This window comes from Ovis aries, chromosome 3 (genome assembly GCF_016772045.2).
Source record: "Ovis aries strain OAR_USU_Benz2616 breed Rambouillet chromosome 3, ARS-UI_Ramb_v3.0, whole genome shotgun sequence".
In the NCBI taxonomy this organism is placed as follows: Eukaryota; Metazoa; Chordata; class Mammalia; order Artiodactyla; family Bovidae; genus Ovis; species Ovis aries.
Window position 1 is genome coordinate 200,693,355 of NC_056056.1, and position 66,195 is coordinate 200,759,549.

The window sequence follows — 66,195 nt, forward strand, 5'->3', positions numbered from 1 at the left end:
GTTGGGTAGGAAATTAGGCATGAGCAACAAGGGGTGGTGTAGCTGAAAAGGATGCCATCCCAGACATAGCCAGGAGAGCTCACAGATATGCTACAAAAATAACCACAGAGAGTTTTCCAGTTTCTGCATATGCTCCCTCTGCACACAGTGGATACAAACTAACCGCAGGGACTTCTCCAGCTCTGGCGCAGGTGCCCTTGCTGTTCAGCTGTTTCCTCAAGTAACCTTAGGGAGCTAGGAGCCCATTAAGGGTTCATAAATATTCTACATACATGTACATCTGATTATAACAGACTGACCTATGGGAAAACATATAGGAGCCTGTTATTATATAACTTGCAGTTGTCAATCAGCCTTGAGCATATGCCCATTTGCATCCCCTTTCTTGATTGGTGGTGGGTACAAGCCATATTTTGCACAGGGCACAACCATAGGGAGAAGACAAGATGTATAAGAAGGAGGAAGCCAAGAGGGATTATTACCATGGTGCCTTTGGGGTTAACCTTTTCCTATGTCTTGGGAATGTCTGTTTAATAAAAGATTTGTTTGCTTGGGCTGTAACTGAGCTATAACTTGTCTGTTGTTTTAAACTGTTTAGTTTGCTGTTCCAAACTTTTGATGTGTTGAGACAAGAACTGAGAGAGAAATAAACCAACCTGACATCCTTTTTTAGATACTCTGAACTTTGGTGATGAAGCATAACTGCTGTGATATTATCAGAAGTTTCAACTGTAAAATATTTTTAAGTTTTTGAAAAAAATAAGAATTTTCAAGAACAAGATTTCATTTCCCTTCACAGTTAAATATGAATCAGAAAGTGTGTGTTTGGGAAAGATTCATAAGAAAAACAATTACCCCAAGGACTGAGAACAGAGGAAGGGTGTTCAGACTAGAAAAGGAAGTGACTAAAAGAGATAGTTTCATAGGGCACTTGTGCTGAATGAACTTAGCACCCTGCAACCTCCTCTTGATCCACGTCATTGAACACTGTCAGCTCCTTTTCTAAGAGAAGTCATTTGGATTCACTACAGACTGAAATAGCATGGATTGAGGATCTGATGCCTTTAGAAGAGAAAAACATAGACAATCTATGACCCCAACAGGTATAATTTCTAGAGTGGCCGATTTCAAGTGTGCGGTGGAAAAGCAGCAGAGAGAAGACTCTTTTTTTTTTTTTTTTGCACTTTTCAGATACTGTGTTTTTTTAAACTTTATATTTTGTATTGGAGTATAGCCACTTAACAATGCTGTGACAGTTTCAGGTGAACAGCAAAGGGACTCAATCATACACATACATGTATCCATTCTCCCCAAATTCCCCTCCCATCCAGGCTGCCATTAACATTGAGCAGAGTTCCCTATGCTTTACAGTAGGTTCTTGTTGGTTATCCATTTTAAATGTAGCTGTGTGGACATGTCCATCCCAAACCCTCTAACTCCCCCCATCCCCCACTCCTGGCAACTGTGTTTGTTCTCTTAAGTCTGTGAGTCAAAGAGAGGCTTTGTCTTGACAGTATCCCTACTGTTCTGCTTTGTGGCAGCCCCTTCTGGGTGGGGTCTATCAGCAGTGCCAGATGAACCCAGCACAGGCCCACCTTGTAATGGCATGTTTCCAGGAACCTGCACCGGCCAGTCATATCACTCACAATGGGAGGCTGCAGCTCAAGATAATACTGTTTGACCCCAAACGTCATATAGGTCATGCCTTGTCCTGCTTTGCTAAGGAAGTTAAAGGTTAAGCTGGTGAGCTTGACCCCTAACAAGCCTTTGGAATTTCCCCACATACAAACAAGACCAGGATTTTTTTTTTTTTTTTAATTGGGAACTAACTTGAGTTCACTTTAGAATCCCTTTTTTGGTGCACATGTCTGGCTGTTTAACAGCAGTTCCAGCTTTACGAGCGAGTTGAATTCTTCCCTCGGAAAAACTGCTAGTTGGTTCAACAGAAGTCTCGAGATACACGTGGGAGAGGAGAGTTCTTGCTGAGACTTACTCCAGGAGAAAAACCTCAAAGGGGCATCTTGAAAGCTGATTTCAGCATGGAGCTGCGAGGGCAAAGAAGCGCTCTGCACACAAACAAATACTGTCCCTTGACCAATCGTTGCAGAAGGATTCTTCTAGCAAATACTGCAGCCTCTGCGGTAAGAATCTGGCTCCTGAGGGGGCAGCTCCTTCTCCTGTTGCTGTGCTCTGGTCTGCAGAGACCCACGGTGAGTTATGGTGGAGGAGGTGATCTCTTTATGATCAGGGCTCTGTTGGAGCATCCTTCTGGTGATAATCTTTAAATGACCTTTAGTTTCTTGGGATAGGGGCTTCCTAGTGACTCAGACCATAAAGAATCTGCCTGCAATGCAGGAGACCCAGGTTCGATCCCTGGGTCGGGAAGATACCCTGGAGAAGGGAATGGCAACCCACTCCAGTATCTTGCTGGAGAATCCCATGGACAGAGGAGCCTGGTGGGCTACAGTCCGTAGGTTCACAAAGAGTTGGACATGTAAAGCAACTTAGCATACACACATGCAAGCTAGAGACATAGCATTACTTTTTGTTTTGGATTTTTTGGTGTTTTTTTTTTTTTTTTTTTTTTTGGCTGTGCCAGGTATCATGCAAGATCTTAGTTCCCTGACCAGGGTTTGAACCTGTGCAGTAGAAATGTGGCAGAGAAGGCAACGGCACCCCACTCCAGTACTCTTGCCTGGAAAATCCCATGGATGGAAGAGCCTGGTAGGCGGCAGTCCATGGGGTCGCTAAGAGTTCGGCACTACTGAGCAACTTCACTTTCGCTTTTCACTTTCACACATTGGAGAAGGAAATGGCAACCCACTCCAGTATTCTTGCCTGGAGAATCCCAGGAATGGGGAAGCCTAGTGGGCTGCCATCTATGGGGTCTCACAGAATCGGACTCGACTGAAGCGACTTAGCAGCAGCAGCAGCAGCAGTAGAAGTGTGGAGTCTTAAGCACTGAACCACCAGGGAAGTCTCAACATTAATTTTTACTCTCTATAAAATTTGCATAAAAGACTGCATCTGTAGGACAAATAATGCAAAATAAACCAAGTCTTTCTGGCTTTGGCTTCTCTGGTGGCACAGACAGTAAAGAATCCTGCCAGCAATGCCAGAGACCTGGGTTCAATCCCTAGGTTGGGAAGATCCCCTGGAGAAGGGAATGGTTACATACTTCAGTATTCTTGCCTGGAGAATTCCATGGACAGAGGAGCCTGGTGAGCTACAGTCCATGGGGTTGCAAAGCATCAGGCACAACTGAACGACTAATACTTTCGCTATCTGACACTAGCCATCTCATATAGATCAACTCAAAAGAAGCATTATAAAGTTCTGTATGACCTCATGTTAAGAGAAAACAGAATACCCATTTGATATCTAGTAATAGATTAAAGTTTTGGAGTGTATGAGGTTTGACAAAAGGTATTTTTCTTTTGTTTTTGGCTTAGATATATTCTGTAGAACTATTTGTAAACCTGCTGTGAAGAGCCATTGGTTAAAATCATTTAAGCAGTCTTAAATTTTTGTTCCAGCTTACACAAACTAGTTGACTTCTTGCCATAGATAACATAGCAAAAATACCCAATGGTATGTTTTTTAGTTGCAGCTGCTGCACTGTTGACATTCACTGGATGGAATTTTATCTCTTAATATGTTCCTTAATAAGTACTGTTTATTAAGAAAACATCATTGCTTTGCCAAGAAGGAAACATTTTGGAATTCAGATAACTGAAAAATATGGCTTTCAGTCATGGGCGGATGATACTTAATGAACTTGTCTTCAAATCTCTAACTTCTATTTATTTATTCATTTATTTTGAAGGTAAAAAAGTGTTAGTAGTCGCTCAGTCATGTCCGAGTCTCTGTGACCTCATGGACTATAGCCCACCAGGCTCCTTTGCCCATGAAATTTTCCAGGCAAGAATACTGAAGTGGGCTGCCATTTCCTTTTCCACAGGATCTTCCTGATCCAGGGATTGAACCTGGGTCTCCCAAATTGCAGGTAGACTCTTCACTATCTGAGCCACCAGGGAAGCCCAGGTATTTTGAAGTCACTAACTTTATTGTGGCAAACTTAATATACACTAGATATCAATAAGTAATATTCCTTTGGCTCCCTATGAGAGAATGCCTTTTTCCCCACTCCTGGTTTCTATTAACAGGAGGAGGGACTTTCCCAGGAATCTTACTGACCTCTGTCCAGCTCTTTCCTCACTCTGCTCCCCTGGAAGCAGGCAGATTTACCTGACTGGTAGTGTCAGGAAGAATAACTGGGTATACTGCATTTGACTCCACTCCTCTTCCTCCTGGGAGTTAGCCCCATGGCAAAAGGCATGAGTTATGTATTCCTCCATGACAAGAATCCCACCTGGACAGGCTGCAATCCAATACTGCCTGCAGCTAAGGGGGCAAGTCAACTCATTCTGGGGTTTACCCTTAACAAGCCCACCAGCCATCAGACCTAAAGATGGATGTTCCAACAGGTTCTCATTCAATAGCAAAAACTGTATGTTAGCCTTCATATTTCAAGTCCTGGGCAGAGGAGAGGTTTGTCATAGCCCCCGTAGAGAACTCAGCATCACTCATCACTGAAGTCATTTTTTGTCATTTTGGTTTGGTTTGGATTTTGTTTTGCCCTCAGTGAATGGCATGAGGGATCTTTGTTCCATGACCAGGGATCCAAACTGTGCTTCCTGCAGTGAAGATGCAGAGTGTTAACCATTGGACCACCAGGGAAGTCCCAAAGACTTCTAATATAGTCTTTAAGTGTTCTTTAAGTATAAAGAAATATTCCCTATAACATCAATGTGAGAATGTGAAGGGGTAGGAGAAGAAACAGAAAGTAAAGTATAATTAAACTTTAAGATTATTATTTTTTCTTCAAAATACTCACTGTACAAAAAGACTTTGCAGTGATACAGAAGAGTTACTTTCTCTGTGGGGGATGAGGATGTTGGTGTTTTCAGCAATATTTTTCAAACTAAATTCAGTATCTAACATAGGTCACAGACACAGGAAGGTCTGGAGCAGTGTAATGACTATGAGTGAAACTAATTTCAGCAGATACTGATCTTGAGGAGATGACTTGGTCTTAAAGAGTATAGCAAATAAAGCAAATCAGCTACCACACTGCAAAATTTAAACAAACAAACAGAAGCATCAATTAAATAGAGTCAGAAGACCAGAAGGGGGAGCTCTTACTCCCGGGATGTCTGTGTTTGTGGCTGTGGTGTATTTATGCGCTTAGTCGTCCTGTCCAATTCTTTGCAACCCTTTGGACTGTAGCCCACCAGGCACATCCGTCTATGGGATTTCCCAGGCAAAAGTAGGTTGCCATTTCCTTTTCCAGGGTATCTTCCCAGGGATCAAACCGGCATCTCCATTGTCTCCTGCATTGCAGATGGATTCTTTTGGGAAGCCCTGCTCCCGGGGTAGTAGAGCCCAACAGGAAGAAGAGAAGCACCTCTTCTTTCCTGGCAAAGTGAGTGTGAAAGTCATTCAGTCATGTCCGACTCTTTGCAACCCCACGGACTCTATAGTCATGGAGTTCTCCAGGCCAGGATACTGGAGTAGGTAGACTTTCCCTTCTTCAGGGGATCTTTCCAACCCAGGGATCCAACCCAGGTCTCCACATTGCAGGCGGATTCTTTACCAACTGAGCCACAAGGGAAGCCCAAGAATACTGGAGTGGGTACCCTATCCTTTCTCCAGGGGATCTTCCCAACCCAGGAATCGAACCAGGGCCTCCTGCATTGCAGGCAGATTCTTTAGCAACTGAGCATCAGGGAAGCCCCTTTCCTGGCAAGGACGGGCCAATGAAAAGCCATGAACTCTGTTTACTATATCCTCCCATCTTCCCTTTCTTCTCTAGGAAAGTGTTTACTCCCCTTGCCTTGTGAGGACCTGTACATGTTGCACCATGGTTACAAACCCTGAATTGCAGCTCTTTGCTGACCCTGAATAAACCTATCTTTGCTAGAGAAATACCTAGCGGTCTATTTATTTCAGGTCAACAACATTCGCCATCTGATTTGAAAAATTATAATCAAGATTCTTCTTTCCTTATTGTTGTTCAGTCACTCAATCTTGTCCAGTTTTAACTGTTGCTTCTTAACCTGCATACAGGTTTCTCAGGAGGCAGGTAAGGTAGTCTGGTATTCCCATCTCTTTAAGAATTTTCCAGTTTGTTGTGATCCACACAGTCAAAGGCTTTATCATAGTCAGTGAAGTAGATGTTTTTCTGGAATTCTCTTGCTTTTCTATGATCCAGCAGATGTTGGCAATTTGATCTCTGATTCCTCTGCCTTTGCCAAATTCAGTTTGTACATCTTGAAGTTCTTGGTTCATGTATTGTTGAAGCCTAGCCTGAAAGACTTTGAGAATTACCTTGCTAGCATGTGAAATTCTTTCCTTATAGATTGCAGTTAAAATCGACTTTGACTTGGCACCAAATTCCTTTGATGATCAGTACCGAGGCTGCAGCCAACAAGTCATGGAGATGCTGCTTCAAGGGGATTATTTCATGGAAGAACTAGAATCCAGTAAGCATTACCGCAAAGTCTGGCAGCAAACACACTTTAACTGGTTGAACCAAGAAAAACCTCTCCCCGGGAACGTGACTATCACACATGCTGTGGCTGTCTCGGTTTATTTATCGGACGACAGAGTTCACCTAGACTTCTCCAGAGCCATGGCCAGCGCTGCTGGGTCTCCGCAGCAGTATAAACATTCATTCCGCTTCAAATATCTGCACTACTTCCTGACCTCAGCAATCCAGCTGCTGAGGAAAGAGATTGTCTCAAGGAAAGACTCTCTGTGTTACGAGGTGCAGCATGAGTTGAAGGGCGTTTACTTGCAAGCCCCCGTGGGTGCCATCGTTCGCTTTGGCCAGTTCCTCTCCACCTCCCCAGCAACAGAACAGGCACAGAGGTTTGGGAACCAAACTCTATTTACCATGCTGACCTGCCTGGGGGCACCAGTACAAGACTTCTCTCTCAAGAAGGAGGTCTTGGTCCCTCCCTATGAGCTGTTTAAAGTGGTCAATGTGAGCTACCATCCAAGAGGAAATTGGTTGCAATTGCTGTCAAATGGGAACCAAAGCACGTACAACTGTCAGCTGCTAAAAGGTATTGTTATTGATCCAAATTCAATTCACTGTAACCAGGATCGGGATTTCCCTAGCGGCTCAGTTGGTAAGGAGACCACCTGCAATGCGGGAGACCCAGATTGGGAAGATCCCCTGGAGAGGGGCATGGCAACCCACTCCAGTATTCTTGCTAGGAAAATCCCCATGGATAGAGGAGCCTGGCAGGCTACAATCCATCGGGTTACAAAGAGTTGAACATGACTGAGCAATTAACCACATATATTACTAGGATCACAGGCCACTAATTTTTTTTAATCTTGTCAAAAAAGTAATTTTAAATTTGTTTCTTTTTTAAAAAAGTTTTATTGGAGTATAGTTGATTTATAATGTTTCAGGTGTACAGTAAAGTGAATCGGTTATACATACACATATATCTACTCTTTTTCAGATTCTTTTCCCATAAAGGTTATTACAGAGTACTAAGTAGAGTTCCCTGTGCTGAACAATAGGTCCTTATTAGTTACCATTTTATATATAGTAATGTGTATGTGGGGGCTTCCCTAGTAGCTCAGTTGGTAAAGAATCTGCCTGCAATATGAGAGACCTGGGTTTGATCCCTGGATTGGAAAGATCCCCTGGAGGAGGGCACGGCAACCCACTCCAGTATTCTTGCCTGGAGAATCCCTGTGGATGGAAGAGCCTGGCAGGCTACAGTCTGTAGGGTCGAAAAAAGTTGGACATGCCTGATTCGACTCACACACACACTGCATATAAGTCAACCCCAATCTTCCAATTTATCTCTTCCCCCATTTCCCCCCTGGTAACCATAAATTTGTTTTCTGCATCACTATTCTTTTATAAAATTTATTTTTCGAGTGGGCTTGTGGGGGAAAGGCCAAAAATATGTATATTGGCTTTTAGTAAGGATGAGATAAAAAGTCATTTCAAGCAGAAAAAGCATATACTGAATTTCAGAGATTTCAAACAATCTGGTATCTTCAGGTAAATTTCAAGATTTTGGACAACCAGAGTGTAAGCTGTAGGAAGAAGCCAGGAGTAGAAAGGGAGTAGGAAATGGATTTGGGCTGGAGAGATCTGACAGGGCCAGTTTGTAAAAACTCTTGTATTTCATGCCAAGGATTTTCAAACTTCATGCCATAAGCAGTGAGAAATCATTAGAGTCTGTAAGAAGTGGAGTATCAGTCAGATCAGTATTTTAGCAAGAGCCCTGATGCTGGGAAAGATTGAAGGCAGGAGGAGAAGAGGGAGACAGAGGATGAGATGGTTGGATGGCATCACCGAAGCAATGGAGATGAACTTGGGCAAACTCCAGGAGATGGGGAGGGACAGGGAGGCCTAGTGTGCTGCAGTTCATGGGATCTCAAGGAGTCAGACACAACTTGGCAACTAAATAACAGAACAACTGGTGATACCATGAACAATGAACTGAAGTAAGAGAAATTAGTTATCACAATATAAACATGTGTTAAGCTCTTTTATAGAAACACGTGACTGATTCCATTTTATCCTTATATGTTGCCAGCCACAGTTATTTGATGGAGCTAATGCAGTGAAAATTCTATAGCAAAGGCTGTGCCCTGTTTGATTCAGAAAGAGGAAGACCATCCTGATCCACGTGTGTGTTCGTTTACAAAGTCAACTGTAACTCAGCTACAGTATCTACCTTTGAAATATCCCCCACTCTTCCTCTACTCCATCATTATGGCTACTGTGAATAATTCAGCCCATCAGCATTTCTCAACATGTTAAGGCTGGAGCATTGCAACAGTCTTCAAACTGGCATCCCCGCCAAAGCCAAGATCCTGCTCACTCTGGCCTATTTGTAAACACAGACGAAGGGAGAGGTGTTCTACCAGGACTTTCATCCACACCCTTCTCTCCTTGCCAGCAGGGAAGATAGCAATAATGAATGGCATGTGTTTCTACTCCACAGACCCAAGAGATTAATGTTTATAGAGAAGAATGAAAAACTAGGGCAGAATGTGAATAAAATAGTGAGCTTTTGATAATACATAAGAATATCCATAGCCAGGTTCCAGGATTCTCCAGAATTGCATCTGCCTGGAATAATGTGGCTTCGTTCTCATCATTTGAGATAGGTAGCTTTGCTTACTGGGCTTCCCTGGTAGCTCCACTGGTAAAGAATCAGCCTGCAATGAAGGAGACCTGGGTTCGATCCCTGGGTTGGGGAGAACCCCTGGAGGAGGACATGGCAACTCACTCCAGTGTTCTTGCCAGGAGAATCCCATGGAGAGAGGAACCTGGTGGGCTGCAGTCCATGGGGTCATAAAGAGTCGAACATGACTGAGGAACTAGGGCAGTTTTGCTACTATTCACCTATCTCTATCAGTTATACATTTAAAAAAAAAATTCAAAAGACTCCAGAATATTTTCAGCTATTCACTGCAGTGTTTTTGATTTTGTTCTTGTTTCTTGAGGTTTTTATTCCTTAGTGGAAAAGCTCTTTCTGAAATCTTTCCTGTGCTGTGTGCTCAGCCACGCAGTCATGTCCGACTCTTTATGGTCCCATGAACTATAGCCCGCCAGGCTTCTCCATCCACGAAGTTCTTCAGGCAAGAATACTGGAGTGAGTTGCCTTTCCTTCTCCAGGGGACCTTCCCAACTTAGTGATCGAACCTGTGTCCCTTGTGTCTCCTGCATTGGCAGATGGCTTCTTTACCACTAGCACCACCTGGGAAGCCCAAAATTTCTTGTTGTTCTTTGTTCAGTCCCTAAGCAGTGTCCGACTCTTTCCAGCCCTAAGGACTGCAGCATGCTAGGCTTCCCTGTCCTACACTATCTCCAGGAGTTTGCTCAAACTCATATCCATTGAGCTGGTGATGTCATCCAACCATCTCATCCTCTGTCACCCACTTCTCCTCCTGCCTTATATCTTTCCCAGCATCAGAGTCTTTTCCAATGAGTTGGCCTTTTACATCAGGTGGATGTATTGGAACTTCAGTGAATATTCAGGGTTGATTTCCTTTAGGATTGACTGGTTTGATCTCTTTGCTGCCCAAGGGACTCTAAATGGTCTTCTCCAGCACCACAATATGAAAGCATCAATTCTTGGGTGTTCAGCCTAGCCACTCCCTTTTCCAAGGGATCTTCCCAACTCGGTGATCAAACTCAGATCTTCTGCATTGCAGACAGATTCTTTGCCATCTGAGCCACCAGGGGAATACTCAAGTTTCTGAAATCATTTCTATTAACTGATAAGCAACACTCTGCTTATCCCAACATCCTGGAGCAGTATTAGACTGATGCAAACATGAACAGTGGGAGGAGGGAGATGGCGTGTGTTTCTTATCTAGGAGTCCTTCACTGGGAAAAGGGAGGAAGGTCAGTGGACTCTCAAGCCCTGTTTTTCTAGATGGCTGGTGTTGTCCACATCACTACTGGCCAATCACCTGGGTAATCACTAACCTCAGCCTGGGGAATTCACAGTATCTAATTCCTCATGAAATGGGAATCCTTTCTATCCTTTCAATTTTTTCACCAGCAGAAGCCATAAACTAGTCTATATATTATTTGTATTTATTTATTCTTTTGGCTGTGCCCTGTGGCATGTGGGATCCTAGTTCTCCACCGAGGGATCAAACCCAGATCCCCTGCACTGGAAGCTCAGAGTCTTAACCACTGGACCACCAGGGAAGTCCCATTATTTTATATCCTAAAAAGTCCCATTTGAGCCGGTGAGTTACGTTTCTTTTCCAGTTCCCTCTTAATCTGCCAGATGCAATATGCAAAAAACAAGATGAAGGCTTTTAAAATGGGTCAGCCTGGGACACTGCGTTTCTCCCAATGACAAAGATTGGGAGATTAAAGAGCAGAGCTTCCTCAGTCCTTCAATGTATTTCAAAATTGCTTCCATTAACTTGTAACTGAAGTTCTTAGGTTCAAAGAGTTCCCAAGAATCTGTCACCTTCAGAGAGTCATGAGGTCAAACTGGTAGCATACTACACTGAAGGAAGTAAATTTGCAGAAGAAAAATTTTTAAAAGACGGTATAAATGAACAGCTTTTCCTTCTAATTCTTCTCCCACCCCTCACGTGACCTATACTTGTTACCATAGAAACAGATGTTTTCCTGCACATTGGAAGACTCAAAATACATTATGTTAGGTGTTTGTCCTTAAATGTTGCTTCTTTCAGCAAAATAATCGGTGCCAAAAATCTGTAGACACACAAATACATGCTCTGTTCTGTATTATTGGATTCACAAAGAAGTGTGGTTTATTTGTTAAAATCTTTCACATAATTAAAATTCTTAAGTATGCTTCTAGAAAAAATATAGTCAATTGTTTGCAGTCAGCGTGGGTTTACATGTTACTCTTGCCAGTTACTAGCAGTGAGAATACAGGCAAATGGCTTATTCTCTCTGTGCCTCATTTCCTTCATATGTAAGATGGGAATAATTAAAAAAAAAAAAAAACAACCTACCTTATAAGATTCTGGTGAAGAGAAAATGAATGAATGCATGCAAAAGCTCTTAGAACCATAAGTTACTCTTACCATTACCATGGCTTCCCTGCTAGCTCAGTTGGTAAAGAATTCGCCTGCAATGCAGGAGACCCCGGTTTGATTCCTGGGTTAGGAAGATCTCCTGGAGAGGGATAAGCTTCCCACTCCAGTATTCTTGGGCTTCCCTTGTGGCTCAGCAGGTAAAGAATCCGCTGCAATGTGGCAGACCTGAGTTTGATCCCTGGGTTGGGGAGATCCCCTGGAGAAGGAAAAGGCTACCCACTCCAGTATTCTGGCCTAGAGTCATACAACTAAGTGACTTTCATCTTTATTTTATTAACTTCAGTTCAGTTCAGTTCAGTCGCTCAGTCATGTCCGACTCTTTGTGGCCCCATGAATCGCAGCATGCCAGGCCTCCCTGTCCATCACCATCTCCCGGAGTTCACTCAGACTCACGTCCATCGAGTCCGTAATGCCATCCAGCCATCTCATCCTCTGTCGTCCCCTTCTCCTCCTGCCCCCAATCCCTCCCAGCATCAGAGTCTTTTCCAATGAGTCAACTCTTCACATGAGGTGGCCAAAGTACTAGAGCATCAGCTTTAGCATTATTCCTTCCAAAGAAATCCCAGGGTTGATCTCTTGCAGAATGGACTATGGAACAAGGTTCGTGACATTGTACAGGAGACAGGGATCAAGACCATCCCCATGGAAAAGAAATGCAAAAAAGCAGGATGGCTGTCTGGGGAGGCCTTACAAATATCTGTGAAAAGAAGAAAGGTGAAAAGCAAAGGAGAAAAGGAAAGATATAAACATCTGACTGCAGAGTTCCAAAGAATAGCAAGAAGAGTTAAGAAAGCCTTCTTCAGCGATCAATGCAAATAAATAGAGGAAAACAACAGAATGGGAAAGACTAGAGATCTCTTTAAGAAAATTAGAGATACCAAGGGAACATTTCATGCAAAGATGGGCTCTATAAAGGACAGAAATTGTATGGACCTAACAGAAGCAGAAGATATTAAGAAGAGGGGGCAAGAATACACGGAAGAACTGTACAAAAAAGATCTTCACAACCCAAATAATCATGATGATGTGAACACTCATCTAGAGCCAGACATCTTGGAATGTGAAGTCAAGTGGGCCTTAGAAAGCATCACTACGAACAAAGCTAGTGGAGGTGATGGAATTCCAGTTGAGCTGTTTCAAATCCTGAAAGATGATGCTGTGAAAGTGCTGCACTCAACATGCCAGCAAATTTGGAAAACTCGGCAGTGGCCACAGGACTGGAAAAGGTCAGTTTTCATTCCAATTCCAAAGAAAGGCAATGCAAAAGAATGCTCAAACTACCGCACAATTGCACTCATCTCACATGCTAGTAAAGTGACGCTCAAAATTCTCCAAGCCAGGCTTCAGCAATATGTGAACCGTGAACTCCCTGATGTTCAAGCTTGTTTTAGAAAAGGCAGAGGAACCAGAGATCAAATTGCCAACATCCGCTGGATCATGGAAAAAGCAAGAGAGTTCCAGAAAAACATCGATTTCTGCTTTATTGACTATGCCAAAGCCTTTATTAACTTACTGCTTCCTATTTTCTTTTACTCTGGGCTTCAATTATCCCACAGTAGTTTACCCAATTTGTGACATTGTGCTTTTCTTGAAGTACAGTGCCCATCTGAAATGAATGGATGGAGGAATAAGTAATGGAATGAATCTGGGAGATGGACCACAAAGCATGATGGGAAGAACAGATGATGGAGCCAGTGAGAGCTGGGCATTTGTTAATGGCTCTATGCCTGGGTGCTACGTCAGTCATGTCTGACTCTTTGCAACCCTATAGACTGCAGCCCACCAGGCTCCTCTGTCCTTGGAATTCTCCAGGCAAGAATACTGGAGAGAGTTGCCATGCCTTCCTCCAGGGGATCTTCCTGACCCGGGGATGTAAAAAACTCATTTTACAGATGAGAAAACTGAGTCCAAGTGAAAGTAACAAAAAATGATCAAAGTCAAGCATCTAAGGGTAAAGCTTCAATACCAAAGCTTTGTTGTTGTTTTTCAGTTGCCCAGTCATGTCTGACCCTTTGCAACCCCATGAACAGCAACATACCAGGCCTCCCTGTCCCTCACTATTTACCAGAGTTTGCCCAAGTTCATGTTCATTGCATTGATGATGCCATCTAGCCATCTCATCCTCTGATGCTTTCTTCTCCTTCTGCCCTTGATCTTTTCCAGCATCAGGGACTTTTCCAATGAGTCGTCAGTCATCTGCTCTCATCAGATGACCAAAATACTGGAGCTTCAGCTTTAGCATTAGTCCTTACAGTGAATATTCAGGGTTCATCTCCCTGAAGATTAACTGGTTTGATCTCCTTGCTCTCCAAGGGACTTTCAGGAGTCTTCTCCAGCACCACAGTTCGAAAGCATAAATTCCTTAGCATTCTGCCTTCTTTATGGTCCAGCTCTCACAACAGAACATGGCCACTGGGAAGATCATAGATAGCCTTGACTATACAGACCTTTGTCAGCAGAGTAATGTCTCTGCTTTTCAACACACTGTCTAGGTTTTTCGAGAAAGAATCATCTCCTGATTTCATGGCTGCAGTCACCATCTACAGTGATTTTGGAGCTCAAGAAGAAGAAATCTGTCACTACTTCCACTTTCTCCTCTTCTATTTGCCATATGTTAATGGGGCCAGATGCCATGATCTTAGTTTTTTTTAATATTTAGGCTTAAGCAGGCTCTTTCACTCTCCCCCTTCACCCTCATCAAGAGGCTCTTTGATTACCAAAGCTAATCACCCCCAAATCATGATCTTTCACTGTTATATTGTTTTCTTGTCAATCAATATTTTCTGACAGCTCTTCAGTAGAATCTTACTCCATGAAAAAATGAGAAAGGTGAGAAAGGGTGGGGTTAGAGGTCCCTGTGATCTCTAGTCTCAATGAAGAGAAAACAAAACAGAAAACACGTCAGAATCATTCTAATGACCTGCTAAAGTGATATTAATGGCTCCTAGTCCCTTTGAGAATTCAGATAGTCCAATTTTAACATAAACTTTGACAAAAGCTTAGAAATATGCTTGCATTCTTAATTTGTTTGTCTAAGAAAATCAGGGTTTTGAAATTTACTGTACATATATGTAGAATTCCAAATAGAAATCCCTAGAAACTCTAGGGATCTTATATGTTACATGAAAGTGGTGGGAAAATATTTCTCCATTATCTGGTCATCCTATCAAACAATATGGTCAAATACTGAGGCAATCACAGAGCTGAATGGCTTTCTATCTCAATGTCTTTACACTGCTGCTGCTGCTGCTAAGTCACTTCAGTCGTGTCCGACTCTGTGCGACCCCACAGACAGCAGTCCACCAGGCTCCGCCGTCCCTGGGATTCTCCAGGCAAGAACAGTGGAGTGGGTTGCCATTTCCTTCTCCAATGCATGAAAGTGAAAAGTGAAAGTGAAGTCACTCAGTCATGTCTGACCCTCAGTGACCCCATGGACTGCAGCCTACCAGGCTCCTCCATCCATGGGATTTTCCAGGCAAGAGTACTGGAGTGGGGTGCCATTGCCTTCTCCCTTTCTACACTAATAATCAGTAAAGACTGTTTGAACAGGAGATTTCATTCTTTCTTTAGAGTATATTTTAAAGGTTTCCATTCTCCATCTCATCCAATATTCTCATCCCATTGTATTCTTCCCAATTAGTATAATAAATATCGCTTTCATCAGCCACAGCTTACTGTCTGCTAACCTTTCCCATGAAGTGTGTGTCCATGTAGGCAGATACACACATACACACACACACACCCCCTTCAAGCAGGATTGTATGAATACTTTTTGCTCACCTTATAATCAAAAAAAAAAATGACTGGACATGCAATATATGTAGAGACCATACAGTGGTTAAAAATAGAGAGTTGAGAGTCTGCCTTGTGGTGCAAAGGATACCAGCTTGACCCCTGGTCCAGGAAGAGCCCACAGGCAGCCAAGCGACTAAGCCCGGGCACAACTACTGAAGCACCTGTGCTCTAGAGGCGGTGCTCCTCAAGAGAAGACACTGCCATGAGAAGTTTGCCACCACAATGAAGAATAGGCCCTGCTTGCTGCAATCAGAGAAAGCCTGCATGCAGCAACAAAGACCCAGCACAGCCATAACTACATAAATACAAGTTTTAAATATATATAGCTCAAACCTGACTGCCTGAATGTGATGGCTGCCTCCACTGCATACTAGATGCACGACATTTGACAAGTTTCTTCACCTCTCTGTCACAGCTTTATCAAATAAAAAATGAAGATAATGAGGATAAATACCTCATAGTTTTGTTGTGTGGATTAAATGAGTTAATTTACAGCAAGTGCTTAAAAAGATTCCAGAACAGAATAAGTCTTTAAACAATGTTAGCTTTCATAATGGTGATGAAGATGAGGATAATAGTAATGGTAATAATTCTGTTGATGATGATAATAATGACGTAAAATTGGGAGATCTCTACCATCAACTTTTATCATCAACCCTGAGGTACACCTTTTATCCTCTTGGGACCTAATTTATGGTCTACAAAATAAGTGACCTGTGTTGTCATTTAAAAAATCTAAGAGAGAATACATTTCTTAAAAGTAGCTAGCTTCAGTCCTTCCCTGGTGGTCCAGTGGTTACAACTCCAATGGAGCGGGTGCAAGCTTGATCCTTCATTGGGGAGCTAAGATCCTACATGCCACACGATGTGGCCAGAAAAAAAAAAAAAAAAGTCAACTTATTAAAAGACTACACACCTTTAAAAAACAGTAGTTTCATTTTTTTGTTACAAATTTTCTAAGTTTAAGACACAAACCAAAGGAGAAATGAAGTAGATTTTTTAGGAAAAACAAAACAAAACAAAACAAAAACACTGTTCCCTAAAACATGGCTAATTCTTTTTCTGTTTGTTTTCACAGCTTCCAGCAGAAAGTGCAACCCTACTCCTCTAGTTATTGCTTCTCTCTCCTTTTTGACCAGTGTCATCATCTTTTCCAAAAGTGGAGCATAAAGGAAGCTTGTGGTTTTGCCTCTCCTGTACTCTTTCGCTTTATTCCCGTCAAGGCACCCTGTATACCCATAGAGAATCAATCTGCCGAGCGATCAGCTGATATAGAACTGCCTCAGTCCACTGCCTATGAGTAGGCCTGTAAGTATATTTCCTCTCCATGGATACAAGAAGTCATGTTGGATAGAAAATGACTCATTCGGAGCCTGTGAGATACAATTAGTGTACTTTATTGGAATTAGGGCTGGGAATAGGCTAGTGGCCTTATTATTTCAGCAGAGATTAGTGAAAGCAGAATATGAACCTAGAGCCCCTAGCAGCTTGCTTGCCACTGAAAAGAGAGAGTCTACCTCCCTAGCTAACACAATGAAAGAGGAGCAGCGGAATGAAAAGAAAGTGAATCCTGACGACAGTCTATGTGCACCTAGATCCAACTGTCTGAATCTGGATACCCTGAGCCTTTTCATCACATAAATCAATAAATTATATTTCTGCCTTAATAATTTGAATTAAAATTTCTATCTCAGTTGAAGGAATTTTATGATGAACACAAACACTTTCCCTTAATTTTTATTTAGCAATCCTAAATATTAGGAACACATCAGAAATACTTGAGCTCATCTGTCCACCGCATTCTCCAGGTAAGAATACTAGAGTGGGTTGCCGTTCTCTTCTCCAGGGCAACTTGCCAACCCAGGGATCGAACCTGGGTCTCCTGCATTGCAGGCATAGTCTTTACTGTTTGAGCCACCAGGAAAGCCCAAATATTAGGAACACATTAGAGATACCTGAGTTCAGTTTTCAGTTCAGTCGCTCAGTTGTGACTCTTTGCAACCCCAAGAATTGCAGCACACCAGGCCTCCCTGTACATCAACTCCCGGAGTTCACTCAAACTCACGTCCATCGAGTCGGTGGTGCCGTCCAGCCATCTCATCCTCTGTCATCCCCTTCTCCTCCTGCCCCCAATCCCTCCCAGCATCAGAGTCTTTTCCAATGAGTCAACTCTTTGCATGAGGTGGCCAAAGTATTGGAGTTTCAGCTTCAACATCAGTCCTTCCAAAGAACACCCAGGACAGATCTCCTTTAGAATGGACTGGTTGGATCTCCTTGCAGTCCAAGGGACTCTCAAGAGTCTTCTCCAACACCACAGTTCAAAAGCATCAATTCTTTGGCACTCACCTTTCTTCACAGTCCAACTCTCACATCCATACATGACCACTGGAAAAACCATAGCTTTGACTAGACGAACTCTGTTGGCAAAGTAATATCTCTGTCCTTTAATATGAGATCGAGGTTTGTCATAACTTTCCTTCCAAGGAGTAAGCATCTTTAGCAAAGGACAAATTCCTCATCAAAGAATTTGATGAGCCGAAGGACATACTAAATGTGTAAATTTTCTTTAAAGATTTTTTCCCCCTGCTCTCAATTTTATTATTTTCTAGAGAATTTTATCAGCATCCAAGTCCAAGCTAGTGTAGTCTTGTTATCAACCAGGGTTCTTTGCCGTCCCCAATCAACAGAAATTGTCTAGAGACCAGACAAGTAATTCAGGCAAGGCTTTATTGTGCTTCCCTGGTGGCTCAGATGGTAAAGTGCCTGCCTGCAATGCAGGAGACCCGAGATCGATCCCTGGGTCATGAAGATCCCCTGCAGAAGGAAATGGCAATCCACTCCAGGACTCTTGCCTAGAAAATTCTAAGGACGGAGGAGCCTGGTAGGCTACAGTCCATGGGGTCGCAGAGTCGGATACAACTGAGCAACTTCACTATCACTTTACTGGGACCCCGGCTGCAGCAGGAGGAAAGTGAAAGAAAGTGAAGTTGCTCAGTTGTGTCTGACTCTTTGCGACCCTGTGGATTGTAGCCCACCAGGCTCCTCAGTCCATTGGATTCTTCAGGCAATACTGGAGTGGGTTGCCATTTCCTTCTCCCAGGGATCTTCCCCACCGAGGGATCAAACCTGGGTCTTTCACATTTCAGGCAGATGCTTTAACCTCTGAACCATCCGGGAAGCAGCAGGAGGAACCTGAGAGCAAACAACAGGCTCCCTTGCTTGCTTGCTCCCTGAGAGAGGGGAAGGGCAAGCCTGTTTCTTGTGTGGGGTGAGGGTAGGAATGTGTCTACCGGTCAGGCCAGAGGGGTGGTTTAGGTGTTTTGCCCACTCTTTAGGTGGTGGTGTGTGCAGGGGGCTTGTGCAGTACCCTGTTTTTGCTCAGGGCTCTTTAGATGTGGCAGTTGGGTTTTATATCTTTTGGGTCCAGAATTTATTTCACCTACCCATGCAGTTATTTGTAGTCCCATACAGTTTCCCATACAGGTGTGTCTAGGTCCAAGTACTGCAGGACTGTAGCAAAGGATCCTAGGTCCCAGCCTGTCTGTCTCAGATGGGACAAAACACAGAAATGCAAGAAATAAAAGGGAAAGTTAATGAAAGATGTCAGTGGAATCTTACTGCCTGTAATGGGGTGTTGCACACAGATTTCTTCTAAACTATCACAAAAGTTAGAATTTAAACTCATATGTTAATTTCCAGAGGACTTTATGGCAAATTGGATTTTAAGCCTTCACTGCAAATTTAAGCACATTTGCTAAGAAAGCAAGTATATGTGTGTGAAGATAAAGAAGTAAAACATCTAATTACCCAGCAAATATCAAAGATATATTGAATCCCCATTATGTGCAAACAATTAGGTTTTTTAAAAGTGCAAATCCAACTTCCCAGCTAAGAATGTTCTCTGACTCTTCTTTCAGGGAGTAGACAAGATAAGTGGGTTGATGGGGAATCACTAGGTCTCTAAAGACCCTACTAATTGAGCTAAGTGGGGGTGAAGATGAAAGCTAGTTCCAAACCCATGAATTCTGAACGTCCAGGCTGCTTAGTTCCTCTGAGATATAGATGAAAAGCAAACATTTATTTTTTTGAAAGAGAAAATGGGATTTAAGATTTTTAAACAAGAAAATATTTAAATAAGGAAAGATCTGGTATTCTCAGAAAGGAAAATTCCAAAAGTGAACTAGAGTTAACTACTTTTAAAATGAATAGTAAATTTCATACTTCTTGAAAAGAAAAAAAAAAAATTAGCACCCTTAATTGCCTTTCTTGTGCTTCACAAAGTTCCTATTAGATATAAAGGGAAATATGGCAATCTTGAGAGCGACACTCATTTGCAATTCATGAGAACCCAAGACTTTATGGCAGGCAAATGGATCTGTCTTTTTTCCCCCAATTCAATCAAGCACATCTCAGAAATCTTACTTCTGTTTCGGTGAAGTAGCAAGTGTTAGGTCTGTCTGTGTGTATGAGAGTCTGTGTGTCTGTGTGTGTCTATATGTCTGTGTAAAATGTTAGAGTACTTTCATTTTTCAACCTCTAATATCTCCTCATCATAAGACCTCAGTAGGAAACAAAGACTGACTCATCTGCTTTGGTCTTATTCACATAGGCAAGAAAATTCTATTACTCCTCATTCATTATTCTTTTTCACTTCTGGATAAATCATATCAAAGGTATTTAGTGATGGCTTATGATAGGCAAGCCACTGAAGTGTACAGAAATTGGTATATGGGTGACAAAAATAGAGAAATTGTTTCCTAGGATCTGAACATTGTTTAGTGATAATGTATATATTTACCTAGACCTTGCACTGTAGAAACTAGAAATAGGATTACTAACAGTAGAAATTAATTGAAGGTTATTTCAATTATGCTTTAAGATGAAATACAATGTTTAAAAATATCCTCAAATATAATATCATATTTTGCTTTTTTTGAACAATATATTCTTTTTAGGAACCACCATTTTAAGCAAGATTTCTTTGGTTATTTATTTTTATTTGAATAAAGCAAAAGTTGAGGTACATGGTTTGCCAGGTGACTACTCTTTGAATTCCTGTCCCAATAGATCACATGTTGGGCATTGAGGGTCTTAAGAGTACTATGAAAACTTGCATGATTTGAATTGGTTTTCTGACCAGCATGAATACTTCTGTTGCACTCCTACTAGTTCCTGGGTTTCTTAAACACAGAAAACTTGGTTTCCATAGTTTTTATGGATTTTTGGAGGACCTCTAAGATTGGTCCCATAGTTTTGACAATTTGTTCCATTTGATCTGCAGCTGACTTAATGGTATACTTAGCATTCTCAATGTTGAGTGCATCCTGCAACTTTTTCAAGGCATCTATTGTAGTGGCTTTGGATGGACCTGGACTTTTCTCAGATGTAGTGGCATCTGATTGTTCTTTCCTGTAGAAGTCACTTAACTGGAGATTCATGATGGGATATTTCATCAAGAGTAAAAGAGAAGATTCCAAACTCTCAAGAATGTTACCACTATTCAGCACAGAGGCAATGATAGGTAACTGGACATTTTTGAACATTTCTTTGGTTGACTGTTGCACCTCCCTTATATTGTTACTCTTCTCAACCATAGAGGACATAGCTGTTGCAATCTTGGAACTTAAAGGTTCACTTTGCATTGGGTCCTGCTTGGCCGCCACCACAGACTGCATCTCCTTAAAAATTTTGAGCATTTGTTCAAAGACAGCCTTCACATTACCGTCTTCTTTCACAGTCATCAAGAGGATCTGAGTGCTCATACTGCTGTTGAACAATTTGGTGAGTGCATTTGTGAAGGAAGCAAGATCTTGCATGTAAAAGAAGAATGTTTTGGCAGCTTGAATGAGCCTCTCTTTATCCTTTTCTGATTCTGAAGACATTTCTCCAGCAGAAAAGTTTCAGCACTGTAAAACAAGTAGGAATCCAAATGAAAATGCATGTGTCAACCATAAATGCATGTGTCAACCATAAAGAGACTGAAAGTATAATCTAAAACATGAGGATAACTCCTGTCAAAGGTTGGAAAGCTATATAAGCATAAATGATCTTGTACTTTAATAAAAAATAGTAACAAATAATTAAAGCAGAGTAGAATACAGATTTTCGTAAACTTTAAATCACATATCAAATATCGCATGCTAGATCCCGTATTGGATATGCTGACCTATGGATACTCAGGTATTACCCTCAGTAACCATCCAGTCTAGTGGAAAAGATTGGATAAAGCATTAACGATTATGTAGAGGGACTCTGGTTCCAGTTAAAACAGAGCAAGTACTCTCCATAAACCAGAGAAGGGCATGGCAACCCACTCTAATATTCTTGCCTGGAGAATCCCATGGACAGAGGAGCCTGGTGGGCTACAGTCCATGGGGTCGCTAAGAGTCAGATATGACTGAACAACTAATACTCACTCACACTCCATCCAGTCTTTCCTACTAATTACAGCTAAAAATCCTGAACAGAATATTTCAAGTAACTATTAAACAACTCTGAAAGGTAGACAGCAGCAGACAGAGGAGGTAGAGATGGCAGTATTCCAGAGAGGATCAAGGCTATCTAATCCAAACTCCCAAAATGTCTATCTTGTCTAAAAATGTCCTTTCATCACAAATTGTCCTCTTCTGCAATAAAGAGGAATATTAATATCTATAACCAATGTTACAGTCCTCTTTTGATATTTTCTCTAGAATTATGCTCTATCGACCACCCCCTCTTCATTTTGTGCTATGAACTGAACTGTGCTATGAATGCGCCCTTCTGAAATCTAGTAGGTTGACACTCTAATTTCCAGTATGATTGTATTTGGAGACAGGGCCTGTTAGGAGGTAATTAAGGTTAAATGAAGTCATAAGGCCCTGATATGACAGGATTAGTATCCTTGTAAGAGAGACGACAGAGAGCACCCTCCCTTACTCTTTCCACCTTGTGAGACTGCAGCCAGAAGGTGACTGACTGCAAATCAGGAAGACAGCCCTCACCAAAAACTGAATGGGCCCATAATTTGATCTGAAATTTCTCAGCCTCCAGAGCTATGAGAAAATAATTCCTGCTGATTAAGCTGCAAGGCTATGGTATTTTGTTATGGCAGCCCAAGTTGACTAATACATCTTGTATCCTCCATCTCTCCCTCTTCACTTGTCCTTCTCCTTTGACTATGAATATACTCATTTTCCTATTCAGTTGGTTAAGATTCTGGGCTTTCACTACCACTGTGGCCTGGGGTCAATCCATGGTCACAGAACTGAGATCCCACAAGCCACTCAATGCAGCCCAAAACTGCCCTACTCAGTTTATATTTTATTTTCTATTTTGATCATGCTGCATGGCATGCAGGATCTTAGTTCCCAACCAGAGATTAAACCTGTACCCCCTGCAGGGGATCATGGAGACCTAATCACTGGACAACCAGGGAATTTCCCCCCACTCAGTGGAAAGAGACACAGATGTGTATAACGGACTTTTGGACTCAGAGGGAGAGGAGAGGGTGGGATGATTTGGGAGAATGACATTCTAACATGTATACTATCATGTTTTGAATCGAGTCTATGTCTGACAGCTAAAAATTAAGTAAAATGTTTGACCCCAAAATAATGGGGTCACAAAGAGTTGGACATGACTGCGCGACTGAACTGAACTGAACTTCCCTTTAAGTAATGATCCCATCTCACTCCTTCCTTTAATTCTCAAATTTACCAAGAGAGAAATTCTTCACATTATTGTAATTTATTTCTAGTCTTCCCTGGTGGCTCAGTGGTTAAAAAAAAAATCCACCTGCCAATGCAGGAGATGTGGGTTCCATCCCTTGTCTGGGAAGATTCTCTGTTGAAGGAAAAAGCAACAAACTCCAGCATTTCCCAGTACTCTTGCCAGGGAATTCCATGGACAGAGTTACCTGGCAGGTTATACTCCCTGGGGTCACAAAGAGTCAGACATGACTTAGTGACTGAACAACAACAATAATTTATTTCTATCCCTCATTATTTTATTACAGGGCACCAATAACTTCTAACCATAAAATTTCTTGGCCTATTTACAGCTCAGATGGTAAAGAATCTGCCTGCAAGAGACCTGGGTTCAATCCCTGGGTCAGGAAGATACCCTGGAGAAAGAACTGGCAACCCACTCCAGTATTCTTGCCTGGAGAATTCCATGGCCAGAGGAGGCTGGCAGCCTATAGTCCATGGGGTTGCAAAGAGTTGACATGACTAAGTGACTAACACACACAAACATCTTGAATTCTCTGCCTTATTTAAAATTGCTGAATACCTCTCCCTACTTCAAGTTTTTCTCCTCCAGAGGCCTCCACAATGCTGTACAAATCTGGTCCTTCTACATCCTCTCCAAGAACTTGCTTGTTTTATAGGCTTTTCTTCCTTATACTAGCAAGTTCTTTCCAGTCTCCTAAGCTCAGCAAGGATGTGTCTTTGGCCTCCCTCATATTCTCTACTTTTTCCCTTCAAGACCTCACCTGGGGATTTCCCTCATGGTCCAGTGGTAAAGAATCTGCCTGCCAATGTAGGGGACACAAGTTCAATCCCCAATATGGGGATGCCATGGAGCATGCCGTGGAGCATGCCACGGAGCAGCTAAGTCCAAGTGCCAAAACTACGGAGCCTATGCTCTTGAGCCTGGGAGCCACAACAAGAGAAGCCACTGCAATGAGAAGTCTGTGTACTGCAACTAGAAAGTAGCCCCTACTCGCTGCAACTAGAGAAAGCCCGTGCACAGCAACAAAGACCCAGTGAAACCTAAATATTAATAAATAAAGGCTAAATTATGTTTTAAAAAAAGATCTCACCTGTCCCCATTAATTATAAACGTCATCTATGTGCAGATGACACCTAAATCTCCCAGTGTAGCTTCAGAAATTCTCCCGATCTCCAGATCTACATTTCTGGTGATGGAATTCCAGTTGAGCTGTTTCAAATCCTGAAAGATGATGCTGTGAAAGTGCTGCACTCAATATGCCAGCAAATTTGGAAAACTCAGCAGTGGCCACAGGACTGGAAAAGGTCAGTTTTCATTCCAATTCCAAAGAAAGACAATGCAAAAGAATGCTCAAACTACCGCACAATTGCACTCATCTCACATGCTAGTAAAGTAATGCTCAAAATTCTCCAAGCCAGGCTTCAGCAATACATGAACCGTGAATTCCCTGATGTTCAAGCTGGTTTTAGAAAAGGCAGAGGAACCAGAGGTCAAATTGCCAACATCCGCTGGATCATGGAAAAGCAAGAGAGTTCCAGAAAAACATCTATTTCTGCTTTACTGACTATGCCAAAGCCTTTGACTGTGTGGATCACAATAAACTGGAAAATTCTGAAAGAGATGGGAATACCAGACCACCTGACCTGCCTCTTGAGAAATCTGTATGCAGGTCAGGAAGCAACAGTTAGAACTGGACATGGAACAACAGACTGGTTCCAAATAGGAAAAGGAGTATATCAAGGCTGTATATTGTCACCCTGCTTATTTAACTTATATGCAAAGTACATCAGGAGAAACGCTGGGCTGGAAGAAACACAAGCTGGAATCACGATTGCCGGGAGAAATATCAATAACCTCAGATATGCAGATGACACCACCCTTATGGCAGAAAGTGAAGAAAACTTAAAGAGCCTCTTGATGAAAGTGAAAGAGGAGAGTGAAAATGTTGGCTTAAAGCTCAACATTCAGAAAACAAATATCATGGCATCCAGTCCCATCACTCCATGGGAAATAGATGGGGAAACAGTAGAAACAGTGTCAGACTTTATTGTTTTGGGATCCAAAATCACTGCAGATGGTGACTGCAGCCATGAAATTAAAAGACGCTTACTCCTTGGAAGAAAAGTTATGACCAATCTAGATAGTATATTCAAAAGCAGAGACATTACTTTGCCGACTAAGGTCCGTCTAGTCAAGGCTATGGTTTTTCCTGTGGTCATGTATGGATGTGAGAGTTGGACTGTGAAGAAGGCTGAGCACCGAAGAATTGATGCTTTTGAACTGTGGTGTTGGAGAAGACTCTTGAGAGTCCCTTGGACTGCAAGAAGATCCAACCAGTCCATTCTGAAGGAGATCAACCCTGAGATTTCTTTGGAAGGAATGATGCTGAAGCTGAAAGTCCAGTACTTTGGCCACCTCATGCGAAAAGTTGACTCATTGGAAAAGACTCTGATGCTGGGAGAGATTGGGGGCAGGAGGAGAAGGGGACGACCGAGGATGAGATGGCTGGATGGCATCACGGGCTTGATGGATGTGAGTCTGAGTGAACTCCGGGAGATGGTGATGGACAGGGAGGCCTGGCATGCTGTGTTTCGTGGGGTCGCAAAAAGTCAGACACGACTGAGTGACTGAACTGAACTGAACTGAACTGGTCATCATATAGTAACTATACCAGTATATATCACACAGTTATCCCAAACTGCACTCATCTCCTCCAAAAACATTGTCCTCTTAATCCTTGCCTCATTGTTGAGGCTCAAAATCTATTTTCCTTTTCTCTTCACCATACTGAATCAGTCCCTAAAACTTGTTAACTCTCTTTGAACTTATTTCAATCCACCCCTTCCCTTCCATTCTCGTAACTACTATTCCAGTGAACTCTCATCGAGACAATTTTAATGGTCTCATATTTGATCTCAATATTTTTGTCAAAGGGTCACAAACTGACAATTCACAGGAAAAATCTAACCAGATATGCTTTGTTTGACTTACCACAATTTGTTATCAGTTGCAAATTTTAAACTGACACATAGAAATCTAGATTTATATTGATTATTGAAAAAATGAAATGAACTGGTAGTAGCAAGTCCTTTTCCTGGGTAGAGAAATTTCCTAGAACTGAGGTTGTCCCCTTCAGACTAGACAGTCAACCTCTACACCGTATTGTCTTGGTGATTTAGTCGCTAAGTCATATCTGACTCTGCAACCCACGGACTATAACCTGCCAGATTTCTCTGTCCATGGGATTCTCCAGGCAAGAATAGTGAAGTGGGTTGTCATTCCCTCCTCCAGGGGATCTTCCCAACCCAGGAACTGAACCCAGGTCTCCCGCACTGCAGACAGATTCTTTACCATATGAGCCACCAGGGAAGCCCCTATACACAAAATAGGGACTGTCCAACTCTAAAGCCCATGGTGTTTCCACTAAGCTATTGAGGTTGAGTGATTTTCCTGCTTCTGATACATCTCTGCTGTAGAGGAATCAATAGAGATTAGGACAGAATCTAGAGGAAGAAGAGTGGGAGACTCTGATCTAAGCTTTAAGGAAAAGGAGTCAAGATAATTAACCAAGATAACACAGAAGACAGTAATAAAGAGCAGAACTTCCAGCCAGGAAAGAAGAGCACACACACACACATACACACACACACACACACAAAACACATTTGGCTGAAAATATCTCTATCCATATGTCTTGAGAACTTAGAGCAATCAGCAACAGGAGGTACAAAAGGCAACAGAAGCTAAAGTAAATTTAATATCTGGAATAGCTGACATGACGGGACCTCAAAATTCTGAGAGTTTCAATCAAAGAGGCATCTTCTTTACTGAATCAAATTAGCTCAGTTGGACAACATTTTTCAAATTAAAAGTCCATTAAAGAATAAAAAATTTAATGTTTTATCATTGTATTAGTTTTTCAAGTTATATTCAGTTCAGTTCAGTTCAGTCATTCAGTCATGTCTGACCCCATGGACTGCAGCACGCCTGCCCTCCCTGTCCATCACCAACTCCCGGAGTCCATCCAAACCCATGTCCATTGAGTCGGTTGCACCATCCAACCATCTCACCCTCTGTCGTCCCCTTCTCCTCCTGCCTTCAATCTTTCCCAGCATCAGGGTCTTTTACAATGAGTCAGTTCTTTGCATCAGGTGGCCAAAGCACTGGAGTTTCAGCTTCAGCATCAGTCCTTCCAATGAATATTCAGGACTGATTTCCTTTAGAATGGACTGGTTGGATCTCCTTGCAGTCCAATATTACTTAATACATACCGATTTTATGTTAATATAGAAGATAACAGAATTCTGAGAACTAAACCATGTAGAAACAGTCAATAAACCAGACAGGCAGAGGGACCCAGCAGAGACTAACAAAGCCTGTAAGTCATCACATTCCATTGGAAACATCCAGATGAAACCAGATGAAAAAGCACAACTACTACTCCTAAACAACTGCTGGGACCACTGGACTCAGAAACACAGCAAGGTAAGCAATATGGGTATTTCTGTTAGTATTGATATAATACTCTGCTTCTCTACATTAAAAGGCATCTATAGTAATATGCTAGACTTTAATCCTAGCTATAAATATAATAAAGCAACAAGACAACTTTAAGTGGATCCCATGACATGTTCCTGGTGATCATTTATGCCTCTGAAGATACCAAGAAGAAAATTAACAGCTTATATAATTAAGTCAGCAAGGAAGTTAAAGTAGTAAAGACATCAGTTTTAGAAAAGAATAAGGATGAAAGGACACCTGTGTGTGAAAGTGTGCTCTTTATATGGATTGTAACACCTTTTATGTCTTTAACATTCATTTATGATTCAGTACCTTTGGAAGAATAAATGTGTAATCTTATTCTAGTTAATGTCTAGTGCTTATGTTCCTTCATAAGCTCTGTTACATTTAAATACCACTGGGCATTTGCTATGTGTCTCCAAATAGACTGCTATCTTCTTGAGGGCAAGGAACGTTGCTTACTCAAGGTATATGGCAGAGGTTCCCAAGTGAACATCTGATAAATGCTGGTGAACAACCTCAATATTCTGCTTTCTAGCCAGAAATATTATTTTAAACAATTTTTATATCAGAGTGTCATCACAGCATGATCAACTTTTTTTTAAATTAAAGGCCATGGTTTTGATCTAAAGGAGGCTCAGAACTAGTTAGTAGCTGTTATATTCTCATGAAAAGCTTCTGATTTCACCCATACCCTAAACCCACACTCCCAGATAAGTGGACCTTGCAGTACAGCTAGACCCAATATGGATAGTGAGGATAAGAGAAAGCATGGAGAAAGGCAGAAGCTTAGAGAGCACTAATGACCAGACAATGGAAGCTAAGAAAGGGTCTTTGTTTTCTTTCTTTTTTCCTTTCTATTTTTAATTGTTATTATGGGAAAAGTCCAAACATACACAAAAGTGAAGACAATAATCAACTCCCGTATACCCATGATCTGGCTTCAAAAATTATCAGTATAAGATTGATCTTATTACCACTATGAACCTACTCCAATCTCCCTTCTAGATTATTTGTAAGCAAACTGCAGTGTCATTTCATCATTAACTTTTTCAGGACACATTTCCACAAAATCAAGAACTCTCTGAAATTTGACCTTGTGCTTCTCAAACCAGTAATATTTAACAGAATTGTCTTTGACTTTGAAACACATCCAGTGTCCTGCTGTAAAAATTAATTTTTGATGTAGGTGGAAAAGCTTTTGTAATGTACTTGCAGTACATATCAAAAGTAATATAAATTTTTATTCCTATTGATTATATAAATTATGTTTATATGATTTGAATTTCCTCTGGAAATTTACCCTGAGGAAATAATCCAGATAATTGAGAGAAAAAGGATCATGTGCATTAAAATACTTATATTAAGATAGTGAAACAATTAAGGATTTAGAAAATTATGGTAAATATATATGAAATATTTTATAAAATATAAATATGTATATTTTATATAACCAATAAAATAAGTATAAAACTAGAAATAGGGGGACATATTTAAATTAATATAAGATGAAATTTTATTTATACTATTATCACAACTTTGTAAAAGCACTTATGCTTTTAAATAAACTTTGGAAAGGAATAATTCAAAAAAACAAGATGGTACATTTATGGATGTTTTTCCTTGTGGATATTAAAGTGTTTATATATTATCGCTATAAACTTTTTAAAATACTTTGTTTTATCAAACCTTTTAATTTCTTCGTGTTATAATTTTACCACCTATCAAAGCACAATCACCTGTCACTTTCTCCATGAATCTTCCTCTAATAATCTTGGTCCTAAAATTTCTGTTTAAATTCCTATAGCACTGGACAGTAAATGCACTACATAATTCATAAAAGTATCCTGAGAAGTATTTATCTACTTATTTGATAATCAATACACTTTTAATTTTAAGGTGGTTCCTTTCCTGAAAAACTAAAACAACTGTCACAACACAAATTAACTTTTAGATACAATCATCAGTAGCCATTCCCTTCTCCATGGGATCTTCCTGATCCAGGGATCGAACCCGGGTCTCCTGCACTGCAGACAGATACTTTACCATCTGAGCCACCAGGGAAGCCCAGTATCACAAAATTAACTTTTAGATACAATCATCAGTATATTTCTACCATTTCTTACATGTTCTTTAATTATGAATGTTTACTTGTCATTTCAACAAAATTGATGAGTTAGGTCCAATAAGAATCCATCTGAAGCTAGCCTGTTTTCATTCCAAGTCCTTAATACAAGCTGTAGCTTCAGGATTTGTCTACTTCCTTTTTTTAAATAAAATAAGCCAAAACACATGTGATTTCCAAACTGTTTTAGCAACAGAACTCTCTTATCACATAAAATTTTACCCACCCACAGCCCAAATAAAGCAGCAGAGAATGCACAGCTGCTTTAGTAAAGGCTGGGGTGAAATTAATGTGCCAGGAGCCAAGCGCTCCACCTACTGGTTAGCAATTCCCCATCAGGCTGCGCAGGGCTCTTTCTATTTCATGAACCACTACAATAAAATGCTCAAATAGCAGCTCAAAGTAGGCTGTACAGAAGTGAATGGTAACTGCCCATTGCTAATAAGGAGCACTATCATGTGATAAAAAATAGTCTAAAGTAGACATCTACCATACAAAAGAAGCCGCTGATCAGAACTGGATTAAATACACCACTTAGTTGCCTGCTGATGCTGAACTTTAAAAATCATTTTTTAAATGACTTTAAAATTATTTTAAAAGACTGAATTTTAAAGTCAGTATTTAAAAGGTCAAACCTGAAATGCAATAAGATAGAGGAAAGTATACAGCCCAGAATTCCTCTTGGGTACAGTACTACATATTGTTGGTAAGATATCACTTGAGGCGTGCCTGAGTAACAACTGTGATCTTTAAGAAAGGTGACTCCATCTGATGGCAGATCTTTTTCGTTTTGCTGAGGGAAGGGAGCAATTCAAGTGTCAGAGCTAAATTGTCATGGGCAATAGTGCAAATGCTGCCCATCACCAACTAAGATTTTTCAAATGGTGTATAAAAAGTGAAAGTCGCTTAGTTGTGTCCAACTCTGCGATTCCATGAACTGTAGTCTACCAGGCTTCTCCGTCCATGGGATTTTCCGGGCAACAGTACTGGAGTGGGTTGCCATTTCCTTCTCCAAATGGTGTATAACCTGTCCTTTAAATATCAAACACGTATCTAAGAGCATCAGTTTGAAAGGGTACAAATCATTTCCCTAGATAGTTGGATGTCTCCACATGGCCCCAGGGTCAATATTATTAAAGCATGAGGTTTTTTTGTTTTGTTTTTTCAATTTTTGTTGGAATAAAGCTGATCTAAAATGTTGGAAAAGGAAATGGCAACCCACTCCAGTACTCTTGCCTGGACAATTCCATGGACTGAGGAGCCTGGTAGGCTACAATCCATGGGGCCGCAAAGACTCAGACACGACTGAGTGGCTTCACTTTCTTCTTTTCTTTCTTTACAATGTTGTGTTAGATTCTGCTGTATAGAAAAGTGAATCGGTTATATAAGTATCTCCACTCTTTTTTAGATTCTTTTCCCACATAGGTCATTACATAATATGGGGTAGAGCTCCTTGTGAGATACAGCATATGCTTATTACTTACCTATTTTACATATAGTAGTGTGTATATGTCAATCCCAATCTCCCAGCTTCTCTCTCCCCTCCCTTTACCCCAGGTAACTATAAGATTATCTTCTGCATCTGTGACTGTTTGTGTTTTGCAAATAAATTCAGATACACCATTTTTTTAGATTCCCATTTATAAGTGGCACCATATGATGTATCTTACTTCAAAGTGTGAGTTCTTTTAAATGAGTTTGCAGAAGGCATGCACCACCTCCATCTATAATTTGGTACGACATACTGCCTTCAACTTGACATTGCAGTCTTAAATGTCTTTAACTTCCTACCTACATTAGGAATTCTATAAAAGCAGGGACCATATCTACTTCATTTCTGTAGGCTCTACAGAGCCTAGCACACTACCTTATAATAGTAAAGCACTACTATCCATTAGATAAATTGCTACTGCATTATTAAATTACTTGCTTCAGTGGGCTCTTCAAGTTTCACCTGTCCAAAACATAATCCCTGGTTTCACCTTCAAACGCCACCTCTCCTCCACTTAGTTCTCTAGTTTTTCTCTCACTGTTGGGACAGAAATAATTTTAAACTGTATTCAGTACTGGGGCAAGTATAGTGGCAGGCCTGCTGAAGATCTCTCTGCAGAAACTATCAAGTCCCCTTCCCCAAGTGAAAAAAAAAGGAAGGTAAGCCTGACTCAAGACAATAAAAGTCTTTCTTCATTAGATGTAAAAAATAATTCTGAGCACATCAGGATGTTTCTTACTCAGACTTGTTATTGGCACAAAATTATGGATATCTGGAACCCAGGAAAAAGAGTATAAAAGTGAATGCCCAAGAGTTTTTAGTATGTAAAGGGAAGAAAATATTATTTTTGTAGATGAAAAAACACTGTGTCTGATTTATGGTAAGACTGAACCTTTCATCAATTAGTTATTACTATTTCTTCTTTTACTGTCTGTTCAAAGTGTGTTTAGCTATGAGATTATTACTGCTTTTATTAATAACTAAACTTTAGAAATCAATATTTTTTTCATTTTTCCTCCATTTTAACCAGTTTGTTTTCAGTTCTTTTTACGTGGTCATCATTGTTAAAGTTTGTGTGACTTATTCCCACTGGTTTTAAGCCTATGAAGCCCTCCATACAGACATTTAAAAATTATCTATTTTCTTCTAGCTATTGTATCACGTTTTGTTTTGTTTTTTTACATTTACTGTACTGATAACATTTAAAATTTTACAGTTAACATTAAAAAGTCTTAATACTCCAGGATCATTTATGGAATACTAATTTCAATTATTACTGATTTGAGTGTCTACATATTGTATTAAATCAAACATATATCAGGGTCTCCTTTGGGGACTATTTTGCTCCATAATTCCATCTACTCTTGCACCTGGCACACCACCAGTTCATACTGTGTTTTTAAGGTGCTTCAATGTTTAGGAAAGGAAAAGTCTAGTCTTTCAAATGTACTTTATGATTACTTTGTCAAGCTGTGTTAAAACAATGAATTAATTGAAAAGCAACTGACCACTTGGAAGCATTTAACCTCTTATCAAGGGGGAAAGTTATCTCTCCAAGTATCTATCTTCAGGTAAATAGAACCACACACCTTTTTCTAAAAGTTAAGCCTTCAAATAATGGCATATGATAGTTTTTAGAGAAAATTTTCACTTGTTCAGGGTATGAAAGACTCTTCTCACCTAAATTTCTGAATGGGGATGTAGTCTGTGATCTTCAGAACTCAAAGCCAGAAATTGGAGTTTTCACTTCATAAGATCTGAATACTAGGAACAACAACAAAAAGGTTTAATGTAAAATTTCTAGGAGAGAAAAAGCAAAATCAAAGTAATAGTTTGTGGTTAGCAAACTACAGTTTGCAACCCAATAGTGAGTTTGGGGAATATTTAATAGTCCCTTGTGGTTCAGCTGGTAAAGAATCTGCCTGCAATGTGGGAGACCTGGGTTCAATCCCTGGGTTGGGATAATCCCCTGGAAAAAGAATGGCTACCCACTCCAGTATTCTGGCTTGGAGAACTTCATGGACTGTAGAGTCCATGGGGTCGCAAAGAGTCGGACACAACTGAACGACTTTCACTCACTTCACTCACTCAACAATTTCTTTAAACAGAATTGAGATGTTTTCTATTTACTGATTTGTGGACACTTGTGTCTGGTGTGTGTGTGTGTGTGTGTGTGTGTGTGTGTCTACTATATCTAAATCAAAGATAAAAATGAATTTCTGACCATGATACAATTTACTCTGGTGTGTGTTTATGTGTATGCATACTATATCTAAATGAAAGATAAAAATGAATATCTGATCATGATACAATTTACTCCATCTGGAGTACTAGTGCATTTTTCTAAAACTAAGAGCAAAAATAATGATGTTCCTAATCTGTTTTTCAAAAATTTCCCATTTCCATTTCCATATTGTATCTTTCTAACATGGAGGATAGGTCATATTCATGTTTACTTTCCTGAGAGAAAATATCTTCATTCCTTCATCCCATGCTTCCAAGGTTCCCAACATCCAGGCCTAGAAATACCATAAATATACTATAAATACACTATAAATATCCAAAACCATGGTCATAGAAAGATAGGGCCCCAATTAATCAGCATGTTGTTTTTTCAATGAGAATATGCCAGATCCTACACAGGTAAAAAGGACTCCATTTTCTTATTCTTCTCTCCCCAGAGTTCAAACAAAAAAATCAATGTCAGGTACGTAGAAAGACTACTCTAAGTGCGCATAGTGAGGAACATTGTTCTCACTGGGTCCAAACTTTCACCCACGTTCACTCAGAAGGGTGTCACTTGTTCCTCCTTTCTCTGAGCCAAAAATACAAACACAAGCAGGATATAGACATCTGGCTTATTCATTCTATGGCGTACTCTTTTTTTCCCCCTATGGTGGATTCTTGCTACTTATTCCTTAACACCTTCCTGGAATGGTATAATCTTCTTTCTGAGGCCAACTCTAGCTTATTTGAATAATGGCCAAGTGCAGTAAAGACAGTTCTAAAGAAGTTAACTTAAAAGCTTTGCAAATAGAGAAACAGAGAGATATTCATAACTGCTCTGTCCCTTCCACCAGCATGACTGCCTCTGCAAGTGAGACTTTAAGCAATCTTGCAAATATACTTCTATCATGAGGATCGTTTTGTAAATATTCTATTATGTGTTGCCTCTGGATGCTTCTTAGGTTTTGGAGTGCAAATATTTGCCTGTAAAGATATAAAGTGTTTTGATTTTTTAATATTTTAAAATAACAGAGCATATGTTATACTTTTAACTACATATACTATATACGCTATATACTTTCTAAACCATGTGAATAGAATAACCACTCAAATAAAAGATGAGTGCATAAATAAAATTAGCTACGGCCCTGTAAACTCAAAGATCTTAATATTCATCTAACCTTACTAATTTCAAATATTAGAATATCAATTTGGTAGGTCTATTCAAAGTGGTGACTATAGGTTGAGGAAATTAAGAAGCACTGGTAATCAAGAGCTAACCACTTCAAATACATTATTAAATATTACTTGGAAATAATCACATCTATTAATAATCGGATGTTGCTGCTGCTGCTGCTAAGTCGCTTCAGTTGTGTCCGACCCTGTGCGACTCCAGAGATGGCAGCCCACCAGGCTCCCCTGTCCCTGGGATTCTCTAGGCAAGAACACTGGAATGGGGTGCCATTGCCTTCTCTGTAATCAGAATGTTAGACAAACACAAATCTGTACTATCTAGGATTCTCCCCATCACAAGATCTAATGCCATAATTAATGCATCCATGGGTTGTATTATGTTACCCGTATTTTCATACAGTGACTTCACATTAAAAAAAATGATTTTGAAGAACATGTTGAGTTTTCTGAGAAATTCCTTTGGTAGCATACTACATTTTTATCCACATAGTAAAAGAGTTCCTGGTCAAATCTATGCAACCAGCAGGTATTTTTCAAGATTTCTAGTAAAGATTTCCTATTGTATTTTTCAGAGACCATATTTGAAATATGGCTCAAAGTGACTTCCTCTATCCAGAGAACCCAAAAAGGCGACAAGAAGTAAACCGTCTTCACCAGGAGCTCCTTGACTGCTTATCTGACAGCTTCCATGCCACCAATAAGCTGATTGGGGTTTTAAACACGCACTTAGGGTGTACGTTACCTTCCATTGAAATGAAAAGAGATGGGACCATCAAAGAAAACTGTGATATCATCATCCAAGCCATGATGAACATCCAAAAAGAATTGCAAAAGGTGGATGAAGCACTAAAAGATAAACTAGAGCCAACTCTTTATAGAAAACTTCAGGATATTAAGGAAAGAGAAACCGAGAAAATTGCGATAGTACAGAAGGTTATTTCAGTCATCCTGGGAGAAGCCACTTCTGCCGCCAGTGCAGTGGCTGTTAAACTTGTGGGCTCAAATGTCACAACCGGCATAATTAACAAGTTGGTCACTGTGCTAGCTCAAATTGGTGCGTCTCTCCTCGGTAGCATAGGAGTTGCTGTTCTTGGCCTTGGGATAGATATGATCTTCCGTGCCATCCTGGGAGCAGTGGAGAAAACACAGCTTCAAGCAGCCATCAAAAGTTACGAGAAGCATCTGGTGGAATTCAAGTCAGCTTCAGAAAAATATCATCATGCCATTACTGAGGTCACCAACTCAGTGAAACATCAAATGAAATAAAGTTACTTTATTTGCCACTGGGAATATTTCTCTGCTTCTCTCTCCATAATGGTGTTTTGCTTCTCTGATTAGCTTCATTTTCCATAAGCTTCCAACAAGATATAAATACAGCAAACAACTCCGAGGATTCAGAAATGCTACAACTAGATGACTCTAGAGTCATCAACAATGAATGTCTGGATCAGTTGGTGCTAGACCTGTGAGTTAAAGACTGCATCCTGGGATGTCCTCTCACTGTGCTCTACAGATCAACATTAGGGTGAATGCTATTGCAGAGGAGCATGTAGGGGTGACCTTTTCCTTTTCTAATTCCCAGTCAAAATTTTCAAAATTTGCATTGAATGAAGAGACTATCACTAGCTTCAGACATCATTTAGTTCTAAGGGACATAGTAACTTCTGCACCCACATGAAAGCTGAGCCTTCGAATGGAACAGAAAGACTATAGTAATTGTGACCATCAGTTTAAATGCAATTTGCCCTAAACTGGAAGAGACTGAAATCTGGTTTGTAACAATTTACTTCAAAGGAGGCGGCTGTTCTGGAAACTTCTACTAATTACTACTCTGTAATTCAGATTGACTGTTAAGAGATAAAAGTTAAAATATAAAAAATAAAAATTGTTGCTGTAATTGCAATCAATCCTGACCAACTGTGGTGTGATGATTAAATTTTCCTCAAGTGAATATCTAAACACTTTGGAGCATTTTTAAAATAAGCAAATCTCACATATACATATATATATATATATATATATATATAATGCATTTAAATGTAGGAGAGGCACCTGCTACTCTTTTAAGAATTTGTTGTTTAAAGGAAAGTAATTTATTACTTTATGAGTTTTAAGAAAAACTAAATTTCATTTTCAATACCAGCAAAAAGGAGGAAGCTTTCCCTGCTATATAAAAACCTCAGGTGATCCATTACATTAATTATCTAATTTTAGAAAAATCCCAAGGCTATAGAGGCCTAGCGGTTCAGCTGAATTTCTGAAGCAAGGGTTTATTTTCTAAATCCTACCTACCAGTAACTCCCCATTGAGACTTGTGGGTTCTACTCACAAAATTATTTTAAAAGTAATTCCTGCAAGAATGTTCTTTACAGTTGATTCTTGCATCCAATTAAAAAAGACATCTTGACATTTTAAAAGCACAATTTAGATGAAACACTATAGCTTTTCAAAATTAGTCTTCATTTTCTTTCCCTTCTGACACTGCTTCTATAAATTAGTTGCAAAACATCACAATTTAGTTCATCTTCAAAATTTTTACTTTGCATTTATTATCTGATTCGGAAACTTAAAAACGTACTGCTTTTGTGGGACTCAGAATTCAGCCAAAAACCAAACCAATAATCTTGTAAAACAAAGCTTTAGGTAAGGGACCAATCTTACAGGTTAAGCGCATATTTAAACATTCTCTAAAAAGTTAGTATGTATCTCCGTCAAGATCTTGGAATATTTATAACTGATAGTAAGAACTGACCTATATCTAACATCTCTCTCTCTCTTTAGTTGCTAATTTGTGTCCGACTCTTGCGACTCCATGGACTGTAGCCTGCCAGGCTACTCCTCTGCCCATGGGATTCTCCAGGCAAGAATATTGGAGTGGGTTGCATTTCCTTCTCCAGAGGATCTTCCCCACCCAGGGATCCAACAGGGGTCTCCTGCATTGCAGGCGGATTCTTTACCAGCTGAGCTATGAGGGAAGCCCATATCTAACATACTTTCCTGTAAGGGATACTATTTTTGAATGTTTAAACTCACCTTTAAGGGGAAAAGATATGGGAGGAGTCTTAGATAAAGAGCAGACAAAAGAGAAGGAAAGGACGAAGATTAGACCTAAGGGAACACACCCCTTTGTACGGTGACGTGATAAAGGATATTTTGTGAGTGAAAAGACCGGTAGGTAAAAGACACAATATAAACCAACCTCACCTCTCGTAAACTTAAAATTGACTATACGTGTGTCCTCACATTTCCTCTTCAAAAAACGAATCCTGTAGATTAGCAGTCTGGGACTCTAACATTTACACTGATTTCCTCAGGTCTACAAATGTTCTCTGGAAAAATATCAACTTCCAGGAGCAAGCCAAGCTAGCTAAATGCATGAGGCACGGCAGCAAGCGTTATTCCGGGGTTCCTTTTCAAACAGAAACTCCCGAAAGATCTCATGTGCTTACGTCATAAACGAGAAAACCTACAGAAACACAATTCCAGGTGACACAAATAGCGCTGAATAGTCCCCTATCTGGAATCGGCCTGTAATAAAAGCCACTCTTGGATGATAGGTCAGAATGCCTGTGGCCCGACAGCTAGTACAGAAGTCTCCTCAGCCAAACACATAGCCCACCCGCTTCATTTTCACACTCTTATTGGGCTAGACAAGTGTCAATCAACATGAAACCGTTGTTCTGAGTGGTGGAGGCGGGCTCTTAGCCGATAACCAACCAATTCGGTACTGTATTGGGGCGGAAGAGACTCTGGTCCTGCAGCTCTCGGTTACTCTCTATGGTTCCAGGGCGAAGAAACGCGAAGATCTTCGGCCCGGAAGTGACGTAGGGATGGCGGAGGGGCGCGAGGTTTCAAGATGGCGGTGGTTGGGTGGTTGACCGAAAGGCAGAGGTGAAGGCCCTTACGAAGTGAAACGGGCCGAGAATCGTCCCCTCCCCGCTTCTCACAGCCCCAGGAGCCCAGCAGAAGCGTGAGTGTGCGGGATGGTTCCGCTCCGTTACTTCACCTTTCCCGTCCCTTCCCGGGGCCCGCGCGGTTGCCTCGGGAACGCCAGGCCCCTCAGTCCCGCTCTTGTTCTCCGCGATTGGGGTCTCCCCTATCGCGGACTAGGGGGTCTCTTGGGGCGGCGCTGCGTCCAGCGGTTAAGCGCCTGTCTTCGCCTGGGTCGGTCAGCGCCGCCTCCTGACGCTGACCGGTTGGTTGCCTTAGGTTTGCTGCTACCTCGAGTCAGGGGTCAACCGTCGCTATGGTTTCGGCAGTTGCAAATGCTGTTGGCTTCTTTGCTGGACTTGGGTTCCGTCCCTTGTGGGAGCCTTTTTGACTGTTGAGAGTTACCCTAAGCGATTCGTGACCCGATTTACCCATCTCCTCAGGTTTTAGACAAGACAAGTAGTTTGTGCAGACTAAGGCTCCAGTGTCCTTTGTAACTATCCTAGGTTTCATTTGTGGAAGAAGAGGGTTAAAAAAAAAAAATGAGCCTGAGGGTAATTGAGAGAGGGAAGCAAAAAAGATACAGGCCATCAAAGATGTGAGTGCTTTTATTTGTGCTAATTTTGCTTGTTTCCGCTTCCCTTCTTCCCCAATTCCAGTTTTTCTGAGAAGCAAACCCTTGATAGGGTAAATTAGTTGCGACTGGAACAGCTTTGAAGCGTTTAGCAGAAATCAAGGCAATTGGACACTTTATGAAAGACGCCTAACTAATAAACTTGCCTGACAAAACCTTCGTGAAGGGAAGGTATAATTCTATGGTCTGCTTAAAAAAATCTACCTCATGATCTTCCCTTTCCCTCCCTTTCAAAGTGTCTGCTTTCAAAGGGAAAGAAATGTATTACCCTTTCTTATTGGAAAGAGCAAAGTATCAGAAAGTTGTCATCCATTTGGAATAACTGGAAGAGGTGATTGTGATAGTGTCTTCCTGCGTGTGGGCTCAGTCTTGTCCAGCTCTTTGCGACCCCATGGACTGTAGCCCGCCAGGCTCCTCAGTCCTGGTGATTTTTCAGGCAGTAATACTGGAGTGGGTTGCCATTTCCGTCTCTGGTGATCTGCCTTACCCAGGGATCGAACCCAAGTCTCTTGCATCTCCTGCACTGGCAGGCTCTTTCTTTACCACTGCGTCTTCTGGGGAACCCATAATAATTTCTTAGGTCAGTTAAAGTTTTCAGTTACAAAATATTGTCCCTCATATACAATTACCCCTTTCAGTTACCTTAAAAAATATGAGTCGGGAGTCAAGTAGACATTAGTAAGAAAAATTTGTATCTTAATGTTGATGTTTATACAAGCTCATATAATATTTTGACTATCTGTGGTTTTCTGTTTTTAAGTTTCTGTTTAAGAGTCAAGAATTATATCTGAATTGGAACTAAATCTAAATTATTAAATAGGCTTAAATTGTGAGTTTTTACTGTCTTAGAGGTGATGAGAATACATGCCAAGAAACCATGAAGAAAGACAAGGATGAGCTATTTGTCCTTGAGCCCAGATCATTACCCCCATTTCCCTTTTACTCCTGTTTCACCCTGCATATAAATAAAGGGAGAATATAAGAAAAGAGCAAATGACTCTCGTGTACATAGTGTGTGTCATATTGCTGAAACATTCTTTGATGATTGATTTTTTCCAATTGATGGGTCAGTGCTGTGATCCATAAAAGAAAGTTAATTGATGAGTTAATGATAGTAGTAGTCTTCATACTCATTATTACCTTTATAAGTAATAGGAATCTAATTTTTTGTGGTTGGAGAAGTTGAAGCTGTTTTTCCTGGGCATTAAGTTAAAACTAGGGAAAGAACAAGGTCTTAATAATAGAAGTTTCTTTTCAGAGATGGTCAGGAAGAAAATTCTATAAATATAAAAAGAAAGAAATTTTGTAAATTAAGGAAAAATAAGCCTTTTTGTCTTCGCAGGTTTTAGGTTTTATTTTCTAAACAAGCAAGTAAATCAAACAACTTGTCAACATGGGGCGGAGATCCACGTCATCCACCAAAAGTGGAAAATTTATGAACCCTACAGACCAAGCCAGTAAGTGTTCATTAATGTGGAATGATGAAGAAGAGGGATGGTAAAAATTGCTTCAGGGAGTCTATTTTATTATTTTCTTAATTATAAGATCTGTAGTATTTGTAATTAAAGTTATCCAGTGTTCTAGTGGGCACATGATTAAAACTTTAAACATGCAACAAAAGATAGTACCCATATTTCTAATTTGATGGACTTGCAAAGTAGAATTAGTTTAAAGCCTTCTTTTTTGTATGTGACATTTTAAACAAATTGCTTTGTAAGTGCCTTTTTAGTACTTAATGGCATTTTTTCAGGTTCATAGTTATTTTTTTAAATAACTTAAAAATGTCTTGAGGCAGTTTTGATTGCCATAATTAGAAGGGTGCTATTGGTATCTAGTGGAGGCAAGGAATGGTGTTAAATATCCTACAGCACACAGAGCAACCACTGACAGTAAAAAATTACCTGTATTAAATTGGAGAAAATGCTAATGTTCAAGGGTTTAACTTTTATGTTCTCTCCCTCTCTTAAGGAAAAGAAGCTCGGAAAAGAGAATTAAAGAAGGTATGATTCCAGAAGCATCCTGTTAGACATAAGTGTAATTTGACACCTCTTATTGGAGATGAGTGGATTTAGAAACATTTCCAGTTATTTGGCAGAAAAGATTTATGCTTCTCATAAGATTTACTGAGCCACAGTACTGGGAGACTGAACTAAGTTTGTAGATAAGCTCATGATGCGTTATTATAACATTTTTTATTTGATTACCATTCTCAGTGACTTAAAGAAATACTTTTAAAAAATGCTTCTCTTGCGATTTAACTGCTTTGTTGGAAGCTACTAAATTAGTGAATGGAAGTAAATGTGACACTAAGTTTTCATGATGATGATTTGTTAAATTTGTGGAAAAATGTCCCCAGAATAAAAAAGGATTTACATTTTAGTATCATGCCTTAACACACTGAGGGAACCTAGTTTTTCAGTAGTTCTCAACTGTTCATTCTTGTTTCATTGCTAGCATTAAATTTTGCAAAACACATCTTTTTGTCTAAATTGAAAACATCTGGGGGAATAAAAAAATGATATTACTCCTGTTTCTGGTGGTTGAAACAAGTGATCAGAAACCAAGAAGTTCAACTTCAGTTTAAATGGATTTTTGAGACACATTGACATGAAAACTCAGGAGTATTCAGCTTCTGCAAATTTTGCTCTTTTTTCTTTTTTTTTTTTTAAGAACAAAAAACAGCGCATGATGGTACGAGCTGCAGTTTTAAAGATGAAGGATCCCAAACAAATTATCCGGGACATGGAAAAATTGGATGAAATGGGTAAGATTTTGTAAAGGGATGGATTTTATAGCAGAGATAATAGTCTGATACATAGAGATAGGCAGTTAATGAGTGAAGCAGAACAGATAAAAGAATTACAGAAAAAAACATGACAGCACATGATGCTTGGATTGAGTTTTAGTGTTAGAAAAACAAAATGGAGTGAAGGGCTGTTACCAACCTGAAATCTCATCTAGAATAAGAGGGAAGCCGTTATTTAGCTTTAGCTAATTGTTCTTTATGAGATAACAAAAGCCCAGTTTGGCCAGTTCATTTTTTTAAGAGAAGACTAAGTCTGCTTTTTGAAATCACCGTGGGCTTTTTTTGTTTTGGGTTTCAATGTTGGCAGCTACCATGTAAATCTCAATATTGGGCCACCATGAATGTGTCTGTTGCCCCTCTTTTCCAATAGACGATCCAAAGATAAATGATTACTTAGTAAGGACATAGAAGAAATAAAATACTTAAAATCACGTTTAAAAAAATATCCTATTAGAATTTCTTCCTCTTTTGCATTATATAGGATAATTTTATCTAGTCTCATCACGTGCATCTTCAGTGTCACTTCTTTTTCATTACTGGAATCCATATGAAATAGCTGCATGTTGTCTTTTCTTGTATCTGAGTTGCTTGAGGATCACCTGTGATGCTGCCACTGGAAGTTCTATTCTAACTCACAGAGAAGTTCCTTTAGTTTAAAAAACCTCTTCAAAATAGAATGCAGTTTTACCAAGTCCCAAAGATTGTATAACATTTATTTAACCCTTATTTCCTTATTTATTTACTTTATACTTACAGGTATGAAAGGAAAAAAGTCTTCGGAAGTATTTTTAACAGATTACAATTAATTAAAAGTAGGAGTCCAGAATGGCGTAAAGTGACTTTAGGTAGTTATAAATAATACAGAGGACGAGTCACAAAATGGATTCCATATTCAACCCATTCTGTTAACTTGGGAACATGGGGTTTTTAATTTTCCTTTTTTTTAAAGTAGCTTTCAACATCCAAAAATAGTCTAATTAACTCCATAGTTTTCAGCTGTCAAGTTTTTGCCAATTCTGCCTTCTGTCCCTGCATTTTTTTTTTCAATTCCATGTTGAAAGAATCTTTACAAATTTTGTTTACAAAGGTTTCCATACGGGTTTTGTGATTTGCCCCAAAAAACAGATAGTGAAAGAGCTGCAGTGAAACTTCTCAGTGATGGATTAAGTGGGGGTCCAAAAAAACCCAGTTATGTGGGGTTGTGGTATTAAAAGCTTTCTCAAATAATGTGGCAGATATTGAAGCCAGCCTGGGCAAGAGTTTTGGGTCAGACTGCATCATCTCACATCTCTCCCAGTTCAGCTATAACTGATTCCACTTGTTGCCTCTAGTCTAAATACTGGTAGGGACAATTGCTTTCCCTGGCATGTCAGGATATTTACCTATTAAATGACCCCAAATTGTGTATTAATGACTTAGGTTTATTTAGCTCTTATCTTGTTACATGCCAGGGTTGGTTCTTTTGTTTTTTCCACATTTTCATTTGGTCTTCACAGCTCTTTGGGTGGGTGTATTGTCCCTCCTTTACAGCTGAGGAAGCTTAGGCACAGAGACATTACCTTTCTCAAAGTTACGCTGTTCGGAAGGGGCACAGCTGGGATTTAAAGTTAAACACTTAGCATTTTCATGAATCACACTAGGAATAGTGTGGTTTGAGACCATACTTCTGATTTTGAATATATCATCAAAGTGTTAATAAGATTAAAGAAAGACAATAAGTAAGCTTGTGAATCTTTAAGAAAAAAGAGGAAGGAACACTAGTCATCAGAGCTCTATTATAATTTATAAAACTCAATATAAACTAATTTCAACAGAAAAAAGTATTCCTTGACTCCTATAATTGGGAAATCCTGGAGGGAAATGGGCCTCAAAAACCCAAATATTTTGAGCAAGACTGTCCATCTGTCTGACCTAGTGAATTTCTTAGATATAAGAAATTCTATCCAACCAGTGAATTTCTTGGATAGAAGGTGGAATATGTGGTGGAATTAGTGATGGTTGAGAGATGACGCCATAGACAGCTCGAGGTTTATTTCATTCCTACTGGTGAGAGCTTCTCTCCCATATCTAAAGTCTCAGAGAAGGATATGGTCCCAGTATGGCTCATGTGCCAGTTGATCTCTGAGTCAGTCACTGGCAAGGGAGATGGAGGGAGGCAGGTATGGTTGACCAGGCAGACCTGGGAGTCCTGTGCTAATCCAGTCCCTTTTGGTCCCTCTTGGAGAGATAAAATTAAGCTCCATGTTGAACACACTGGAAGAGAAAGGTTTAAATAGCTCAACAAGGGACACTAACTGATATAAAAATAATAGTTGAGTGGCGAGCCAGATACCAGTTTATATCTGCTTGATTGTGAAGTAGTTGATGTCCCCATGTTCCAGATGAAGAAGCTGAAGATCAGAGAGTTTCAAGTGCACGGGATCTCAGAATTAAATGAGAGACCCAGTGTAGTATAGGTGACACACTAATAGCTGTGTCAGGTTGTTAGCATAAAGGAATGAAAATTGATTTTTATTACAATGATAATAAAGTCAATTAGGTGACATTTCTTAGGAAAGGAAGTAAAATTAATAGCCATCTTAAAGGGATGAAATTTCAATAAACTGTGCAGTTCTTTTTTGACAAGAATATATCTGGTGTCTAAATCTCTTTTTGAAAAGTTTTAACATATAAGTGTATTTTTAATAAATGATGTCATCTGTTGAAGTGACATTTGTGTTTAATGTCATAATCTGCTTTTTTCCTCTCAGAGTTTAACCCAGTGCAGCAGCCACAGTTAAATGAGAAAGTGCTGAAAGACAAGCGTAAAAAGCTGCGTGAAACATTTGAACGTATTCTACGACTCTATGAGAAAGAGAATCCAGATATTTACAAAGAATTGAGAAAGCTAGAAGTAGAATATGAACAGAAGAGGGCTCAACTTAGCCAATATTTTGATGCTGTCAAGGTAAATCATGTTTCTTTTGAGAGCTAAACTAAAATTTTATAGTTGGACTTACTCTTAAAGTTGATAATGGGAGACTCGATGATGTTGAACCTCCTTCTCTTGTCAGACTAAACATATATTTACCCCATTAGCCAGCAAATCTAAAGATATGTGTTTATACAAGAGAACTTGATCTTCCTGCCACTACGGTAATAGCTAGAGTGGAAACAGCCTAGCTACCCATTAATAAGATAATGGATAAACTGTTACATTTTCATAAAATTAAATGCTGCTCAGTAATAAAAAGGAATGATCAGCTAATAATCCAAAAAACACGAGGTAAAAATTTTAATGGCTAAATCTCAAAAACACTATCCTTTCTTCATGGTTGTGATTCCATTTATATGAAATTCTAGACCAGGCAAAACTAATTTATGGAGGAAGACATTTGTATCAGTAGTAGCCTTGGGATAATGTTACGGATTGATTGGGAAGGAGTATGAAATATGCATTTGTCAAAATTCACTGAATTTATACATTTCATTGTAAATTTTGCCTCAAGATAAAAATGTTTTTTAAAAATAATGTGGTGAAGTAGGTAGCATGGGTCCCATTTTACAGATAAGGAAGCTAAGGTTAACTTACTTTGTCATATAGCTTGTTTGTGACAGAAATTCAACAGCAGCAGGCTAATTTTAGAGTCCAGGTGCTACCACTGAATACATACTATCCTGAAGTTTCAACTTACTGACAATCTTAAAAATGTTGACTTGGCTTTCTATCTTTGTTTCTCATGATACTTAATGTTAGGTGGAAAGCAAATCCAGGTAATGAAGCAGCTGATGTAGAGTTTGTGGTGTTGAGTTGGGGGATTACTCTTACCGACCAGAAGACTCTCTCTTTCAGAATGCCCAGCATGTGGAAGTGGAGAGTATTCCTCTGCCAGATATGCCGCATGCTCCTTCCAACATCTTGATCCAGGACATTCCACTTCCTGGGGCCCAGCCACCCTCCATCCTTAAGAAGACCTCAGCCTATGGGTAAGGAAGTGGTAACAGAACCAAATAGCATATAGTAAAAGCACCTTTTGACTGTCCTGTGCCAAAATTATTGCAGTGGAAAGTAAAGGACAGTGGGGATGTATGCAGTTCTCCTTTGGTTAGATAGGACCTGAGAGCTCCTTTAAAAACTGTTTAGAAGAGGAAGTGTATATCTCATTACTGGTAATGTGATCGCTGTAAATTTTCTTTACAGACCTCCAACTCGGGCAGTTTCTATACTTCCTCTTCTTGGACATGGCGTTCCACGTTTGCCCCCTGGCAGGAAACCTCCAGGTCCTCCCCCGGGCCCACCTCCTCCTCAAGTCTTACAAATGTATGGCCGCAAAGTGGGCTTTGCCCTAGATCTTCCCACTCGTAGGCGAGATGAAGACATGTTATATAGTCCTGAACTTGGTAAGGAGTGACTATTCCTTTTGCTCTTAGAACCTTTCTACTGTCACTTTTAATTTAGCTGTATAACATCTTGTTCACCACCCTCAGAATTTGGGAAATAAATGAGGCTACCCTGTACATAACAACAGATGGATAAATCATAGATTACTCAGGAAAACAGCATGCATAAGGAATATATAAATGTCTGTTGTATTTTAAATTAGACTTTCCTTGAAGATACCACTCTCTTACCATCAGTGCCTTAAAAATTGGGTAACTTGTATACTTGTTTCCCATTTAGCTTTATTTTCATTCGACTAGAGCATCCTTATGTACAGTTAAAATGATTGCGTATGTGCATATCTTTATATAGCTTTCTGAGTGGAATTTGTTTTCAATTTTGAAGCTTTAAAAAAATTTTACATTATAAAAAAGGGGAATTTAAAACTTGTCAAGTGGAAATATTGTCAGACTATATGAATAGCTGAGTTCATACAGAAAAAATTTAATCAAGTTATTCTGAGTCAAATAGCCTGGCTTTCTGTATTTGGGGGTACCATTTAGGATCCAGCTATATAACTTGATCCTGGCTCCTTCCTCCCTTTCCAGCTCAGCGGGGTCATGACGATGATGTTTCTAGCACCAGTGAAGATGATGGCTATCCTGAAGACATGGACCAGGATAAGCATGACGACAGTACTGATGACAGTGACAGTGACAGATCAGATGGAGAAAGTGAAGGGGATGAATTTGTGCACCGTGATGACACTGAGAGAGAAAACAATGAAGAAAAGAAATCAGGTATGTGAAGATGAAAGTTTCATGGTATTAAGCAATAAAAAGCACACGAGCTGAAGGTCTTGATTTATTAATGGATCCATGAAAATAATTGTGAGTGCCTTGAAAGGAGGATCAGTGCTCTATTCATCTTTATAGCTCCAAAGTCTCAATGTTGTTGACACACAGTAAGTAACTGGTGGATATCTGTGAAAAGAAAAAACTGAGCTGTGTATGTGATTTTTTAAAAAAAAGTCTACATAGTAAAGTCTACTTTTGGGGAAAAAGCATAAAGATGTCCTATCATGGTTATGTGTAGGAAGAAAACCATATTTACCTGATTGTTTTTTAATGAGTCTGTTTACATATCTATGTTTGAAGTCCTTTATATAATTCTATGTTCATTCAATCTTAAGTAAACAAGAACCATAGTTAAAATAAAGGTACACCTGTGAGTGGAGTCATGATTTAATGGAAATGTCATACTTACAATGTATGTTATCTGTTATTATAAATTCAGACTGAGCTACATGTACTTTCAGAAAGTAGCTACGTCATTCATTAAGGAAATTTTATAAAATGTGCCATCTGTCATATTCCGCTAGCCTTGGAGCTTCTTTTGTAATTGATTTCCAGTCTTCAAAATAGTATTTATATGTTAGTAATATTACTGATATTACAGTATTGATAATGATATTCCAGATATTCCTTAAATCATGGTTGCAAGCCAGAAAGCTAGTTTAAAGAGGTAGATAGAACTGGTAGTGAAAAATGGTAGAGGACACTTAGATAAGAAAAAGCAGAAAGTCACTAGAGCCACACCAGTTCCCTTTTTCTCTAGACTGTGGTCATTTGCCTCATTTTCCTCTTTTTGGACCAACTGGGTTTTTTATCTATTGAATGATGATGAGTACGAATATTAATATATTCATTGATGCACATGTGTTGGAAATGGTTATCCTAACTATGAGTTGACATTCAGCTAATGATTGAGTTTTTATTATGTACAACGCATTTTTCTAGACACTAAGGATGCAGAGTAAACAAAACTAAAGCCTGCCTACATAGAACTTCTATCCTCCTGTAAATGTTTACCGTCTAAGAATAAGAACGTTCCTAATACTGCACCATTTAGCATCTTTAGGTGTCTGGTAGAAAGCCTTTGTCAGGTTAAGGAGTTCTCTTCTAGTCTAAGTTTGCTAAGAGGTTTTATTATAAATACTTTTTAATCATCTCTTGGGATATTGTTAATGATTTTTCTTTCTTTAAGCTGTTTATTGTAATGAATTACATTCATGGCTTTTCTAATGTTAAATCATTTTTGCATTTCTGGGACCAGCCCTACATGTTTATGAAGTTATTTTCTTTTAAAACACTGTTAAATTCAATTTGCTTATGTTTTATGTTGGCCAGCAGTTTGTTTTGGTGTGTGGGTTATGCTAGCTTCAAGTTCTGGATAGCACTCCATCTTTTCCTGTGCCCTGTTATAGGAATTTGCTGTAACTTAATATTTGGCTGAATTTCCTTGTAAAGTTATTGGGCCAGGTGCCTTTGAGGAACTTGATCTTTGACTACCATTTTAATTTCTGTGTTCTGATCTTGTCACCCCTTTGGCCAGTTGTAAGTAACATTTTTCTAGAAAATTATCAATTACTTGAATCTGCATGTTCAGTTATATTGGCATAAAGTTTTTAGTAGTAGTGGCTCAGTCGGTAAAGAATCTTCCTACAATGCAGGAGACCTGGGTTCATCCCCAGGTTTGGGAAGATCCCCTGGAGAAGGAAATGGTAATCCACTCCATTATTCTGGTCTGGAGAATGCCATGGACAGAGGAGCCTGATGGGCTACAGTCCATGGGGTCTCAAAGAGTTGGACATGACTGAGTGACTTAACACTTTCACTTTCAACTTTAAAATCACTGTAGCATGTATTTACCACCAGTGGGCATTTGATTTACTATCTTTAATATAGCTCTGTCTTTTTGCCAAGTAGTAGGAAGCAGTTATAGCTAGTGTTTAGAGTATTTGTTTATAGTAAACATACTGAATTTTGTTGATCCTTTCCCTTCTCTGATTCTTTAGGTCTGAGTGTACGGTTTGCAGATATGCCTGGAAAATCTAGGAAGAAGAAGAAGAAGAACATGAAGGAGCTGACTCCTCTTCAAGCCATGATGCTTCGAATGGCAGGTGAGTCATGGAAAGAACAGTGATTGGTATTTCCTCCTGCCAGTTGCTTTACATACATTTTTCTATTTAATATCTTAGCAATCAAGTAATAAATTCTTGTTTTTCAAAAGTCAAGGTTTGGAGACACTGAGATAAGCTGCCCAAAGTTAGCCAGCCAGTAAGTAGTTGGACTGGCATTTAAGTCCAGGTCTGTCTTGTTCTAAAACTTGGACTCTGCACTCTGCTGCCCTAGTATGGATGAGAAGAAAGCTACTATATTCTTGGCATATCTGAGTATTCTATTGAAGGAGACTGGTTGTTTTAAGAAAGCATTTATTGAGCATGTGTTATAGGCATCACTATTTCACAGGCTGTAAAATATGAATCTGCTCCATTTGTCTGGTTTCAAATTTCTTTCAGGTCAGGAAATCCCTGAAGAGGGACGCGAAGTCGAGGAATTTTCAGAGGACGATGATGAAGATTCAGATGATTCTGAAGCAGAAAAGCAATCACAGAAACAGCATAAGGAGGAATCTCTCTCTGATGGCACGTCTGCAGCTTCCCAGCAGCAAGCCCCTCCACAGTCTGTTCCTCCATCTCAGATACAAGCACCCCCCATGCCAGGACCACCTCCGCTTGGACCGCCACCTGCTCCACCTTTACGGCCACCTGGACCACCTACAGGCCTTCCTCCTGGACCACCTCCAGGTAAGTACTTACATGCTATAAATAAATAAGCCTAAATGTGGTTACAGTGAAGTTGTTCCAGAAAGTAGACATCGTTAGTAGTAATGACTTCTGGTTTCCTGCTAGTGTAATTTTTAAGAAACCAAGATTCTCCAAGGATAAACACGACTTGCTCATTCATAGCAACACTGTTTGCAAGTCATAGAACTTGTGACAGCTGTCTCTTTCTCCAGAGCTCTTCTTTTTCAGAGTTTATCAGTTCTGATATTAGCAGTTTAGCAGGTGGAAACTGGAGTATGTAACTGAGGGTTTGTGTAGAATTACGCTTTAGTATGCTGACTTGACCCAGTTCTTAGTTGGTTGTGAACATGACTAGGGCACAGTAGATGCTACTGCATACCCTTCTTTGGTTGGGAGTTACTGGATGTTAGTGTAATCTGTATAGTTAGAGACTGAAGTCATCAGTATTAATCAGGTCTTCAGCTTAAAAGTATAATAAGTAAATTTATAGTTTGAAACAACATATAAAACTTACTGGTCAATTATGATTTTTAGTCCAATAATCTGCCAGTTAAGTCTTCAGTTGAGTTCATTCTCTGACTAGTGCAAAGCAAAATTACCTATCCTATGACATTCTCAGTGGTCTTTGTATATCTTAATGAGTTTCAGAGAATCCTTAAAGCACCATGCTTTTCATACTGCATTTTCAGCTTATGTTGGAGCCATTTAAGACATGTCATCTTTGTGTATCTCTAGCCCAGCAGAGCTGTGGTTTAAAATGCCTTATGTTAGGACTGTGAAATAAAGAGAAATGGACCATAATAAATTTTGAAGTTATCTGATGTTAAGTTAAAGTGAAACCACATCTCAGTTATCTTATGCCACAATTACTACTTCAGATATGTTTGTTTGATGTTAACTACGCACTTTTCTCATTTCAGGAGCTCCTCCGTTCCTGAGACCGCCTGGAATGCCAGGACTCCGAGGGCCTCTGCCCCGCCTTTTACCTCCAGGCCCACCACCCGGTCGACCCCCTGGCCCTCCTCCTGGCCCACCCCCAGGTCTGCCTCCTGGCCCTCCTCCTCGGGGACCCCCACCACGGCTACCTCCCCCTGCACCTCCAGGTGAAGCTTTGCTTTCTGTCTACTATATATTTCATTTGTCCTAAGACATTTTCACATTTCAATATCCTAAAATCAAGCGGTATCTTAAAATGGTGTTTTTAAATTGTTTTGGCCTAGGTAGAAGTTGAGTTCTTCCCAGTGGTATTTGAATTGGATGCTGTCACAGAGGGGACTTTTCCTTGCCAGAGAACACTTCGGATTAAATTGTTCATTTCAGATTTTTTTTTTAGGACTACACTTAGAGTTGTGAAGTCATTCTATACATCTGCATGGGTATCAACTTTAACTTTACAGTCACAAGGGGAAGTTTTTTTTCTTTCATTCTCTCTACCCAGGGTCAAGGTTAGATAGGCAAATTTCCTTTGATCTTATATGTGGCAGGTATATTTCTGGTTTACTGCATTGACTGTCTCATTTTAATGTAAAGGTCTCCTTTTAAGCTCCTCAGCTTGTTCTTGGACATTTTTTTCTCTCTCAGTGGTATATGGAATAATTATGAATGTGTATAAACAATAGTGTCCTAGGTTGAGGAAATTTGGTACTTTGTTCCCAGTCTGAAAGGGGATATTTGGAGAAAATTAATCTGTACTTCCTGGTGAATGATAATGGTATGTCCACACCATTAGTAAGACATGAATTCTTTTCCAGTAACGGTGACATTTTATGATTAGTCAGATTTTCTCATTCCAGCATTAAAATTGTATTTCTTGCCCATTCAGCTACATTTTAAGGGGGAGGAATATTGTGTAAATCAGTAAATAATGCATGGGAATCAAATCCCAACCATGGTTTGATAGCATTTGCACTGTACAGATGGAATAGAATCTTAGATTGTCAAGTTACAGATTTGGCCATCTTAAGATCATATTTGAAAACAGTTGGTATTGTTACTTTTACTTTATAGTTTAAAATAGTACATTATTAAGAGAGGAGGAAAACATAAGAATTGGGATACAGATGGAAAGTGAGTACTGTTTTACAAAAAAGTATTCTTTACTATCAAAATATATTCCTGAGTTTCAGATAGCAGGCAGTATGATTTATTTTCTACAAATTGCCCATTTCAAGAAATTGTCAGCCTGTGTTTGTAAAGTCCTTAATAGTAGTTACATTTTATTATTGTGTCTCCTTTGTCTAGGTATCCCTCCACCCCGTCCTGGCATGATGCGCCCACCTCTGGTGCCTCCTCTTGGACCTGCCCCACCAGGGCTCTTCCCACCAGCTCCCTTACCCAACCCGGGGGTTCTAAGTGCTCCCCCCAACTTGATCCAGCGACCCAAGGCGGATGACACAAGCGCAGCCACCATCGAGAAGAAAGCCACGGCAACCATCAGTGCCAAGCCACAGATCACTAATCCCAAGGCAGAGATCACACGATTCGTGCCGACCGCACTGCGGGTGCGTCGGGAGAATAAAGGGGCTGCTGCTGCTCCCCAGAGAAAGTCTGAGGATGATTCTGCTGTGCCTCTTGCCAAAACAGCACCCAAATCTGGCCCATCTGTTCCCGTGTCGGTGCAGACTAAGGACGATGTCTATGAGGCTTTCATGAAAGAGATGGAAGGGCTGCTGTGACAGCTTTGGATGCTAGATCAGGCTTCTGTTCACATCAGTGGTTCATGGAGAAAGAGGCTCTTACTCAGCTTAGGTGGAAGAGTTGCTTTCACTGTCAGGGTATTTTTAATTTCATTTCAAGGAATATCTTAAAGTTTAGCCTTGTTCAGAATTTACTGCATATAAAAGAGAGGGTATTTCATTCAAAATAAATTGGTTATTGAAAAGCAGTGCTGCTAATAACATCCATCCCCTTTCATACCACCATTTTCATCAGATTTCTTCCCCTACTCCAATTCCTTGGCAACTTGTGATCAAGGGGAACTTTGTTATTTGTTTTGGCTCTCTTATTGTGTGCTGTGGGCACTGGAGTAGAGATTTCTGGAAAAACCAGTTTATTTCACCCCCATCTTGCCTTTCATGTTTGAGTTATTTTTAATATTTTCTTGTAAATATTTTGTAATATTGTAGTGAAATGGATCACAATGTCATTTCCTAATACAAAGCGATATATGTGGGAAGAAAATGTACAATTCTTTGATTAAAATTCCCACTGATCTAAACTTTGAGTGTTCCATGGAATAAATAAATAAATGTTCTACACCAGGATATCTTCTGTCTTACTGACAATGTATAAATATAATAACTGTTTTATGGGCAGAAAAGCAAGTGTTTAAAACTTGGGTTTTAAGGAACTGCCATTTCTGGTATGGAATATGGAAAGAGAATTTTATTGAAAATGGTTAGAACTAAGCTTTAACTTTAAAAGATAAGAGATAGTTATTTTCCTTTAGGATTATTATATATTGGCTTAGGAAGTTGAGAGGTTTTATTGCTAAGAAGAGGAGTCTTATTCTCAAAGATTACTTACTTTTCCAGAGCTCTGTGAATGGATGGATATCTGTTGAATAGCAAAAAGTTCTCAAATCATTTCTAAGCTGTTAGATAGCTAGAAAAGGCTACTGCTATTGCTGTTTTTGAATTTGTCACTTCTGTGAGCTTTTGTTATTAAAAGCACAGAAAATAAGAATGCTTAATGCTTTTAATTTGCATTGGTATTTTCTTTACAAAGTGCTAATATCTACCCAGTAATACTGGGGAATGACTTCCATGGATATTTTCCCCATTTTACGGGTGAAGGTATTGGTGTTAAAGGGCTCATGTCCAGAGACCCGAAGTGTGTCTTATACACAAGAAGACACACACCATATATATATATACACATAGTGAGACAGTGTATGCATTGTGTTTAGGCTAGGCATACCTGATTCTTTCCATAGTAAATGTCTTTCCATAGTAAATGTTGTAAATATCTTTCATGTGTATCTCATCAAAAATTGGTGGTATCCTAAAAAAGGTAGTACAATAATAAGACTTTTTACAACTGAGTTCTTTGATAGATTTAAAATATTTGTCCTGAGATCTTTTCTGTATGTGACTGGGAAGTTGTTACTTCAAATTAAAGCAGATCCTGCCAGAGCAGTCTACAGACCACTTTGGGATTATTATTTTTTAGTATAATCATTGTGGGTCTGCAGGTGAATTGAATCTTTGTATAGATGCAAAAGTAGAATATTGTAAGTGTAAATAATGGTTATTTTGTTTGCAACATTTTTATTGTTCTGGCTTGAAGTTCCTATTTATTCTGGGTGAGATTTTTGTTTCACATTAAGGAAGCTGTATGATTTATCTTAAAAGTCATTTTCTAATATTGCTAGTTTTACCTTCTGAAAATTCTTTTAGTTGGCAAAATCTGGCACATTTCATATGTTAGCTACATCTGCAGGAAAGGAAAAAATCAGTCGATTCTGGGTAGGTTTTTGTCATTTACATGATGGAGACCCAGGTTCGATCCCTGAGTCACGAAGATCCCCTGGAGAAAGGAATGGCTACCCATTGCAGTATTCTTGCCTGGAGAAGGCCATGGACAGAGGAGCCTGGTGGGCTACAGTCCACGGGGTCGCTCAGACACAACCGACCAACACTCACTTTCCTGGTTTTTTAAAATGGTTTGCTCTGGTTAAATCACTGCTATGATACAAGTCTGATACAAGTTTTCAGTCAGGTATATGGATAAATATTGATCCTTTATCATAAAGTGTTACTTTATTACACATTAATTGCTCCTTAACACCATTCTGAAGTTCCTTTAAGGTACTGTGAAGTGTGAATTAAGGATCACCACATGGCATGGAATCAGCATAAAGCCTGAGTTGACATCTAAGTTTCTCTTTCAAGTCTCATTTTGTATGTTCTAGTTTGTGCTCTTTATTAAAATATCTCCTTATTTAGCAGGGAGACTTATTAAACTGTTTTTTGCTGCATTCAAGCAATTCTTCAGACGCAGAAGATACCCAGTCACCACCCCATGGAAAACCACGTTTCTGTTTTGCCCTGAACTCAAAATGAGCAGGTCTAACACCTGGCAATGTTCCTCAGCCAGAACAAGTTTGAAGGAGAGACCTGATGGCAGGACTTGTGGAGCTCAAAGCTGTTCTGAGCAGAGCTATGGATAACTTCACTTCCAGGTCCTGGGTGCAGTCTGGAAGCTTTACGTTCCTGGATAATAAGCACTTTTGGCGAAGGTGGGAACTGGGACTTCTGTGAGACCAAAGTAACTACCTACTCCAGGTATTTTGTCTCTAAGAAGGCCTGTAGTTGGCTTCCCGGGTGGCTCAGCGATAAATAATCTGCCTGCAGTTCAGGAGCTGCAGGAGACACAGGTTTGATCCAGTAATTCTTGCCTGGAGAATCCCATGGACTGAGGAGCCTGGGGAGCTTCAGTCCATAGGGTCACAAAGAGTCGGACACGACCGAAGTGACTTAACAAAATACACGCGTGCACAGGCCTGTACTTGGCTGTGAAGCAAAAGTCAAGAGGACAGGACAAGTGGCCAGGCCTGGGTGAGCAGAGGGGTTTTCCTGAATCAACCTGTTCATTTTACTAAGGATGAATAACCAGTAGAGAGAGAGGTTGGAGAATGAGAGGATAATTGATGGTTTGAGGTACCTAAGAATCTGGGGAGGCATGTGGGAGTAAACTGTTTATTCCACATTGTTACTGAAAACCTGCTGGGAGCTAGGCGCTTGCTGGGGAAGTAGTAAGAAAATCAGATAATGTCTCTACTATCATGGGCCTTCAAGAAATTTCAGGAGATAAATGTCCATACTGCTTCTGAGTCACACCTACAGTATGAGACAGTAAATACCATATGGTATTTACCAGTGCTAATTTTTTAAAAGAATTTATTTTTTTAACCTGCACTAATAAACAATATGGAAAAAAATAATCTAAGGGCTGTGTGCTGGTAAAGACATATTCATCAGAACTTTAAGATTTTTATGTTACCTTTCTATAGAGAAGCTATTAAAAATGAAAATGTTTCTCTTTAGAATGTTTAAAAATACTAAATATCAACTGATTACCTTCATGGTGCTACAACCAAATAGAGAAAACATTTTCCTTAAAAAAAAGTTTTCAAAGAAAAAACCATGAATCCCCAAATATATGTTTTTCTTTGACCTGTTATCCTATACAGAGTATTTTCCCTTGTTAACCATCTGAAGCCTAAAAATAAGATGTTTTCTATTGTTACCATAATGAATCCACAGAATTATACCACAGGTGCAGGAGATAAGTAACTGATATGTAGGAGATTTAACACTATAAAAATGCTGTGAGAGAATTCCCTGGAGGTCCAAAAGTTAGGACTCCAAACGTTCACTGCTGAGGATGCTGATTTGATCCCTGGTTGGGGAACGTAAGATCTCAACAGCCAAAAAAAAATTTTTTTTAATTAAAATTAAAAAATACTGTGAGATGCAAAAAAAATGATTTAAAAGGATCTTTTGTAACAATATTTTGCGAGGAAAAGTAGAATGGTATAGTGTTTATATTCATTGAATCTCAGGAAAAATTAGAGTCCAAAAAAGAAGAGTTAACTACAACTATTCATTATCACTGCACCCAGCAACCTTGTCCCAGTGAACTGGGGAGCGAGGTAAAGGAACAAGGAAGATGACAGCCAAAGTTACGGCAGGTCAAGGGGAAAAAAAGAACTTTAGTTATCTCTGAAATCTTGCCTGGTTTCATGAAATATACCACCGACAAACGAAAAGGGCTTATTATTAAAGGCCTGGCTTTTTACAGTGAGTTGATAAAGGTTGCCATATTTAAGAACTTACCATAAAGCAAACCCATATATTCAAATAATATCTACTGACTTCCTTATGTGAGGAGGGAATTAAAATACAGGTAGAGAACAAATCCAGCAACTGTTTCTAGGACCATTCTTCTTGCAGAGTAACCCAGATCACAGGAGGAGGTCCTTTTAAATCCTTATTTGTACTGAGTTTACCCATAAACATGTTCATTTAAAAAACTTGAGGGGTAACATATGAAAGTAAAGTATGACATGAAAATATCACTTTTATGGAGAGAAAAACCAAATAGAGCAACAGGAGTTGTTTAAAAAGATGTTTTGTGTTTATTCTTATTTTTGTTTCCACCAATAAAGCAGAACAGGGATCAGCAAAGTTTCCAGAGATATTTGGGGCTCTGGGAGCTACAGAGTTGCTGCCACAAACCTGCTTTTGCATTGTGAAACCTGTAGTACAGGCAGGTGACCAGTTGTACTCCACGGCCATGTGCAAAGGGACCCAGGAGTGAAATGTGAGCAAGTTGACTTGCCAGGGAGTCAGGGGACCTCTGATGGCTGGAGGCCAAGCGTGCTCAGTTTTCCTATTGGCAGGGTCTTGAAAGGTGGTCCCCAGGGCGAGTCAGGGCTGCAGGTCGTGGAGACAGTGTGCATTCTGGGTGCATGGCTGGAGCAGAGGCCATTGAATATCCTCTCCCCCTCACTGCTTCCCCACCAGCACCACACAGCAGCCTGAGCCAGTGAGAGTCACCCTTCCCGCCTGCAAAGGCCCTCGGTGCCCTCTTCCAACAGAGCCTAGCATCGCGCCTCTGTTAGGAAGACTGGCCCCGAAGAATGCCAGCTATTATCACGGAGCCCACACTGACATTGGAATTTGAGGCTCAGAGGCAATACATTTAAAACTGGCATGGAGAGCATAAAGAAAACTCAATCTTTTTACTTCCACTATCACAACCTAGTTATAAAATTGTCAGCACAAACCTCCTTTCATGAAAATATATAGAATATTGCTCAAGCTCTTTCTATCAGGTAGTTAGCCACTAGCGTAGGTGTATTAGCTGATGATAAAATTTATGTGTGTCACTTTGGCTCTTTTTTAAAAGAAATTTATTGGAGTAGAGTTGATTTACAATGCTGTGTTAGTTTCAGGTGCACAGCAAGGTGCTTCAGTTATAGGTATACATATATCCACTCTTTTTTAGATTCTTTTCCCTTATAGGTCATTACAGAGTATTGAGTAGAGTTCCCTGTGCTATACAGCAGGTCTTTATTACTTATCTATTATATATATATAATAATGTGTATACATCAATCCAGTCTCCAAATTTATCCCTCCCCCTCTTTACCCCTGGCAATCATATTAGCTTACAGGTATTAGCTGATGATAGAATTTGTGCGTGTGTGTGTGTGTGTGTGTGTGTGTGTGTGTGTCATTTTTGTTCTCAAAAAATGTCAAGAGAACTGCAGTTGACTGGCCGATTCTGTTAGGGGGTTGTTAAACAGAACAAAGCTAAAAACTGAGAAATAAGCAAAAAATATAAATACTCGGAAACTCTGACAGAGACAGTGGTACGCACTAAAGAAATCCCTGTGCTCTTCTGCATTTTCCAGGTTTCTTTGCAGTGAGATTAAGCATGAACTAGCTCTTTGCTGAAGCAAAGTAGGGTGAGTGTGAGTTCCCTGTACGCCAACCCGGTGCTGGTGAAAGAGACAAAAAGGACTGATGCAGGGCTGGCAACTGGCATATCTATGAAAACACAGCAGAACAGGCTGCCATCTATAACTTTTCTTGACTTCATTTAAGGGCTACTTATGCGGGAAACTTCAGGAACACGGGAATTCAATCTATCCTGTTTGCTCTTACTAGAACACTGTGTATCAAGGGTTTTGTGTAAACTTTCGGGTAACCTTTGTCTCCTGAAAAGCTCAGGTGACATTGCCCATGGCAGAGGGTGCTGGCTCACGTTATATTTGAACAACTAAGGGTCTGCCGCTCCAGATTCCCTGTCTACATGATTCCACCATGTTCTATGTCCCCAGGAGGCTGAACTTTAGAGACTGCTTCAATGGGTTTCCTTAGCTTTTGGCATCCTTTTAGGCTGGGTGATAAACAGGGTATGGGAGGGAGGGAGGAATATGAGGTCATGGGATTAATAATCCCCTGGCCCCTCCCTGCATGGCTGCCATGGGTTACCTTCCTGATTCTCCCTGTCACTCGGGCCCCTCACACTACCTACTCCCGCCAGGTCTGTCGGCCATTCCCCTTTGCTCCATCGGCCGAGGGGCGGGAGAGGAGCCCCGCTGTCACCATTCCTTCCATGTGCTTTCCTTGCATGCTGCTTACATCACTGTAAGCAGTCCTTTTATCAAATTGTCCTCAAATCACCACATTTGGGCAAGCCATCTGTTTCCTGGCAGGATCCTGGCTGACTTAGCATCTGAATAAATATAGGATGTATTGAATAAATAATATACAAGAGAGAGAAGTCACTGAATACAGATAACAAATGTGCTAATATTATAAAAAGCTCAGAATAGTGTTTGCTGTGCTTAGTTGCTCAATTGTATCCAGTGCTTTGTGACCCCACGGACTGTAGCCTGCCAGACTCCTCTGTCCATGAGATTCTCCAGGCAAGAATATTGGAGTGAGTTGCATGCCCTCCTCCAGGGCTTCTTCCTGGCCCAGAGATCAAACCTGGCTCTCTTGTCTCCTGCTTTGGCAGGTGGGTTCCTTACCACTAGTGCCACCTGGGAAGCTCGGAACTGCTTTACATGTATTCATTTATTTAATACTTACAACAACCCCGTGAGGCAGCTACTGTCATTTTACAGATGTGCCCAGTGAGGTAAAGAATGATTTGATAACTTGTTGAGGGTTACACAACTAAGGGAGCAGAAACTCAAACCTTAGCAGTGGACTGGGGAGGGTGGTGTGGAATGAAGAGAATCCGTCTAGGGTGGAACAGCTGGACGAAACCCCAGGGAGATAACCTGTGGTGATCTTAAGTAGGCAGGTGAAGTACGATGCTCAGGAGGCAGGTGGGGGTTACACACCATAAATACAAAAGGGAAGGGAAAAATTGAAGGAGAAAATCTAAGCTAATACAACATTAGCAATAACTTATCGAGCTCTTAACATACTAGACACTAAAAGCCTTATGATAAGGAAGAGATAGTTTTACTCCACTTTTATACATAAGAAAACCAAGACTTAGCAAGCTTATAAATAAATGCCTAGATTTCTACTGCTGTGAATGCTTTTTTTTTTTTTTTTGCTGACATGAGTTCAGATGAAAATAACTTACTGGTTTCTATTTGGGCTGGAAAATGGGAAGAAGGATATTGGAAGAGGAGAGAAAAGTGAGCGGTATTTACTTTATATGTTTATTTAAACGTTGGGTTGGCCAAAGAAAGTTTGTTTGGGTTGTTCATACCATCTGATGGAAAAATCCGAATGAATTTTTTGGCCAACCCAATACATAAAAATTATGCACAATTTTATGTATATAAAGTATATATAAATGTAATTTAAATTTAAAACAATTTATTGTTAGAAGTACATGGATCATCGTGTGAAAAACAGCAAGACATTGTGTCCCCTATATGAACACACAAAAAGATAAATTCAAGAAAAAAAGTTCCTTGACAAACATAGGGGGATGGTGTCAGAGGATCTGAAGTACATAAACTGGGACTTTTAAAGTTTAAAGTACTTAAACATGGGGCTGAAACACCCACAGTCAGTAGTTCCCTCTTTCGAGTGGTGCTTGGACACCAACATCTACCCTGGATATCTCTGTCTACTTCTGCTGGTCAGCAAGCCCTCTTCTCTGGGTCACTTTTTTTTTTTTTTTCAATCTTCAGCTTTTAGAGAGGGGCAAGCAGCCCATGACAGCTCGAAACTGGCCTGGACCATCGGCTAGATCTTGTTGTTGCTAGGAGTTGGCCTGACGTAGCTGCACCACTGTATTCTGCGGAACAGAACCATTTCACACCACACCAACACCACACGCGGCCATTCTGCCATGAAAACAAGAGATGAAAACAAGAGTTCTCTATATCACACTGTTGCTTTGTCGCTCAGTTGTGTCTAACTCTGCAACTCCATGGACTGTAGCCCGCCAGGCTCCTCTGTCCATGAGATTTCTCCAGGCAAGAATACTGGAGTGGGCTGCCAGCTCCTCCTCCAGGGGATCCTCCTGACTCAGGGATCGAACCCAAATTTCCTACGTCTCCTGCAGGCAGACTCTTCATTGCTAAGCCCATCAGGGAAGCCCTCTCTTTGTATCGTGTTTGTGTTAGTTATTCAGTTGTGTCTGACTCTGTAGCCCTCCAGGCTCCTGTGTTCACTGGATTCTCCAGGCAAGAATACTGGAGTGGGTTGCCATTCCCTTCTCCAGGGGATCTTTCCAACCCAGGGATCAAACCTGGGTCACTTGCATTGCAGGTGGATTCTTTACCATCTGAGCCATCAGGGAAGTCCCTCTGTATCATAGCTGAATACATATACACACACAAAACCATAAGCATTGTCCAAACCACAAATACATGAGCATTGTCCAAACCCCCAAAATGACCAGAGACTCCTGGGCAGGCCCATATGCATTAGCATCGTCACCTATGACACCTTCAACCTCATTTCCTTCCTTGTACCTGATTAGCTGTTTTAAGACACCAAATCTAAGACTTATCTCCTCTGTTCCTGACAGTATGGAATCCTGGGCAAAGTCCCAGCCCTATAACCTATACACAAACTCCAGCCCTATAACTCTTTCAAATATTTTAATGAAACACCTCACAGTATGTGTGCTCCCTGCTACGAAGAGCAAAAACCCAACTTGTTAAAATACAGGTTTGTTCTTGGTGGGCTTTGGCGGGAGGGTAAAGGCAAAAATACAGACTCAGCTAAAGGGCTCATACTTGGACCATGACTCTCAATTCAGCAATATTGTGAACATCTGGGACCCCCTGTGATTCCCTTATCAGCCAGGGCTGATAAGTTCATGTGCAAGTAAGTTTCTATAGTTTGCTGAAACACTGCAGTGTTGAGTCTGTTTTATTTCCCTGGGAATAAGATCTCTTAGAATTTGACTGATTAGTGCTCTTTAGTAAAATTGTTTTCAGCCTTCTATTTCCTGCTTTCATTATGGTTAGCTTGCTTACTAATCAGTGTTGTGTGTAAGAGGCACAGTCCATAGGGTTAGAGGCTTAATGCCAAAGAATGCTCAAACTACTGCACAACTGCACTCATCTCACATGCTAGTAAAGTAATGCTCAAAATTCTCCAAGCCAGGCTTCAGAAGAGTGTGTACCGTGACCTTCCAGATGTTCAAGCTGGTTTTAGAAAAGTCAGAGGAACCAGAGATCAAATTGCCAACATTCACTGGATCGTTGAAAAAGCAACAGAGTTTCAGAAAAACATCTAGTTCTACTTTATTGACTACACAAAAGCCTTTGACTGTGTGGATCACAACAAACTGCAGAAAATTCTTAGAGATGGGAATACCAGACCACCTGACCTGCCTCCTGAGAAATCTGTATGCAGGTCAGGAAGCAACAGTTAGAACTGGATATGGAACAACGGACTGGTTCCAAATAGAAAAAGGAGTTCGTCAAGGCTGTATATTGTCACTCTGCATATTTAACTTATACGCAGAGTACATCATGAGAAACGCTGGGCTGGAGGAACCACAAGCTGGAATCAAGATTGCCGGGAGAAATAACCAGCAATAACCTCAGATATGCAGATGACACCACCCTTATGGCAGAAAGTGAAGCAAAAGCGAAAGCAAAAGTCACTCAGTTGTGTCCGACTCTTTGTGACCCCATGGATTGCATAGTCCATGGAATTCTCTAGGCCAGAATACTGGAATGGGTAGCCTTTCCCTTCTCCAGGGGATCTTCCCAACCCAGGGATCGAACTCAGGTCTCCTGCATTGCAGTTAGACTCTTTACCAGCTGAGCCACAAGGAAAGCCTGGCAGAAAGCAAAGAGGAACTAAAAAGCCTCTTGATGAAAGTGAAAGAGGAGAGTGAAAAAGCTGGCTTAAAGCTCAACATTCAGAAAACGAAGATCATGGCATCTGGTCCCATCACTTCATGGCGAATAGATGGGGAAACAGTGGAAACAGTGTCAGACTTTATTTTGGGGGGCTCCAAAATCACTGCAGATGGTAATTGCAGCCATGAAATTAAAAGACGCTTACTCCTTGGAAGGAAAGTTATGACTAACAGCATATTGAAAAGCAGAGACATTACTTTACCAACCAAGGTCCGTCTAGTCAAGGCTATGGTTTTTCCAGTGGTCGTGTATGGATATGAGAGTTGGACTGTGAATAAGGCTGAGCACTGAAGAATTGATGCTTTTGAAGTGTGGTGTTAGAGAAGACTCTTGAGAGTCCCTTGGACTGCAAGGAGATCCAACCAGTCCATCCTAAAGGAGATCAGTCCTGGGTGTTCATTGGAAGGACTGATGCTGAAGCTGAAACTCCCAATACTGTGGCCACCTGATGCGAACAGTTGACTCACTGGAAAAGACCATGATTCTGGGAGGGACTGGGGACAGGAGGAGTAGGGGACGACAGAGGATGAGATGGCTGGATTGCATCACCGACTCAATGGACATGAGTTTGAGTGAACTCTGAGAGTTGGTGATGGACAGGGAGGCCTGGTGTGCTGTGATTCATGGGGTCGCAAAGAGTTGGACTCGACTGAGCAACTGAACTGAACTGAAGTCTGTTTTGGAGCTGAACCTCTGAGGGCTGGCTGAGTTCAGAAGTTCTCCTCAGATCATGACCTTCAGACCAATTTTACTTTGGGTCAGCATTTCTAAATCGGTTGAAGACTTCTTCATTCTTGTCTTTGTGTGTCTGAGAACTGCTCCATTTAGTTTTGTCTGCCTGGACCCACAACTGGTAATGACTGGCCATTGGCCAGGTTCTGGGGATCAGAAGTTACACATATTTACAAACCATTATATTCCTCCTTGTCCGTTGTCACAATCTAAAATCGCACCTCCTCCAGGCCAGATACCTGCTTCTTTTGTGTCTTCTTATTAGTAAGAGTAATTTGTACACTGACCTCTCTAATAAACTCAATTTCATCAGGAATATTTTAGAGCAGCAGTGGCCACTTGTGCTTTTGACATGAAGACAGCTCATTTGAGATGCATTAATACTTCAAGACAGAAAGCAAATAAACCTTCATAAGCAGACTGCTTGTCTGGTTTGCCTAAAAGAAAGATAATTTTGTTTAACGTAGGGCTTATCCCTCCTTTGTGTCTATAATTTGGAACTAAGTAGTGCTGACTTTTTAATTGCATGGCTTGATAAAATTATCAAAGACCCCAGTTACTACTGTTGCTTCTTATCCTGCATACAGGTTTTTCAGAAGACAGGTAAGGTGGTCTGGTATTCCCATCTCTTTAAGAATTATATTTAAAGGGAAAATTCTTAAAGAGATGGGAATACCAGGAAAGGGAAAATTCTTAAAGAGATGGGAATACCAGACCATTGGCCAGGTTCTGGGGATCAGAAGTTACACATATTTACAAACCATTATATTCCTCTTTATATATATATAAAGGGGAAATTAGATGGAAAATTAAAGGGAAAAAATATATATTAATATATTATATATATAAGGGGAAAATATATATAAATAAAATATAATATATATGTACATAAAATATATACACATGTATTTATATATATACACACACACACGTGTTAAAATGAGACTTCCCTGGTGGTTCAGATGGTAAAGAATCTGCCTGCAATGCAGGAGACCGGGATTTGATCCCTGGGTTACGAAGATCCCCTAACTTCCTAACCTCCTCCAGCATTCTTGCTGGAGAATCTCCATGGACAGAGGAGACTGGCAGGCTACAGGCCATGGGTTGCAAAGAATTGGGCATTACTGAGCGACCAACATGCACACATATTTTAAAATGTGTTTTTCAACACCTATAAACTCTCTTTTTCCTCTCCTTGTACAGAAAACAAAATAAAGCCTTACAGTGATAATTTCATATCTTCCTGAAGCCAGCTGGTTTCCTTTTTTTAAGTTTTGGTTTTTTTCTCTTACTCCCCATTTCCCTCTCATCGCAAACTAAACATTTAAACATCAACTAGTTAAGTTTGTCAGGGTCAAATTTCTCATGCTTTAATCATTCTAAAATACCTACACTGGCTTTATGAATTAATAAGTTGCTCTAACATAATACTGTAAATCAACTATACATCAATAAAAAAGTAAGTTGCCACTGTTTCTATAACTTCATTAAGATTAAAACAATTAAAACACTGATTAAAGTTAAAATATGTAAAAAGCTATTTAAATAAATGGGATGATAACAAAGATATATTTTGTAATGGTTCTTTGCCAATATTCTTCTGGGCTTTTTTTAAAAAATGGTTTTTTGTCACTACAGATATATACCTTTAATTTCTGTATATGCAGTATGAAAATGCAAAAGGGAAAAGTACATTGCCATTCAAGGGCCACTGGTAAAGTGAGCCAACTGGCCAGCATTCACTGGGTAATTATTATTTAGTCTTTAAGTCATGTCCGACTCTTCTGTGACCTCATGGACTGTAGCCCGCCAAGGCGCCTCAATCCATGGAATTTCCCAGACAAGAATAGGGGAGCAGGTTGCCATTTCTTCCTCCAGGGGATCTCCCTGACCCAGGAATCAAACCCACATCTCTTGTATTGGCAGGAGGATTCTTTATTGCTGAGTCACCAGGGAAGCTCCTGGGTAGGAAAATGTAATAACTTTTATAGAACATATCCCAGTTCAGTTCAGTTCAGTTGCTCAGTCGTGTCCAACTCTTTGCGACCCCATGGATCGCAGCACGCCAGGCCTCCCTGTCCATCACCAACTCCCGGAGTCCACTCAGATTCACGGCCATCGAGTCAGTGATGCCATCCAGCCATCTTATCCTCTGTCATCCCTTTCTCCTCCTGCCCCCGATCCCTCCCAGCATCAGTCTTTTCCAATGAGTCAACTCTTCGCATCAGGTGGCCAAAGTACTGGAGTTTCAGCTTTAGCATCATTCCTTCCAAAAGAAATCCCAGGGCTGATCCCCTTCAGAATGGACTGGTTGGATCTCCTTGCAGTCCAAGGGACTCTCAAGAGTCTTCTCCAACACCACAGTTCAAAAGCATCAATTCTTCGGTGCTCAGCCTTATTCACAGTCCAACTCTCACATCCATACATGACTACTGGAAAAACCATAGCCTTGACTAGACGGACCTTACACAGTTCTATGTAAAAGTAAAGGCAACTTAGGTAGAGTCAGG

At 40.2% G+C, this 66,195-nt stretch overlaps 4 protein-coding genes across 14 annotated transcripts; 3 read left to right on the forward strand and 1 right to left on the reverse strand.

Annotated features, from left to right (window-relative positions):
- Positions 1 to 1,929: 1,929 nt before the first annotated feature.
- Positions 1,930 to 36,610, forward strand: ART4 (ADP-ribosyltransferase 4 (inactive) (Dombrock blood group)). Of its 9 annotated transcripts, none has more exons than XR_009599994.1 (4): positions 1,930 to 2,210; positions 6,422 to 7,130; positions 16,511 to 16,740; positions 35,276 to 36,610. XR_009599994.1 is itself a non-coding variant. In XM_012175310.5 (3 exons), the coding sequence occupies exons 1-3, from the start codon at positions 2,040 to 2,042 to the stop codon at positions 16,600 to 16,602; spliced, it is 972 nt and encodes a 323-aa protein (XP_012030700.3). In that variant the 5' UTR covers positions 1,930 to 2,039; the 3' UTR covers positions 16,603 to 21,517. The 9 variants fall into 9 exon arrangements, 5 of the variants coding, with proteins under 5 accessions (XP_012030700.3, XP_012030701.3, XP_042103430.1 ...); XR_009599996.1 differs by lacking the exon at positions 35,276 to 36,610 and adding an exon at positions 23,474 to 27,036; XR_009599993.1 differs by lacking the exon at positions 35,276 to 36,610 and adding an exon at positions 20,714 to 21,517.
- C3H12orf60 (chromosome 3 C12orf60 homolog) lies at positions 20,409 to 38,286 on the reverse strand. Of its 2 annotated transcripts, XM_042247497.2 has the most exons (3): positions 37,908 to 38,286; positions 32,964 to 33,047; positions 20,409 to 21,338 (listed from the first exon to the last, which is right to left on the reverse strand). In XM_042247497.2, exon 3 carries the CDS (start codon positions 21,312 to 21,314, stop codon positions 20,598 to 20,600), a length of 717 nt encoding a protein of 238 aa, XP_042103431.1. In that variant the 5' UTR covers positions 21,315 to 21,338; positions 32,964 to 33,047; positions 37,908 to 38,286; the 3' UTR covers positions 20,409 to 20,597. The 2 variants fall into 2 exon arrangements, with proteins under 2 accessions (XP_042103431.1, XP_004007601.1); XM_004007552.6 differs by lacking the exon at positions 32,964 to 33,047.
- SMCO3 (single-pass membrane protein with coiled-coil domains 3) lies at positions 27,554 to 36,610 on the forward strand. The gene is made up of 2 exons (XM_004006834.6): positions 27,554 to 27,630; positions 35,276 to 36,610. Exon 2 carries the CDS (start codon positions 35,292 to 35,294, stop codon positions 35,967 to 35,969), a length of 678 nt encoding a protein of 225 aa, XP_004006883.2. The 5' UTR covers positions 27,554 to 27,630; positions 35,276 to 35,291; the 3' UTR covers positions 35,970 to 36,610.
- Positions 38,287 to 38,529: 243 nt separating the features above from the next.
- Positions 38,530 to 53,345, forward strand: WBP11 (WW domain binding protein 11). Of its 2 annotated transcripts, XM_015094919.4 has the most exons (13): positions 38,530 to 38,673; positions 39,293 to 39,438; positions 40,610 to 40,724; positions 41,236 to 41,267; positions 41,938 to 42,031; positions 44,824 to 45,020; positions 45,906 to 46,039; positions 46,254 to 46,453; positions 47,042 to 47,233; positions 49,291 to 49,395; positions 49,795 to 50,082; positions 51,003 to 51,185; positions 52,324 to 53,345. In XM_015094919.4, exons 3-13 carry the CDS (start codon positions 40,661 to 40,663, stop codon positions 52,755 to 52,757), a joined length of 1,923 nt encoding a protein of 640 aa, XP_014950405.2. In that variant the 5' UTR covers positions 38,530 to 38,673; positions 39,293 to 39,438; positions 40,610 to 40,660; the 3' UTR covers positions 52,758 to 53,345. The 2 variants fall into 2 exon arrangements, with proteins under 2 accessions (XP_014950405.2, XP_004006884.2); XM_004006835.6 differs by lacking the exon at positions 39,293 to 39,438.
- Positions 53,346 to 66,195: the final 12,850 nt, after the last annotated feature.

Coding starts and splice junctions, on each gene's coding strand:
- C3H12orf60 (XM_004007552.6), bottom strand. CDS start 21,314: ATGTCTTCAGAATCAGAAAAGGATAAAGAGAGGCTCATTCAAGCTGCC.
- SMCO3 (XM_004006834.6), top strand. CDS start 35,292: ATGGCTCAAAGTGACTTCCTCTATCCAGAGAACCCAAAAAGGCGACAA.
- WBP11 (XM_015094919.4), top strand. CDS start 40,661: ATGGGGCGGAGATCCACGTCATCCACCAAAAGTGGAAAATTTATGAAC. Junction 49,396..49,794: donor CATGATGCTTCGAATGGCAG/GTGAGTCATGGA, acceptor AATTTCTTTCAG/GTCAGGAAATCCCTGAAGAG. Junction 50,083..51,002: donor TCCTCCTGGACCACCTCCAG/GTAAGTACTTAC, acceptor TTCTCATTTCAG/GAGCTCCTCCGTTCCTGAGA.
- ART4 (XM_060413403.1), top strand. CDS start 2,040: ATGGAGCTGCGAGGGCAAAGAAGCGCTCTGCACACAAACAAATACTGT. Junction 2,211..6,421: donor CTGGTCTGCAGAGACCCACG/GTGAGTTATGGT, acceptor CTTTCCTTATAG/ATTGCAGTTAAAATCGACTT.